Source organism: Bombina bombina, chromosome 2 (assembly GCF_027579735.1).
Source record: "Bombina bombina isolate aBomBom1 chromosome 2, aBomBom1.pri, whole genome shotgun sequence".
In the NCBI taxonomy this organism is placed as follows: domain Eukaryota; kingdom Metazoa; phylum Chordata; class Amphibia; order Anura; family Bombinatoridae; genus Bombina; species Bombina bombina.
Genome location: NC_069500.1, coordinates 615,357,262 through 615,429,350, shown reverse-complemented (window position 1 = coordinate 615,429,350; position 72,089 = coordinate 615,357,262).

Here is a 72,089-nt window from a genome sequence, read left to right as displayed (position 1 = left end):
TACAGGTAATTGGGTAATTATTTTAACTAGGTAGCTATTAAATAGTTAATAACTATTTAATAGCTATTATACCTAGTTAAAATAATTAACCATTTACCTGTAAAATAAATATAAACCCTAACATAGCTATAATGTAATTATTAATTATATTGTAGCTATCTTAGGGTTTATTTTATAGGTAAGTATTTAGATTTAAATAGGAATATTTTAATATATCATATGAATTAGATTTATTTAATAAGAATTTAGTTAGGGGTGTTAGGGTTAGATAGAGTTAAAGGGCCATAATACCCAAATGTTTAAACACTTGAAAGTGATGCAGCATAGCTGTAAAAAGCTGACTAGAAAATATCACCTGAACATCTCTATGTAAAAAAGAAAGATATTTTACCTCAAAAGTTCCTCAGTAGCCACCTCCCATTGTAAAGGATTTCTAAGCAGCATATCAGTATGTCTGTCCCGGGACAACTGAAAGATTGAGCTTCGTGCACTCTCAAATTATTTCACCAATCAGGTAAAGGAAGCTTACTATGAAATCTCATGAGAGTTAAGTCAAATCTCATGAGATCACAGTAAGAGTTCATGACTTCAGCACTGCTGATGCTAATTGGCTGCTGTTCATTTCTTCATTTTTTTTTTATTTTTACCTGCAGCTGGGAGCAGGTGAAGTATAACTTTTTACACAGAACTTGCTCTGCTGAGCTGAGGAAATTGTGAGGTAAAATATCTTCCTTTTTTACATAGAGATGCTCAGGTGATATTTTCCTGTCAGCTTTTTACAGTTATACTGCATCAGTTTCAAGTGATTTAGCATATGAGTATTATGTCCCTTTAATATAGTTTATATAAATACTATAGTAACTATATTAACTATATTAACCCTAATATAATTAGGGTTAATATAGTTAATATATATAATGTAATAACTATATTAACTATAATATACTTAGGGTTAATATAGATAATATAGCTGGCGGCGGGGTAGGTAGATTAAATTAGGGGTTAATAATTTTAATATAGATGGCGGCGGTGTAAGGGGTTCACATTAGGGGATAGATCAGTTAGATGGTGGCGGTTTTAGGGGCTCACAGTAGGGGGTTAGTTTATGTAGATGGCGGCGGTTTAGGGGTTAAATACTTTATTAGGGATTGCGGCGGGGTTGACAGGGAGATAGACATTGCGCATGCGTTAGGTGTTAGGTTTTATTTAGCAGATCGCTGTTGACAGGGAGATAGACATTGCGCATGCGTTAGGTGTTAGGTTTATTTTAGCAGCCAGTTTAGGGAGTTACAGGGCTCCAATAGTCAGCGTAAGGCTTCTTACGGCTGCTTTTTGTGGCGAGGTGAAAATGGAGTAAGATTTCTCCATTTTCGCCACGTAAGTCCTTACGCTGTATATTGGATACCAAACTGCGTGGGTTTGGTATACCTGCCTATGGCCCAAAAAACTACGGGCGACGGCAGAAATATAAGCGCGTAACTTCTAGGTTACGCCGTATATAGGATACCAAACCCGCGCAAATATTGGCGTTGCCAGCTTTTGCGGGCGACTATTTTTATCGGATCGACCCCAACGTGTGCTGCCTGCAAACTGCGGGGTGGAGCACTGGCCTGCCTTACTCTCCAAATGCTCCACCCCAGGGACCCAGAAATAAATCACATATTTTCTTTATGTGGTAAACAAACACAACTATTCTCCCTGGGGTTGTCAGACCATACCATGCACTGCAGCACTTTTGGGGGAATAAAGACACCTTCCAATACTATGCCTTGGGTTCTGTCACAATATATAAAGGAAGAAGTCCTGACTGACTGACTGACTCATCAACGCCCAGCTAAAACCGTTTAGCCTAGGAACGTGAAATTTGGAAGGTAAGTTGTTTTTATAATGTAGGCACCTACTAAGGAAGGATTTGGGGAAATTACGTCCCTAAGGGGGTGAAAAATGGAGGTGTCTCCTGAGAAAGAAAATCTTCATATTTGTAACATCAACCGTTCTTATTTTTTCTGAATTGTTGCTTTTTTTTAAGCATATGCCATTCTTTACATACTAAGCTGTGTAGAGTAGAAGTTGTGCATTGCTGACAGTGATGCTGAAAGATGCTTCTGGCTATTTGACAATTCATACAAGGAAACTGATTTGTTATGGCGTGTTAGCTCCATGTACTATGCTCCTACCACAGCTGACATCATTAAAGCACAGTAGAGCAAGTCTCCCCAGCACTGAAGCAGCTAAAGTATATGCATGACCTCTTGGTAACTAGCAATTTGGAGTTACAAGTAACCACACTAATGATCATGGATATGATACATGGATGCAACAGCTTTTGTTCTAAATGTATCATAAAATTACCTTTCAGCCATTGTACATAAACAGAAGTCTCAATTCAGAAATATGCCATGTTTATAGGCTTAAAGCATGCTGGTTCATATTCCTCAATCTCAGATATTCACAGAGGTACCAAATATATGCAAGGAAAGCTTTCACTGAGCTGCATTAAATCTTTTGAATTCAGAAATAATAAATTAAATTATTTTTCCATCCTTAGTAATGTGAAAGAGTCTATTCATTTTCTTAACCCTACCTATTAATTTATTTAATGAGCCAAGGACTAGAGAAATCTTTGATTGGAGCCTTTGATTCACACTAAAGGTGTGAAAGAGATGAAACAGAGTTTGACACCAATATTTTTAGGGGGTTCATATTCAGTACTAAATAGCAGATGCATAAAATGGTTACACAAGGCAAGCTGCCTGCTTATGACTAAGGTTTGTAAGTCAATATTCATTAAACAATCCTTTTTCATAAAACAGCTTCCAGGGATGGAAGATCATTTTTTAAATTTTAAAGTAAATGAGCCCACAGGGTTTATGCAATAGGTTTTCTAAGGCATTGGAAAGTCACAGTCTGTTCTGTCTAAGAGGCCTATTTATCAAGTCGTCAACCGCAAATACACTGGAATTCCGCAGCGTAATTGTGGCGAGCCTGATTCCCCTTATTTATCAAAGCCTACAGACCGGCAAAAGTTGAAATCTGTGACGTAACATACGATCCGCCGGTCTCAGTCAGACACAGATCGATGCTTACGTCATTACAGATGATCCGAATACAAATTCGGCACTACCTGACTACTTTTGCCATTTATCAAACTGCTAACAGGTACGCTCGCCACTATTCCGGCCCAGCGTACCTGGTTTTCAATGGCGGCGGATGCCATAGGAATCAATGGGAGTCTGAAAGCAGTGAAAGCTTATGTGAGTTTTATTCCAAAAAAGTTAAAACCAATGGCATGCAAGCCTGTAAAGTGCAATGTTAGACAAAGACATCCTATTCTAATGCATTTCAGCTCCTTGAAGCCGTACTCATAGACCTATGGGATGCTTTGTATTTACTGCCAATAAATACAAATTAACCTTAATTGCTGAATTGAAAAATTAAAAACATATGTCTCTTACAGGCACCTAGTAAACATTTAAACCTTCATGGGCGTGCTACTTCATAATATAAATAATGTGTAGCCTATCTCTATATGCCTATAATTTGTGCCTCACCAATACCAACATGTAGTATATTACCTTACATCCAGATTATACTAAACCCTTTGCCCATGCATATATAATTCTTTTACTCTTGTTTATAAAAAGCTGTTAAAAGTTTGCTAGGTAAATGAATGCCCCCTAACTTTATAATAATATGCTCTATGTATATGTTAGTAATGTATATAGATCTACCTATTATATTATAAATGTAAAGGACTGTCTCTTGTATATTCTGTGTTTGTCACTACCTGCTAAAAAGTGCCTACTGTGTCTATATGTTACTGTCACCCCCCCACCCCATTGCGTTAGGATCTTGAAATAGAATAATGATATAAATTTGCAATGCCACTACTTTATCTAAGGTAAAGTCTTAGAATATTAACTTCATTGATTGGTGGCCTAAAAAATCTTATTTATATATATATATATATCAATGGAAATATTTGCATAGGAAATTAGCACATCTAGGCAAGATTCCCCGCTTGCTTTTTCCCAGAAATATGTCATATATAATGTTACCAATGCACAAGAGAATTCTGGGTAAGATATGCAAATTAGATATGCAAATTCTCAATTTTTTTGCTTCAAAATACTGTTTTAACACAGCGATCCTTTTAACAGGATTATTGCAGCAAACCAGAAATCACTCACTAGACAGCCTGTTTCGTTCATTTTGGAACTCAACAGTAGGAGATAGATTTCTGGTTGCTGCATTGCTAAAGCTACTTTCAAGGTTAAACCAAAATTCATTAAAATTATGGGGGGAGATAAAAAACTGAAATTAAAATCCTCCATGTCTCAAAATTAAATCAATGTAAATATTTGCATAGGAAATTATCATATCTAGGCAAGATTCCCCGTATGCTTTTTCCCAGAAATATGTCATATACAATGTTACCAATGCACAAGAGAATTCTGGGTAAGATATGCAAATTAGATATGCAAATTCTCCGTTTTTTTGCTTCAAAATACTGTTTTAACACAGCGATCCTTTTAACAGGATTATTGCAGCAAACCAGAAATCACTCACTAGACAGCCTGTTTCGTTCTTTTTGGAACTCATCAGTAGGAGATAGATTTCTGGTTGCTGCATTGGTAAAGCTACTTTCAAGGTTAAACAAAAATTCATTAAAATTATGGGGAGAGATAAAAAACTGAAATTAAAATCCTCCATGTCTCCAAATTAAATCAATGTAAATATTTGCATAGGAAATTTTGGTTTAACCTTGAAAGTAGCTTACTTAAAATCTTATCCAAATCACCTCCTCTTACAAAGAGGGAGACTTTTTCCACAACTGTCCATCTCAAGGAATCTGTGTTACGTGCATGTTGGTCTATGAAATGTCTAGCTATTGGTAGTAGCTTATCCTCTCTTTATCTACTCAATTCAGTGTCTATAGTAATGCTTGACAAATGTTCCCTTATGCAGGGTCTCACTTCTCGCAAAGTTTTACTGATATATTGTAGTCGGCATAAATTGCACTCAATTAAATATACCGCTCCTTTTGTTCTAAAACTAACACAACTATTGATGTTGTATCTCTCCCCTGTAATTGTCGCAGTAAAAGAACTGCCAGTGCCCGCTGCAGCATGTTTACATGCCTTGCAGTCTGAAAATCCACATTTATGTAATCCCTTGACTTGTATCCACAATGATTGTTTTTTCTGTATAATGTGTACGGATGGGGAAACAATGTTACCCAATGTTCTCGCTCTCCTATAAGAGAGACGTACATGTTTCTGTGGGTTTGAACCGAAACAATCTTCAGCTGACAGTATTGGTAGATGTTTTTTAACAATGTTACACACCTCTTTGTACTGATTTTAATAGTGTGACAAATTGTATTTCCTTCATCTCTTTTGTCTTAAAAGGGTATTTGAGGGTGATTACACTCATTACCCTGTGGCTTTTACAGATAGCCAAGTCATACATGGGTGTTTTGGCATAAGTAGAACTGTGTTCCAATGGAAGTTCAGAAGGCAGAAATGTGATTACACTGTGTCTTAAAGGGGTAGTTGAGGGGGAATTCACTGATTACCCCGTCTCTTAAAAGGCTAGTTGAGGGTGATTACACTGATTACACTGTGTCTTAAAAGGCTAGTTGAGGGTGATTTTACTGATTACCCTGTGTCTTAAAGGGGTAGTTGAGGGTGAATTCACTAATTACCCTGTGTCTTAAAGGGGTAGTTGGGGGTGATTTTACTGATTACCCTGTGTCTTAAAGGGGTAGTTGAGGGTGATTTTACTGATTACTCTGTGTCTTAAAGGGGTAGTTGAGGACAATTTCACTGATTACCCTATGTCTTAAAGGGGTAGTTGAGGGTGATTTTACTGATTACACTGTGTTTTAAAGGGGTAGTTGAGGGTGATTTCACTGATTATCCTATGTCTTAAAGGGGCAGTAGGGGGAATTTTACTGATTACCCTATTTTTTTAAAGGGGGCGTTGAGGGTGATTTTACTGATTACCCTGCGTCTTAAAGGAGAAGTCAGGGGGGATTTTACTGATCACCCTGTGTCTTAAATGGGCAGTTGGTAGGAATTCTACTAATTAACCTGTGTCTTAACCCTTTGGCTGCTAAGCCATTTCCCACCTGGGTGCTAAGCTGGATTTGAGCTTTTTTTTTTTTTTTTTTTTTTACTTTTTTTAAATATATTTATTTTTTACTTTTTTTAAATATATATTTATTTTTTACTTTTTTTTCCAGATCCCCAAGACTTATACCATTGGAAAGGTTAGGCAATTACCTCTTGGGGTCTGTAGCTGCTTAGATGCCTGAGATACAGGCTTCTAAGCAGCATGCCCCCATTTCTCTATATTGTCCATTGTTCATTTTAAATAAAGTTGTGCAATTACGTCATCACGTCATTGCGAGTGATGTCACCATGCAAATCGTGAAGCCTCTCACTATTCAGGAGAGATCGCCGGGGTGGGAGTCCCCAGATTGCCCTCAAGGTGGGTGAGTACTAGTGACAGCTTTGAGCCGTCGTCAGCACCTGACTGGGACAATTTACGATGGCTCAGAGCTGTTGTTAGCACTCAAAGGGGCAGGTGGGGTGAGATTTTACTGAATACACAGTGTCTTTAAGGGGTGGGTGGGGGGATTTTAATGATTAACCTGTTTTCCTAAACATTTTTAGAATTTCAACCTTATCTTGGAACTTTAAAAGCTTAAAGATAACCATTCTATCTTTTGTTCTACTATTACCTGAGAAATTTCTAGTGCCCACTCTATGGGCTCTTTCTATGGATAAAGGTATTTGCTGTGGGGGAACCCTAACGCTTGGGGCAATAAAACAGCTGCAAATTGCATGAGATCATCAAATTCAGTGGACTCAGGCAAGGCTACAATTCGAATGTTATTACGCCTCGAGCGATCTTCTAGATCCTCGAGGCGTAACTGCATGGAATTGATTTTAGTGTCATAGCTAGAGACAGTCTCCTCTTGAATATGGAGTCTGTCTTCCAGAGTTGAAATTCGATCCTCTGCCTCCTGCATTCGGGAGGCAAATTGTCTCATCTCTGTAAATAAGACACTTAAATCTGCGGAGATAGTCCCCAACTCTTTTTTTATGCTCTCAAATTGAGGGGTAAAAATATCTACAAGTTGGGAAATTAATGTGTGAGTTTCAATAGAAATATTGTCCGGCATATTTTCCTCACTGGCATCTGCCAGTTTAGCTTTTTTATCCTTCCTAACAGGCATTCTTGGTGAATTACCCTTCTCTTGTGTAACAAATTTTTCCATGTGACTGTGCTACAATGAATTAATATATAGAGATAAAAAAAAAGCTTTTTGAAAAAGTGTACTTAGAGGCCCCCGCGGTCCTGGCAAAAACCTAGGATAATCAAGGAGTGTACAAAAAACAAAAAATAAAGTGAGAACACGTGAACATCCGGTATCACACCCGGAGATAATTAAGTGATGCAAACAAAAAAAAAACAAAAAAAAAACAATCTTTACCCAACAAACAACGTGAAATTAAAGCCTGATACCCAAGACCCTCTCTAGAGCTATCTTTTGCCTAAACTCAGTTACCACCAGACAATAATAACGATATAAATACTGGTCAGTCCCCTTGCAGCCCTTGTCACATATTCTGACAAACAATATCTTTTTCTCAAATATGCAATACAGCCCACCCAAAGTGGCCAGCCACCCAGAAGCAATCCCTCATCCTTATTCACTGAGAGAACCCCTTTTGACCAACAGCAAAAAAAAATAAAAAAAAATAAAGATTAAGGCACCCAAGGTAAATATAACTGATACAAGTAATATACAGATAGTCCATCAGCTAGTAACGTCCATACCAGGCCAGAGAAGTCTTTCACAGAGAAATTGTTCTTATTGATATACAATTAGCTGGACCTTATCCTTCCTTTAAACCTATATCTTCCTTTATTTCCTATTCTTCCATTTTGGTCAAAATCCTCTTTTCTTCTTTTCTTCCCTTTCCTTTCCTTTCCTTTCCTTCCTCTTACTTTTTGGGCCAGTACCAGAAGTAACAGGGATTCACAGCTGTCCAGAAAGCCACCAGAGCCCAGATCATAATATGAAACAACAGTCACAACCATAAGATAGGCCTCGAACTGGCCTTAACAACCTTTTTTCAGCCCTCCTCTCTTCCTCTATCGCACTGGTAATCTCAGAAGGTTAATATGTTGGCTAGAGTCCTGCAAATTGTAGCATGCTTTATCCCAGGCCTCCTTAGCCGCTCCACTCTGTGTTACAATAGCACCTCTAGGCACAATAAGCCCACACAAGACCCAGTTCCAGAGAGCAGCACCACCGACTATATGCTGTCAGCTAATGGAGGAAGAAAACAGAGATGCGGACCCTCTCACAACTCCAGCAAGAAGAAAAACCAGCAGTGACTTTATACTGAACCCGGGCCCTTCTCTGTACAGATGATTCTACCTCGAATGGATAGTTTTTCAAGTACATAAAATATCACAGGGCCACGAAGCTGATACAAACACCTTTTACTACAAGCCTGTTTCGTTCAGATGGTTACAGAAACCAAGGCGTTTAAAGGTAGCAGCATAAAGTTCTATAAGTGGGTCAGGTATAATATATTGAGCAATTCACAGCAGCCTTTCTTATCTGCTTCAAATAGCAAAGCGACAGTCATATACTAGCCCAGCAGGGGCAGCTCAAACTTTACCTCCGACTCTTGTCACCTCTCTCGCCGGATGCAGACTGGGGATCTATCGGGTAGCTGCGGGGCTCCAGACACTGTATATGTTTCCAAAGCCGCACATATCCTGGAGCGATCAAGATCCCGGGAGCACTGGAAGAAGCAACCCCAACCAGGGGGGTGAGTATCTTAATGCACCTCCACGGGTACTTCGTCTGTTAATTTTCAGGGCCAGCCTGTGAGTCTCTTCAGCAATACCCTTGAGTAGTAGGATTGTTTAAAATTCGGACTGCGCTGCAGTCTCAGCCTCTTCGGCTATAGCGGACTTCCAGCCCTCGGCAGGGGATTAACTCTGCAAAACGCCGAACACAACCTGAGGAGGATTTCCCAGGTACACGGCAGAGGGCGGGAGCAGGTAGAAGGCGTCCTCTCACAACACCTGTGTGCAGGTGAACAGTACTGCACCGCCCCAAAACGGAAGTCAGCGCAAACACCGATTAACCTGTTTAAGACACAGGGTAATCAGTAAAATTATCCCCAACTGCCCCTTTAAGACACAGGGTAATCAGTAAAATCCCCCACCTGCCCCTTTAAGATACCTGGTAATCAGTTAAAACACCCTCAACTACCCCTTTAGGACACAGGGTAATCAGTAAAATCACCCTCAACTTCCCCTTTAAGACACAGGGTTATCAGTACAATCAACCTCAGCTACCCCTTTTAAACACAGGGTAATCAGTAAAATCACCCTCAACTACCCCTTTAAAACACAGGATATTCAGTTAAATCACTCTTAACTATCCTTTAAGACATAGGGTAATTGGTAAAATCAACCTCAATTACCCCTTTAAGACACAGTTTAATCAGTAAAATCTCCCCCAAATGCCCCTTTAAGACACAGGTAATCAGTAAAATCCCCCCCACTTGCCCCTTTAAGACACAGGGTAATCAGTAAAATCACCCTCAACTGCCCCTTTAAGACACAGGGTAATCAGTAAAATACCCCCAACTGCCCCTTTAAGACACATGGTAATCAATAAAATCCTATCCACCTGCCCCTTTAAGAATAAAACACTTGTTTATGGAAATAAAACCTATGGTTTTCACGCATGGGCAATTTGAGTATGAATATCTGACAGAATCCCCTGCTTCTAGTGAGCATGCGTGGGGTTAAGTTGCCACTTTAATAAAGAAGTGTGAAGTTGTTTTTTGGGCTCAGTATCAGTTGTTTATAACTATTTTTTTAAGTTTAGTTTTCTAGATTTTAGACATTAGGGATTATGATCTTTCTGGGTTTCAAGATTCTGTGTTATGGTATTAGGGATTTTGAGTTTAGGGATATTGATCGCCTCCCCTCCTATATAACTTAAAGGACATAAAACAAGTTGGGATAGAGACAAAATATAATAATATGTACTGTAATTACTTTACCTGCAAATGTATACTGCAGTTCCCCGCAATGAACCCTTTCTCTTTTACTTTCTGAATTGTAAAGCTCTAACTCCCCCCACACATTTCCTTCTAAGGCTGTATCTATATCTTCTGGTGCTGGAGCATGCCTAGAAGCTATGAACTCAGTTGAAATACAATGCCTGTGTCTAAACACTAAGAGGGGTGGAGTTGGCTGCTCCAGGCAGATAAGCTATGTAATTAATTTTGCTTGTTTTTAAAATGATTTTAAAATACTTGCTAGCAAATTTTAAACAATTTTTTATGCAAACTATTTTTTAATTAATTAGCCCTTTTAGGATATTCACAGATCTCAACCTGTTTTATGTCCCTTTAATGAGGTTCTCTTGGATAGAGAATCTCACAGGGGAAAGTGAGGTTAACAGGGAGCACCTGGCACTGATATAAAATCAGTTTGCAGCAAATACAAACTGAAATGTAATAGCCAAAGTTTAATTTTTATTTGCTTCTAGTTTAATATATAGATTTTTTTCTGTCAATAAAAAGTGTTGTGAACTTTAAGTAAACTTACCCTGCATGCATTTGGTGAGATAAATCAGTGAGATCTCCAGCTGTAAATGGTTAGAGAATATAAAAAAGGTATAGAGAGAGTTTCAGACACACCCAAGGAATTCCCCTGTCCATCCACTTTCTAAAACTGTCAAACTCATATAAAAAAATTCAAAGTGTTCATATGTTAAAATTAAAAATAAACATTCAAAGCACAATCAGAATTTTTAAAATCAGAATCCTAAATATAATCAGATTTTTTAAAATTACTATCCTAAATACTGTATACAAAACCTAAATGCATTAAAAAAACTAACAAAAAGTGCAAATCTTATATGTAATAAAATGTTATGGGCAAATTATGAAATATAAATTAATATAAAATACAAATTGCAAATGCAACAAGACTATAATGTAATGTATGCAATAGGGTACTGTGCTTGTTTCTCTCTATTTTAAAGGAATGTCCTTTAGACAGGTATAGCAAATGTTCTCTTAAATTCTTAAATTCCCTGCAATAACCTTCACTCTACCACACCATCTGCCATCTGGGCTATAACCAACCACCACAAGAGACTAGTTATCAAACCAGATTTGTGTCACCAAAAACCCTTGAAAAACCCCAAGAAAGATTCCAAACCACCATCGGTCAGATGGACCCCCTCTGGGTGATACAAATCTTTATTACTAGTCACTATGTTATCATGCTTGACAGCAAGATTAGCCATTTCCCTCAAAATTTTACCCATCTTTCTATTCACCTTCTTTAGTACACTGAAAGCAGCTTTGTGACAAACCATATGGCCCAATCTAAGTCTGGGTAAAATGTTTGACCACCCTGTTCTCACTCCAGGCATCCTAACTGTCAACCAATGTAGATCAGTGGTCATATTTATTTATCAAATCTAGCATTTAAACTACACCTAAGTCACCCACCTTAAGATTAATAACTATAAAGTTAGGCCTACCCCACCTGATATAAGTTTTTTGTAATACTGTTTGAATGACCAGGCCAACACATGCCTCTCCTGCCAAACTAATCCAAACCTGCTTTATCAGATGCCCAGGTAAAGACTCGTAAGTGCTATGGGCATTAATCAAAAATCACCTTGTACCGAAAGGATGAACTCTGACATAGTCTGACAGCACAGAACTGTAGCCATAACAAATCCACTGAAAGGAATACTGAACCCAACATTAAGACTGGATGCCCCTACCACTGCTACCAGACCAATAGAAGGTAAGTCCAATCTTACAGACCTACAACTGGATGCCACAGATACAGTCAGAAATTATACAACCGGACCTCCAGTTGATCTCTAAGCTGCCAATTCCAAACATTTCATCATCCCCACGGAAGCCCTCACAACTTTCTTGGAAGAGGAGCCAGGAGACATAGGGCTAGATTATGAGTGGCACACTAAATTTTACTTTTGAGCTAAAAGGGGTTTATAGCAGTTGTTTGCATGCATCGAAAATAATGCGCGTGAAAGTTGAAAGTAAACGCGTTCGATCGACACAATTAAATTTAACGCACATCAGGATTGCACAACCTCAGAGCTCTGGTTAACTGTTACACTCAGATAAAAAGTGGCACAAAACACACAAAAATTAAATTAATAATTACAGTTACACTTATAATAACACCATCTAATAAAAATTATTGAAAAAAAAATATTATTGCATAAAAAAGGGCTTACAAAAATAAAAGCGCTCTACCAGGAACGAACAACAGCTCAATCTTTTCACAAAGGAAAACTTTCCTGAAGCATATCAGTCTGATCCCGCCAAGTAAAATCAGTCCATCCCCAAAATACAAGGCAATTCTCCTTTGAACAAGGAATATGACAACCCCAGAAGATCATTTCAGCCACCTATGGGCCTCGTCAGAGAGGTGCAGCCACATTCCTCTAAGTACACACTGGGCAAGGAGTCCACATCTGGTTTCCGCCATCACCCTTACGGAGACCTCCCCAGGTTCATTATTCAAATGTATACAAAGTGAGAAGCACTCTACCAGAAACGAACAACAGCTCAATAGCTTGTTCTATGGCAAGTCACCACCTAGTAGCAGCCTCTTTTAGCCCAGTTCTGCTTTTCACAAAGGAAGACTTTCCTGAAGTATATCAGTCTGATCCCGCCAAGTAAGTCCAGCCCCAAAATACAAGGCAATTCTCATTTGAACAAGGAATATGACAAACCCAGAAGATCATTTCTGCCACCTATGGGCCTCGTCAAAGAGGTGCAGTTACATTCCTCTAAGCACACACTGGGCAAGGAGTCCATGTCTGGTTTCCGCCATCACCCTTACAGAGACCTCCCCAGGGTCATTATTCAAATGCATACATGCATACAAAGAGAGAAGAGCTCTACCAGGAACGAACAACAGCTCAATAGCTTGTTCTATGGCGAGTCACCACCCAGGAGCAGCCTCTTTTAGCCAAGTTCTGCTTTTTACAAAGCACGATCCCGCCAAGTAAGGTTAGTCCAGACCTGAAATACCAGGTGATTCTTTGAATATAAGGGCTCAAACATATGAGGTCTCAGGTGTTAGGAAAAAAAATGAATGCATAGGGCTTTAACATAGAAACAAAAAGCTGATATTGAGTGCAGTCAGCATGTGAGTGGGATCGATAAATAGCATTTGACTCATAATCTAGCCCTAAGTGGGTCCATAGAAGGAGAGGACAACCCAGAAAAAGGGGCAAGCCTTGCCGCACCAGGAGATAGAGAAATCAAGTCCCTACCTTCCTGCTACTTTCTTTTCTTCTCCTGGATTTGACATCCAGAGGATGGAGGATCATCCCTGATCTATGGTAGAAGCTTCCAGGACAGCAGCAAAGAGGCCAGAAATAGCCTGCCTTCTTCTTTTCCATCCACCATTCTACAACATACAGTATTTGCCATCAGTCAGTTTCACTGAGAACATTAATCCTTAGGTACAGTATATTACAGGTTTGGGTCCTACACTAAAATTTTAGAATTGTGTGAGGGATCACACAGTTCTGGAAAATCATTTTAGATCATTTCATTTGAGCAGTAAGCTTTAGAGAATCGGGCCGTCAGTAGGTTTATTTTGTTTCTTAAAATGTATATTTTTTACCTTGCATTTCATACCTTTGTTTTACATATTTAGTTCTGTTATAATCTCTGAGTAATGATCATTTTATTTTTAACAAATACTTTGAAAATAAAGTTTCCTGTTAAGCCTGGGGGGGGAGATTTATCAAGCAGACGATGCTGCTTGCTGTATCCAATGTTTCTGCTCCTTAACTCATTAGCCACCTCTGAGGTTGCAGACTGCAATTATCCCGATCAGATACTATTGGGATGATTGACACCCCCTGCTAGCGCGTGATTGGCTGCAAATGTGCAGGGGCTGCATTGCACAAGCATTTTACCAGAAATGCTTGTGCAATGTTAAATGTCGACAGTGTATGCCGTCGGCATTTAGCAATGTCGGGCGGACATGATTTACTACAGCGAATCATGTCCGCCCGCCATTTGTTAAATCAGCCCCTTGGGATTTGTTACACAGTACATTTACTCCTAAAGCTTGGTCAAAAGCTCTCAAATGTGTGAACAAAGATTTATTTGCATAATATAATCAGTTTTCCTATTGTGCTCTATGCTCTTTCCTATGATGGGATGTTAACAAAATGATTGAAGAACCAACAGTATACAGTTTGTGACTGGGATTTCATTATAAAGTGCTTCACTCCTAGAGCTGGTTTACAGCTCATGAATATGTAAGTATTATTCCTTCTAGGGTATGGCTGGATGATTAAAGCTATACTTCACTATTGCATACACTTTTGTCAAAAGGAGAGGACTTGAGAGTATTTGAAGTTATTTTTGGAAAATATGCCATTTGAAAGATAATTTTCTTTGATTAGTTTAAGCAAGTTGGTTTTGTATCAAGGGCACTATGGTTGTTTGGGAAGGGGGGTGGGGTAGTGTTACTGGGGGTGCTTGATTCAAACATTTCATATATGATTATACACTTTGGGCCAGGGACATGTAGGCAAGGGAGGAAGAGCCTCACCTGTCATGAAAAGAAAAAAGAAAATAATGTTAAAGTAAAATAAAAAAAAACCTTACTAAATTTTCTGACCTTAGCTGCAAATACATGGAGATAGGCAGTGAACAGCTCAGCCTCCCTCCTGGCACAACAGTTTAGAAGGTGCTGTAAGGAGCGCCTGCCCACTGTCTGTCAGGTCAGGAGTCACATTTTATCATTAAGCCAAACAGGAAAAATCAGGGGGAGAGAGGCATGAAAGTGTTAGTGTAAGAGAAACACTGACAATTTATGCTGTGGGTGAGAACTAATAGAAGAGGGGAATTTGGGTGGCAGAAATATAGTGCTGCAACTGCCTCATATGTTGTTTATAACATTAGTGTTAAAAACCCGTCATAAACAATGTTATATAATTATACTGAACACAATATTTATTTATACTTTTGATTTCTGAGTGGCAGAAAATTGTTGTAGGGAATTAGAGTGTACTGAAAGCATTAGGGAATGCCATGTGTCATCTTTTTGAGCCATCTATCTCAATCTTATCTTACAAAAAGCCATGTGCCTCTATTATGTAACTAATACTATTTTAACAATTACTTTAGGGACGTGATTTACTATATATTTACTATTTTAACTGATTGTGTAGGAAACATACTTTTTTTAAAATCCTGATTATTTATTATTTGTAATACAGAAAAAAACATGTGTTTGCATATTTTTGTCTATAAAATAAATAATTTACCTGCTAATGGGTTAACATCGGAGACAATAAATTAGACTTTGGTTTTCTAAAAGGGTGATAAACTATAAAATGTTCTATTAAGCATACAAATGTACAGAATTTTTGTTTTTACATTAAAAAATGTTAACATGTTTCAGCAAAACCATTAATACGGGGAATCAAAGGACATGCAGGGTTGTGCACAAATGTTTTCTGAAGGTTTATAATTCACTGGGATTGACAAGGACGACTGCCACAGCTGTGATGGTGATCAGGGACATGACTCCACAGCATGAAAACACAAAGTAGTTATATTCAAGGGATAATCATCCATTTAATACAACTCCAATGATTTTTGCCAAAGAAAGAAGGCTCCCAGTTTATTCTAATAAAGTGATTACTTTACTCACAAAGTGATTTCCACAATAAATAAATTCTACTCTTTAAAAATCCATTTGTTACTTTTCTAACTGAAATCCAACCCCCTTATAATGAAACATCACATTCCTTAGCCAGAATCAGACTTTCTACTGAAGATTAAAAATAAATAAAATAAAAAAACAGATTTTTCTTCTCCCCAGAATCCCTAGGCAGCTATGTGTTGTGAACCATAAGGAGGTGTGTTGCACTGACAAATATTGCTGCATTGTTGCTTAATGGTAAAAATATGTTTTAAAGAAGCTTAGTAACAGCATTATAAGCATGTAAAAAATATTCCAAATGAATCTAATACTCAAAAGAAAATATAATATAATAAGTATAGATAATGTATAAAGCATAGTACAGATGCATAGCACACACTTCCTGAATTTGTAGAAAAAAAAAAAAAATAACAAAATGTGATTTATTTATTTTGCTAAAATTGCATATTATTGTGCATCTATATATACAGTATTTTTATTTTTGTTTATTAGTCTGTCATAGTTGCCAACATTTAAAAAAAAAATTCCAGGGACACTTTGCAGCAGAGCAAGCAAGCGGGTTACTGGAGTATTGACGACCTACTGTTCAACTGCTCTGCCCACTCAGTTCTGCAATCAAAACACACCCATTTGAAAGCAATAGTATAATTTAGACTTATCCATAGTTTATTATACAGATTACAGCACCAAGCTCTTACACCTACCCAGTCTCTGGAACACATTCTGGGCATATGGTTATTTTTTACAACACAGCATCAAAATTAGAAAGACAAATAATATGTGAACCCATTCAATAATAATAACAATATTGCGTTAGGAATTAATTATTTTTAAATAATACACTATATATATTTATCATCTATCTATCTGTATATATGTATGTGTGTATATATATATATATATAAGTAACACAGTCAGATGCACTGTCAGGTCTTTTCAATTGATTCTTTAATGGAACGTTTTCGGGGTTCACAACCCCTTCATCAGCATGTGAACCCCGAAAACGTTTCATTAAAGAATCAATTGAAAAGACCTGAGAGTGCATCTGACTGTGTTACTTATATTGCTTATATTTGCACCCAGGCGGTTGCCTCTTGGTGGGCTAAGCTGGAAATTGCTTGAATATATATATATATATATATATATATATATATATATATATATATATATATATATATATATATATATATATATATATGCAAACAACAAATGTTGTGCAAAAGAGATTTTCAGGGACATTTCCAGGGACAAAAAAAATCCTGGGACATACAACAAAATCCAGGGACTGTCCCTGGAAATCAAGGACTGTTGGCAACTATAGTCTGTGTTTCTTTATTTCTGTATGTGTAAGTGTGTGTATCTGAGTTTATGTAAGTGTCTGAGTGTTTTTGTGTCATTGAATGAGTGTGTGTGTGTCTTAGGAGTGTTTCTATGTGTCTGAGGGCTTTTTGAGTGTGTGTCAGTGAGTAAATGTTTCTGTGTGTCTGAGTATTTCTGTGTGTCTGTGATTGTGTGTGCCTTTGAATGTTTTTGTGTGTGCCTGAGTGTTTGTGCACAGGTCTATCAGGTTCATATGTGTGTTTATCTGGCTCTGATATAGCCAGGGCCTCACCAGCCACTGACCTCACTGCACGTAACTGCTTTGGGCTAGCTTATGAGTGGAGTGTAATTTAGTGCTCCCACTTAGTCATAAACTACGCTAGACAAAGGCTTTTTGCATGCGTGGGGTCACACTCGTATTACAAGTTGAAAGTAAAAGGTTTGCGCACGAGTGAAAACCCAATGTACGCTGAAAAAATATAGTGACTATATTAACACCAATACTCGCGTACTAGCCAACATGAATGATTAATTAATATTTCACATTACAATTTTCTTCACATAGAAGAATATTATATTTATTCTTATATAAATATCAGCTAGATTACGAGTTTTGCGTTATGAGTGAAAAAGCATTGTTATGCTTCATAACAATGCTTTTTCCCTAATGCCGCTATTACAAGTCTTGTAGGTATAGGTGTACCGCACACCTTTTTGGCCGTCACGCAAGGTCAGTACCACACTTTTAAAAAAGTCCTTTTCAATGGGACTTTCATAGCGCCGGTATTACAAGTTTGCCTGGGAGGCCAAAAAGTGAGCGGTACACCCTATAACCGACAAGATCTGTACCGCCATCTAAAGTCAGTATTTATGAGTTTTACGTTACAAAGCTGTACCATAAAACTCATAACTAAAGTTTTAAAAAGTACACTAACACCCATAAACTACATATAAACCCCTAAACCAAGGCCCTCCCGCATCGCAAACACTAGAGTAAAATTATTAACCCCTAATCTGCCGCTTCGGACATCGCCACCACTTAAAAAATGTATTAACCCCTATTCCGCTGCTCCCCAACATCGTCGCTACTATAATAAACTTATTAGCCCCTAAACCGCCGCCCTCCCGCATCACAAACACTATTTAAATATTATTAACCCCTAATCTGCCTTCCGCCCACACCGCCGCTATAATAAACCTATTAACCCCTAAACCGCCACCCTCCTGCATCACTACATAAATATATTAACCCCTAAACCTAACCCTAACGTAACCCTAAGCCAAAGTCTAACCCTAACCCTAACATAACCCTAATCCTAACACCCCCTAACTTAAATATAATTAATATAAATCTAAATAAAACTTACAATTATTACCTAAATAACCAATTTAAAACTAAATACATACTTACCTGTGAAATAAAACCTAAGCTAGCTACAATATAACTAATAGTTACATTGTAGCTAGCTTAGGTTTTATTTTTATTTTACAGGTAAGTTTGTATTTATTTTAACTAGGTAGACTAGTTAGTATATAGTTATTAACTATTTACTAACTACCTAGTTAAAATAAATACAAATTTACCTGTAAAATAAAACTTAACCTGCCTTACACTAAAAACTAACATTACAATAAAATAAAAACATTAAATTAATCAAATACAATTATCTAAATTACAAACAAAAAATAAACACTAAATTACACAAAATAAAAAACTAAATTATCCAAAATAAAAACGCATTACTCCTAATCTAATAGCCCTATAAAAATAAAAAAGCCCCCCCAAAATTAAAAACCCTAGCCTACACTAAACTGCCAACAGCCCTTAAAAGGGCCTTCTGCGGGGCATTGCCCCAAAGAAATCAGCTCTTTTACCTGTAAAAAAATACGAACAACCCCCCAACAGTAAAAGTAACAGTAAAGGTGAAAAAAATGAGCTTTCATCCTATTGGCTGATCCAATCAGCCAACAGGATTGAGCTTGCATTCTATTAGCTATTCCAATCAGCCAATAGAATGTGAGCTCAATCCTATTGGCTGATTGGATCAGCCAATAGGATGAAAGCTCAATCCTATCAGCCAATAGGATTTTTTCACCTTTAATTCCTATTGGCTGATAAAATTCTATCAGCCAATCAGAATGTAAGGGATGCCATCTTGGATGACTTCACTTAAAGGGAAACTTCATTCTACAGCGACCATTGGAAGAAGAGGATGCTCCGCGCCGCATGTCTTGAAGATGGACCTGCTACGCCGGATGGATGAAGATAGAAGATGCCATCTGGATGAAGACTTCTGCCCTCTTGGATGAAGACTTCTGCCTGCTTTGATGAAGACCTCTGCCGGCTTCGATGAGGACTTCTGCCCACTTGGATGAAGACTTCTGCTGCCTGGATGAGGATGGATGTCCGGTCTTCGAAAACTGTAAGTGGATCGTCGGGGGTTAGTTAGGTTTTTTTAAGGATTTATTGGGTGGGTTTTAGGCAATGTAAAAAAATAGCTAAATGCCCTTTTAAGAGCAATACCCATCCAAATGCCCTTTTCAGGGCAATGCTTAGCTTAGGTTTATTTAGATAGGTTATTATTTGGGGGGTTTGGTTGTGTGGGTGGTGGGTTTTACTGTTGGGGGGTTGTTTGTATTTTTTTTATAGGTAAAAGAGCTGATTTCTTTGGGGCAATGCCCAGCAAAAGGCCCTTTTAAGGGCTATTGGCAGTTTAGTGTAGGCTAGGTTTTTTTTTTTTGGGGGGGGGGGCTTTTTTATTTTTATAGGGCTATTAGATTAGGGCTATTTGATTAGGCTTAGGGGTTATTAACTTTAGTATAGTGGCGTCGACATTTGGGGCGGCAGATTAGTTGCTAATAAGTGTAGGTAGGGGGTGGTGATGTTCAGGCCAGCAGATTAGGGGTTAATAACTGTAATGAAGGTGGCGACGATGTTAAGGGCGGCATATTAGGGGTTAATAAGTGTTTTTATAGGTAGTGGCGACGTTCATGCCAGCAGATTAGGGGTTAATAACTGTAATGTAGGTGGCGGCGATGTTAAGGGCGGCAGATTAGGGGTTAATATCATTATGTAGGTGACACAATATCGGGGGCAGCAGATTAGGGGTTAATAACTGTAATGTAGGTGGCGGTGATGTTAGGGGCAGCAGATTAATGGTGTTTAGACGTGTTTTTTATGTTAGGGTGTTAGGTTCAAACATAACTTTTTCTTTCCCCATAGACATTAATGGGGCTGCATTACGGAGATTTTGTTGTTTTTTTAGGCTTTTTTTTAGCCGACCCTCCCCATTGATGTCTATGGGGAAATCGTGCACGAGCACGTCAAAACACTGCTTGTATTTGGGTGAGGTATGGAGCTCAACGCAACCATATAGCCCGTACAAGCCGGGTTTTACAAAACCTGTAATAGCAGCGCTATAGGGAGGTGAAATACTGCCGCTTTTGTGGCAGTCGTTAATTTCCCTATAGCACTCAAAACTCGTAATCTAGCTGATTGTAAATAAATGTATATATATATATATATATATATATATATATTCAGTGATGTGCAGTCACTAGAGGCAGGTGAGGCAGTGCTTCACCTTTCATATGGGCAAAAATATATTTTTTTTATATTGGCTTTAAAAAAAAAATTGTAATTTTTTTCCCCCAGCATTTTTTTTTTTTAAGCTATATGTTGTGCAATGAAGAGGCACAAGCAGGTCTGCCCACCATTACACAACATGCTGTGCCACCTACTGGATGCAAGTGGTTAAGATCATTGCATGGCCCATTAACTGCTTATTTGAGGCAGTCCTATTTGGGCTTAACCAATCCAGCGAGAGGCATTAGTAAGTGGAACATAGGGTTGGGGCTGGATGTTAAATCATATAAAACAAAACAAAAACGGAAAAAACTACTTTCATATATTTTGTTGCTGTCCTGTGAACCTGCTAGCTTTGCTAAAGTGAAAGAGAGAGTTCTGTTCTTCCCCTCTAAGTGCAGTGGAATGTGCCACTGTCACTTCCTGAATCCTTATACAGAGCAGGAAGAGAGGCAGAGAGAGCAGTGTTTCAGCCACATCTTATTAAAGTAAGATTTTACTGAAAGGGATTCTGTTAGTGAAAATAATAATTTAATGAATGTGGTTTAGTGGTTTTTTACTCTTTTACAGCAGGGTCGTTTTTGTATTTTGTTTACTCAAACTTTACACCCACTAACTTAGCAGCTTGCCTCTGTACTTCACACTAAATTATAGACTCATTTTCTGAACTCTCTGTAGCTCTGCTGTTTTATTACTTTAAAATGCAGTGGTCCCTCTCCCCCCCCCCCCCGTGTGTGTGTGTGTGTGTGTCTCTCTCTCTATATATCTATCCATCTCTCTCCTTATGTGTTGTTCTCCCCCATGGTTTATTTCACAGGTAAGTATGTATTTAGTTTTAAATAGGTTATTTAGGTAATAATTGTAAGTTTTATTTAGATTTATATTAATTATATTTAAGTTAGGGGGTGTTAGGGTTATGTTAGGGTAAGGGTTAGACTTTGGCTTAGGGTTACGTTAGGGTTAGGTTTAGGGGTTAATATATTTATGTAGTGATGCAGGAGGGTGGCGGTTTAGGGGTTAATAGGTTTATTATAGCGGCGGTGTGGGCGGAAGGCAGTTTAGGGGTTAATAATATTTAAATAGTGTTTGTGATGCGGGAGGGCGGCGGTTTAGGGGCTAATAAGTTTATTATAGTAGCGACGATGTTGGGGAGCAGCGGAATAGGGGTTAATACATTTTTTAAGTGGCGGCGATGTCCGAAGCGGCAGATTAGGGGTTAAATACTTTATTTAAGTGTTTGCGATGTGGGGGGCGGGCTGGGTTTAGGGGTTAATAGGTAGTTTATGGGTGTTAGTGTACTTTGTAGCACTTTAGTTTTATGTTACGGCATTAGCCCATAAAACTCTTAACTACTGACTTTTAAATGCGTTAGGAGTCTTGACAGGAGAGGGTCTACCACTCACTTCTTCCAAGACTCGTAATACCGATGTTATGCAAGTCCCATTGAAAAGATAGGATACGCAATTTACGTAAAGGGATTTGCGGTAAGCTCGAGTCGTGGAAGAAAAGTGAGCCGTACACCTGTACCTGCCAGACTCGTAATACCAGCGGGCGTTAAAAAGCAGCGTTGGGACCTCTCAACGCTGCTTTTTACGGCTAACGCAAGACTCGTAATCTAGCCGAAACAAAACAAAAAAACAGCATTATCTACCAAAAAAAATATAAGAGAACAATACATTACATAAGATTAAACAATGTAAGTTTAATAACATCTACCATCATAAGTTTTAAAAAGTATTTTATTTTTTATTGTCTTGTATATACATAGTGCAGCAAGTCTATTGCACAAGTTATTTTGTTTTTAAATGTAAATATAAATTGCTTACTGCTGTCTAAGACATAGGATGAGCACCTAGTCTAGATTAAAAGTGCAGTTCATTACTATGTCTTTTCCTATGGATTCCGTATCTTCCTGGAGCACCATCAGGTGCAATTGGCATGCTTGTTCAATATTATGGAAGCAACAAGAGGCTTCCCTGCTCCTGGCTCTGCTGCTGGAGAAACTGACTGTCTCCTCTCCCAGGAAGGGGTTCTGCATAAGGGGAGGGAGGACAACTACCTCCGCTCCCAGGGGATGGCTCTGCCGCTGGGGAAAGAGACCGACTGTCTCCACTCCCGGCTCCTGGCTCTGCCGCTGGGGAGAGAGACCGACTGTCTCCACTCCCAGGAAGGGGTTCTGCATAAGGGGTGGGAGAATGACTACCTCCGCTCCCAGGGGATGGCTCTGCCGCTGGGGAGAAAGACTGACTGTCTCCTCTCCCAGAAAGGGGAGGGAAGACACCTACCTCCTCTCCCTGGTTTCCTGGAGATGTTGCAGGTGCTGGGCAGAGGCTGGCGTCTCTCTGCCCTGTTGCCAGCACTTCTGCTAGGGTGACCCCCTGGTCCAAGACCATAAGCTCGGAGCCAGACTGCTGATCGGGATCCAGCAGCCCTGGTTCCCTTTTTCTTTGTTGCCACTCCTCCACTGTCGAGCTCCATGAATCCCAGAGGGCTGCACCCCAGATCTGTATAGCCTTAGCACGCTGCTTAATAAGATCTAGCAGCCTCTTATATTCCTCGACCAATGCCTCTTCCTGGTCACTTATAAAATCCAGATCGTCTAGTAGCCAGCCAGGATTCCTCCAAGAGATCCAGCAGTTCCTCTTGGAGCCCAGACATATCCTCCAGAACCTGGTCCGTCTTGCTCCCAAACTGTGGTTCTTCTGTCCTTTTTGTAAATAGCAATCCAGGGCCGCTGAAGCCAAAGCCCTCTGTGGGGGAGCCATCCTACAGCCATGGCTGCGCTTGCATAGCGAGCCATTGGAGGGCCCAGTAGCCATCCTCCACCCACATCTCTTTCTGGACCAATCTATGTAGAACAGATAGCCATTCCTTCTTTGGCTGTTTTCCCAGGAAAGGCACTATCAAAGTCCGCCGAACCCGAAACCTCATGTCATTCATGGGGAGGACCTTTCCATTGTCCCACTCCTGTTGAATAGCCACCCACCAGAGGTCCCGGTGGATCAGGTCCCTCTGTTCCAGCTCATTCTGTAGGTAAATAGGACTGTCCAGCTGGGCCAGTGCCTCCTGTACTCTTCTTAGAAATTTGACTTTCATAGTTACCGGCTACTGTGGCCCTTCTCCTCTGTCAGCAGGAATCATGTGGAAGAAGCAGATCCCACCGCTGCCAGCCAATGTGACGGATACCCCGGCTACCCTGACTGGGTAGCTCCGCCAAAGGGGTCCTGCTTCCTCTCTGCCAACTGCAGCTATGTAGCTGGCAAGTGACCACAGCCTGTAGCCACCCCTAATGCCTGACAGCACCAGTACTCAGGGTCCTGCCCTGTGGCAGACTCCGGCTACCCAGACTAGGTAGCTCTGCCAGAGGGTCCTTCCTATGCCTGGAACAGGCTGCTATGTAGCCCAGGAAAGTGATTTTAGCAGGAGCCCACACAAATAACTAGACATACTAGCATTCAGGTGAAACAGGAACTGATTTTATTGTAAAACATACACTCCATTTATACACAAAGCTCATCTTGATAAGACACTCTACAATCCCACAATTTTCCCACCATTCCCACCCCTCCAGACAGACCAGCGCCTCCATAGCAGCCATAGTCCCACAGAATCCCAGCACCCCAAGTGTGATGGTTTCAGGGTGATCCCGGGGGAGCGGTGGCATGATTCGTTACTGGGGACCGGAGATACAGCCTGTTGAAGTTATGGGGTAGGGGTGTCCAAAAACCCAGGTTCCCAAAGGAGCTCCCCTCCGGTAATCCCCCCACCTCTTGTCCTCCCTAGGGGCTACCAATTCCCAAAAGAGCGGAGCTCTGGGGGCAAAGGGTCGCTGGAGCAACCAGGGGTAAAGTTAGCGGGTGTCCTGCTGTTCTGTGGCCGACCGGGAGTTCCAGGAGCCCGGCCAGCCTGAGAGGGTTTTTCCTGGTCATAGATCAGCTCTTCCATGACCAAGTGTACATAGCAAAACAACACAAAGCACGCATCTGGGAGATCCCATAAGAAATGAAATGGACAAATTTAATGTAACAGGGAGTGAGCCATGTAGAAGGGTTGGGGGTAGCCTTAGCTGTCTGGTATACGTGACATAGTTTATTTGTTTATTTTGTGATGATGTCATTACAGGTCATAACAGGAAGTTGGTGCCTGCTGTTCCTGTTTGGTGATTTTCAGATGAGAAGTGTGAATAGATCCCTATGTGGAATACTATTTAAGGTGGGTGTTTAAGTTTGTGTTGTATCCTTGATAAAGGTCCCAGGTGGAGGACCAGAACGTTGGATGTTTTTGGGTGTGAAGTGTACCACAATATCAACTAGATTACGAGTTTTGAGCGCTATAGGGAAATTAACGAATGCAACAAAAGTGGCGTTATTTAATACCCTATAGCGCTGCCATTACACATTTTAAAAAAACAGGCTTGTGGAGGCGATATGGTGCTTTTAAGCTCCATACCGCACCAAAAACAATCGCTGATTTGATGTGCTTGTTCACGTTTTCCCCGTAGACATCAATGGGGAGAGCAGGTCAGAAAAAACCTAAAACCTGCGATCGCGGAAAGAAAAGCACCGTAACACAGCCCCATTGATGTCTATGGGGAAAAAGAAAACACAGTTTAAACCTAACACCCTAACGTAAAACCCGATTCTAAACACCCCTAATCTGCTGCCTTGGACATCGATGATGCCTGCCTACAGTTATTAACCTCTAATCTGCCACTCCCGATATCGCCGCCACCTAAATAAAGGTATTAACCCCTAATCTGCCGCTCCCAATATCACCGCCACTATACTAAAGTTATTAACCCCTATTACGCCGCACCACAACCTCGCCCACACTATAATAAATATATTAACCCCTAAACTTCTGGCCTCCCACATCACTACCACTAAATAAACCTAATAACCCCTAAACCGCCAGCCCCCCACATCGCAACAACCTAAATTAAACTATTAACCCCTAACCCTAACGTAACCCTAACACCCCCTAACTTTAACATAATTAAAATAGAGCTAAATTAAACTTACAATTATTAACTAAATAATACCTATTTAAAACTAAATACAAACTTACCTGTAAAATAAAACCTAAGCTAGCTACAATATAACTAATAGTTATACTGTAGCTAGCTTAGGTTTTATTTTTATTTCACAGGTAAGTTTGTATTTATTTTAACTAGGTAGATTAGTTAGTAAATAGTTATTTACTAACTACCTAGTTAAAATAAATACAAAATTGCCTGTCAAATAAAACCTAAGCTACCTTGCACTAAAACCTAAAATTACAAAAAACAAAAAAACCTACCATTACAAAAAATAAAAAACATACCATTACAAATAATAAAAAACATACCATTACAAAAAAAACAACAAAATTACCAAAATAAATTCTATTCTAATACCCTTTTAAAAAAAAACAACCCCAAAATAAAAAAGCCTTATCTAAAATAAACTACCAAGGGCCCTTAAAATGGCCTTTTGTAGGGCATTGCCCTAAGTTAAACAGCTCTTTTGCTACAAAAACAAACAGACACCCCCTAACAGTATACAAACCCCCACCCCCCAAACTACCAAGGGCCCTTAATTAAAAGGGCCTTTTGGGGGGCCCTTGAAAGGGCCTTTTGTAGGGCATTGCCCTCAGTTAAACTGCTCTTTTGCTACAAAAGAAAAATAAACACCCCCTAAAAAAATACATTACACAAAATAACAAATGAATTATCAAAAATAATAAAAAATATTCCTTAATGGCACTTTTGTAGGGCGTTGCCCTAAAGAAACCAGCTCTGTTTATGAAATAAAAATTACAAACCCCCACTGCCCTAAACCCACAAAATAAAAATAAAAATATCTTAGAAACCTAAGCTACCCATTGCCCTGAAAAGGGCATTTGGATGGGCATTGTCCTTAAAAGGGCATTTAGCTCTTTTACTGCCCAAACCCTAATCTAAAAATAAACCCCACCCAAATAACCCTTAAAAAACACTAACCCCAAGACGATCCACCATGAATCAGCCAATAGAATGAGAGTTGCTTAAATACTATTGGCTGATTTGAAAAGCCAATAGGATTTAAGCAGCTCTCATTCTATTGGCTGATTCATCATCCAATAGAATTAGAGCTGCTTAAATCCTATTGGCTGATAGCTAGCTTACAATTATTAACTAAATATTAAATCCTATTGGCTGATAGCTAGCTTACAATTATTAACTAAATATTAAATCCTATTGGCTGATAGCTAGCTTACAATTATTAACTAAATATTATTAACTAAATAATACCTATGTAAAACTAAATACAAACTTACCTGTAAAATAAAACCTAAGCTAGCTACAATATAACTAATAGTTATACCGGATCTACTCTTCTTCCCGGATAGGAAGAAGACAGCCAATAGGATTTTAGCTGCTCTAATTCCTATTGGCTGATTCAAAATTTTCAGCTAATAGGAATGCAAGGGATGCCATCTTAGATCACGTACCTTGCATTGAAGATTCAGTGTATGGCGGTGACGGTATGAAGAGGATGCTCCGCGCCGGATGACATCAGGATGGGTATCTTAGGTTTTTTAGATAGTTTTTTTTATTTTGTGGGTTTGAAGGGGTGGGGTTTGTAATGTCAATGGTATTTGTATTTTTATTTCAGAAACAGAGCTGATTTCTTTAGGGCAATTCCCTACAAAGGGCCCTTTTAAGAGCCATCTAGATTAGGTTTTTTATTTTGGGGTGTTTTTTTTTAATGGGTATTAGAATAGGAATCATTTTTATTACTTTTGATAATTTGTTTGTTATTTTGTGTAATGTATTTTTTTAGGGGGTGTTTGTTTTTCTTTTGTAGCAAAAGATCTGTTTAACTTAGGGCAATGCCCTGCAAAAGGCCATTTTAAGGACCTCCCAAAAGTCCCTTTTAAGGGCCCTTGGTAGCTTGGGGGGTGGGGGTTGTATACTGTTAGGGTGTGTTTGTTTTTTTTGGTAGCAAATGAGCAGATTAACTTAGGGCAATACCCTACAAAAGGTCATTTTCAAGGGCCCTTGGTAGTTTATTTTAGATTATGCTTTTTTATTTTGGTGTGTTTTTTATTAAAGGGTATTAGAATAGGAATAATTGAAAAATTTTTGGATAATTCCGTTGTTGTTTTTTTGTAATGGTAGGTTTTCTATTTTTTGCAATTTTAGGTTTTAATGTAAGGTAGCTTAGGTTTTATTTCACAGGTAGTTTTGTATTTATTTTAACTAGGTAGATTTACTAACTAGTCTACCTAGTTAAAATAAATACAAACTTACCTGTGAAATTAAAATAAAACCTAAGCTAGCTACAATGTAGCTAGCTTAGGTTTTATTTCACAGGTAAGTATGTATTTAGTTTTCAATAGGTATTATTTAGTTAATAATTGTAACTTTAATTTAGCTCTATTTAAATTATGTTAAAGTTAGGGGTTGTTAGGGTTAGGGTTACGTTAGGGTTAAGGTTACGTTAGAGTTAGGTTTAGGGGTTAATATAGTTTAATTTAGGTTGTTGCGATGTGGGGGGCTTGCAGTTTAGGGGTTAATAGCTTTATTTAGTTAATAATTGTAAGTTTAATTTAGCTCTATTTTAATTATGTTAAAGTTAGGGAGTGTTAGGGTTAGGGTTACATTAGGGTTAGGGGTTAATAGTTTAATTTAGGTTGTTGCAATGTGGGGGCGGGCGGTTTAGGGGTTAATACGTTTATTTAGTGGTAGTGATGTGGGAGGCCAGAGGTTTAGGGGTTAATAGCTTTATTTAGTTGTGGCGATGTCGGGGAGCGGTGGAATAGGGGTTAATAACCTTAATATAGTGTGGGCAATGTTGGGGTGCGGCGGAATAGGGGTTAATAAATTTTCTTAGTGGCGGCAATGTCGGGAGCAGCATATTAGGGGTTAATAAATTTATTATAGTGTTTGTGAGGGCCTCAGTTTAGGGGTTAATAGGTAGTTTATGGGTGTTAGTGTACTTTGTAGCAGTTTAGTTATGAGTTTTATGTTACAGCTTTGTAACGTAAAATCCATAACTACTGACTTTAGATGGCGTTACAGATCTTGACGTTTTAGGCTGTAATGCTCGCTTTTTAGCCTCACAGCAAAACTCGTAATACCAACGCTATTGGAATCCCATGAAAAAAAGTAATTTTTACGAGTGCGGTACTGATGTTGCGTTACAGGCTAAAAAGCTTGCAGTACACCTATACCGACAAGACTTGTAATAGCTGCGGTGCTGTTTTAATGCTGAAAATACCTTATTTTCAACTTTAAAAGGCGAACGCACAAACTTGTAATCTAGCTGTATGTGAATAAAGTGGTAACATCCTTATTGAAGAAACTGGGTGCAAGTTATTTCTTTGGAGTGTGTTTGGAAACTCTGCACCTGCCATTATTACCTTACAGGGAGTTCTAAGGTTGTGTAAGATATATATATATATATATATATAGTCCATGTAGAAAATAAGGTAACAGCACCACAGCACACAATCTTCTTTTAAAGGTGAAAAATCTTTATTTGAGGTTTAGCAACCAGTAAAAAAGCGACGTTTCGGACCTACATAGTCCTTAATCATGCATGATTAAGGACTATGTAGGTCCGAAACGTCGCTTTTTTACTGGTTGCTAAACCTCAAATAAAGATTTTTCACCTTTAAAAGAAGATTGTGTGCTGTGGTGCTGTTACCTTATTTTCTACATGGACTGTATACACTGGAGTTTGGCTGATACTCCTTGGTAACGTGCACACAGGTGGGAAAGAAACTTTACTAAAACCTATGGTGCTGGATTCAACTCACTTACTTCTTATATATATATATATATATATATATATATATATATATATATATATATATATATATATATATATATATATACACATGATTAAATACAGGTATAGATATATATAGCAATATCTATTTATAAATACAAAGAACAAATTCTGCTATGTGCAGAACATTGGAATGTGAAATATTTACAGTAAATATATAGTTAAAACCTTTATTAAATATGAATATTGCATAAAAATGTTTTTACGTTTTTATCTACTGTACTTAGCCCCAAATGGCTCCAATCCACTTCTATATCTGTCTATATATGTATACATATGTATTTATGTGTTTATATGTGTATATATGTCTGTAAATACATATATAGACATTTAAATATATATACATATCCATCTTTAGAGATGTATTTGTATGTATCTCAATGTTAAAGCCCTTTGCCTGACTTAAGTTTTTTTTCTAACACCTGATACCTTATATCTTTGAGTTCTTATAACTTTTTTGTGCAATATTTTGTATAATAATTTTAATTAGACAGTGTTTATTATGAGTGTAACTGTACTTTGTAAGGTATTTTTTATGTGTTTTGTGACATGTTTTTGTTTTGCAAAACAGTTAACCAGAGCTCTGAGGTTGTGCTAACACAATGCGCATTAACTTCAATTGCACTTAAGCGTTTGTGTTAACTTTCATCTTGTAATACGAGCGAAAAACTCAACTCACACAAAGCGCACCACTCTTACGGCTAGATTTAGAGTTTTGTCGGTAACGACCCGCGTAGCTAACGCTGGCTTTTTTCTGGCCGCACCTTTTAAAATAACTCTGGTATTGAGAGTTCACAGAATGGCTGCGTTAGGCTCCAAAAAAGGAGCGTAGAGCATATTTAACGCAACTTCAACTCTGGATACCAGAGTTGCTTACGGACGCGGCCAGCCTCAAAAACGTGCTCGTGCACGATTCCCCCATAGAAAACAATGGGGCTGTTTGAGCTGAAAAAAAACCTAACACCTGCAAAAAAGCCGCGTTCAGCTCCTAACGCAGCCCCATTGTTGTCTATGGGGAAACACTTCCTACGTCTGCACCTAACACCCTAACATGTACCCCGAGTCTAAACACCCCTAACCTTACACTTATTAACCCCTATTCTGCCGCCCCCGCTATCACTGATCCCTGCATATTATTTTTAACCCCTAATCTGCCACTCCGTAAACCGCCGCTACTTACATTATCCCTATGTACCCCTAATCTGCTGCCCCTAACACCGCCGACCCCTATATTATATTTATTAACCCCTAATCTGCCCCCCACAACGTCGCCTCCACCTGCCTACACTTATTAACCCCTAATCTGCCGAGCGGACCGCACCACTATTATAATAAAGTTATTAACCCCTAATCCGCCTCACTAACCCTATAATAAATAGTATTAACCCCTAATCTGCCCTCCCTAACATCGCCGACACCTAAATTCAAACATTAACCCCTAATCTGCCGACTGGAGCTCACCGCTATTCTAATAAATGTATTGACCCCTAAAGCTAAGTCTAACCCTAACACTAACACCCCCCTAAGTTAAATATAATTTAAATCTAACGAAATAAAGTAACTCTTATTAAATAAATTATTCCTATTTAAAGCTAAATACTTACCTGTAAAATAAATCCTAATATAGCTACAATATAAATTATATTTATATTATAGCTATTTTAGGATTTATATTTATTTTAGAGGTAACTTTGTATTTATTTTAACCAGGTACAATAGCTAAAATAGTTAAAATAATTACAAAATTACCTGTAAAATAAATCCTAACCTAAGTTACAATTAAACCTAACACTACACTATCAATAAATTAATTAAATAAAATACCTACAATTACCTACAATTAAACCTAACACTACACTATCAATAAATTAATTAAATACAATATCTACAAATAAATACAATTAAATAAACTAACTAAAGTACAAAAAATAAAAAAGAACTAAGTTACAAAAAATAAAAAAATATTTACAAACTTTAGAAACATATTACAACAATTTTAAACTAATTACACCTACTCTAAGCCCCCTAATAAAATAACAAAGCCCCCCAAAATAAAAAAATGCCCTACCCTATTCTAAATTACAAAAGTTCAAAGCTCTTTTACCTTACCAGCCCTGAACAGGGCCCTTTGCGGGGCATGCCCCAAGAAATTCAGTAAAAAAACACATACAATACCCCCCCCCCAACATTACAACCCACCACCCACATACCCCTAATCTAACCCAAACCCCCCTTAAATAAACCTAACACTAAGCCCCTGAAGATCTTCCTACCTTATCTTCACCATACCAGGTTCACCGATCGATCCAGAAGAGCTCCTCCGATGTCCTGATCCAAGCCCAAGCGGGGGGCTGAAGATGTCCATGATCCGGCTGAAGTCATCATCCAAGCGGGAGCTGAAGAGGTCCATGATCCGGCTGAAGTCATCATCCAAGCGGGAGCTGAAGAGGTCCATGATCCGGCTGAAGTCTTCTATCAACGGCATCTTCAATCTTCTTTCTTCCGGATCCATCTTGCAGACCTCCGACGTGGAACATCCTGCTGGCCCGACTTTTCCTACCTTAATTCCGATTGGCTGATAGAATCCTATCAGCCAATCGGAATTCGAGGGACGCCATCTTGGATGACGTCCCTTAAAGGAGCCTTCATTCGTCGGTAGTCCATCGGGCCAGCAGGATGTTCCGCGTCGGAGGTCTGCAAGATGGATTCGGAAGAAAGAAGATTGAAGATGCCGTTGATAGAAGACTTCAGCCGGATCATGGACCTCTTCAGCTCCCGCTTGGATGATGACTTCAGCCGGATCATGGACCTCTTCAGCTCCCGCTTGGATGATGACTTCAGCCGGATCATGGACATCTTCAGCCCCCCGCTTGGGCTTGGATCACGACATCGGAGGAGCTCTTCTGGATCGATCGGTGAACCTGGTATGGTGAAGACAAGGTAGGAAGATCTTCAGGGGCTTATTGTTAGGTTTATTTAAGGGGGGTTTGGGTTAAATTAGGGGTATGTGGGTGGTGGGTTGTAATGTTGGGGGGGGTATTGTATGTGTTTTTTTTACAGGCAAAAGAGCTGAATTCTTTGGGGCATGCCTCGCAAAGGGCCCTGTTCAGGGCTGGTAAGGTAAAAGAGCTTTGAACTTTAGTAATTTAGAATAGGGTAGGGCATTTTTTTATTTTGGGGGTCTTTGTTATTTTATTAGGGGGCTTAGAGTAGGTGTAATTAGTTTAAAATTGTTGTAATATTTTTCTGATGTTTGTAAATATTTTTTTATTTTTTGTAACTTAGTTCTTTTTTATTTTTTGTACTTTAGTTAGTTTATTTAATTGTATTTATTTGTAGATATTGTATTTAATTAATTTATTGATAGGGTAGTGTTAGGTTTAATTGTAGGTAATTGTAGGTATTTTATTTAATTAATTTATTGATAGTGTAGTGTTAGGTTTAATTGTAACTTAGGTTAGGATTTATTTTACAGGTAATTTTGTAATTATTTTAACTATTTTAGCTTTTGTACCTGGTTAAAATAAATACAAAGTTACCTGTAAAATAAATATAAATCCTAAAATAGCTATAATATAAACATAATTTATATTGTAGCTATATTAGGATTTATTTTACAGGTAAGTATTTAGCTTTAAATAGGAATAATTTATTTAATAAGAGTTAATTTATTTTGTTAGATTTAAATTATATTTAACTTAGGGGGGTGTTAGTGTTAGGGTTAGACTTAGCTTTAGTGGTTAATACATTTATTAGAATAGCGGTGAGCTCCAGTCGGCAGATTAGGGGTTAATGTGTGAAGTTAGGTGTCAGCGATGTTAGGGAGGGCAGATTAGGGGTTAATACTATTTATTATAGGGTTAGTGAGGTGGATTAGGGGTTAATAACTTTATTATAATAGCGGTGCGGTCCGCTCGGCCGATTAGGGGTTAATAAGTGTAGGTAGGTGGAGGCGACGTTGTGGGGGCAGATTTGGGGTTAATAAATATAATATAGGGGTCGGCGGTGTTAGGGGCAGCAGATTAGGGGTACATAAGGATAACGTAGGTGGCGGTCGGCAGATTAGGGGTTAAAAAAATGTAATCGAGTGGCGGCGATGTGGGGGGACCTCGGTTTAGGGGTACATAGGTAGTTTATGGGTGTTAGTGTACTTTAGAGCACAGTAGTTAAGAGCTTTATAAACCGGCGTTAGCCCAGAAAGCTCTTAACTACTGACTTTTTTCTGCGGCTGGAGTTTTGTCGTTAGACACGACTCTAAATACCAGAGTTAGAAAGATCCCATTGAAAAGATAGGATACGCAATTGACGTAAGGGGATCTGTGGTATGGAAAAGTCGCGGCTGAAAAGTGAGCGTTAGACCCTTTCCTGACTGACTCCAAATACCGGCGGTAGCCTAAAACCAGCGTTAGGAGCCTCTAACGCTGGTTTTCACGGCTACCGCCAAACTCTAAATCTAGGCCATAATCTAGCCAAAAAGGTTTTAAAATACATAGTACTGGGGACGTGTCCAGGCAGCTGTCATGACCATCAGCAATATTTACAGCAGCAGATAGGAAAATGTTAATCCACCGAATAACAGTTGATTCTCATGCCATCCAGTTTTGAAAGCTATAAGGATTGCTTCTGTGTTATGAGCTGTAATGAATGATCACTATTGCAAATACATATTCCAAATTTATAAAAAAAAATTAACACAGTAACTTATTATCTGCAAGTAGTGAGACCTTAGACACATTTTCCTTTTTCAAATAATTGTTTACAGTTATCTGTCCATTTTTTTCAACATAATTCCCTGTAGATACATTAATACTTCTAACTCAATTTCCTTCTACTTTAAATTGTAAACGTTATTATTCATTAGGAAATAATTGTGATTAAAAACAAATCCCTTAAAACCCCCCAGTATATTTGATTCTTTTATACGAAGCAAATTTGTCAAAGATCTGGAAAGCACATATCTGTCTCACACTTTAGCAATTATAAGTGAACTTTTAAAGCAATTATATTTAATTATGGTTATCGATACCTGAGAAATAGCTAATACATGTGAAAAACACTATTTTAAATCCCAAGTCCTATCAAACCAAGGGACTAGTTCACATGGAAGTGCGGTCCAAATATTATCCCCACCTCCTGTATAATAGGCGCAGGTCACAAATTAATTCCTAGCACCCAATAATCAGTTGGTCACTCTGATTGTTCGAAACCTTGTTCTCTATATATTGGTATCAGTACAAATAAAGTAATGTATTATAATTCTAGACTGAACATGCTGCATTGTACAATGTCACTAAACATCTATACACTGACAAAGAACATACATGCTACATTATATACTCAGATACAGACTAACATACATAGAACATATAAAACAAACAAAACACGCAGGCAGAGAAGATTGTGACTTACTGATGGACTGGGGAAAAATGTAAATTTTCAATACTTTCATTTTTAAGAAAATATTAATGAGAAAGCCTGGCTTTTGGAATAATTTTGGTCTTTGGAATTCTAGATTTGGGGATTTGTACCTATATATATCCTATATAATAAAAGGCCAAGTATGTTTGTCCGACGCAGTCATGCACAGTAGAGACTGCGCGAGACAAACATACCTGACCTTAACCCCTTAACGATCAGCGCTGATGTGCAGTTGAGACTGCGCGAGACAAACACAAGGACGGCGCAGGTCGTTAAGCCTTTAAAGCAGGCATGTCCAAAGTCCGGCCCGCAGGCCAATTGCAGCACGAGTTCCGGACTGATAAGGCCCCACAGGTAATTTGTACAAATATATATGTTACGGCCCCCTAGTGAGTCCCCGACCGCCGCTCAGTGAAGTCCCCGAGCGCTGCTAAGTGAGTCCCCGAGCGCCGCTCGGGACTCCTGGGATCTCTGGTTTGACGTCATCAGCCGGCACAGGAAGGAGGGGAAAGCCCAAATCTCGCGAGATCTCAGACGCATATAGGAATATGGCCAATTTTTATAATGGCAACTATACAGGGAGTGCAGAATTATTAGGCAAGTTGTTTTTTTGAGGATTAATTTTATTATTGAACAACAACCATGTTCTCAATGAACCCAAAAAACTCATTAATATCAAAGCTGAATAGTTTTGGAAGTAGTTTTTAGTTTGTTTTTAGTTATAGCTATTTTAGGGGGATATCTGTGTGTGCAGGTGACTATTACTGTGCATAATTATTAGGCAACTTAACAAAAAACAAATATATACCCATTTCAATTATTTATTTTTACCAGTGAAACCAATATAACATCTCAACATTCACAAATATACATTTCTGACATTCAAAAACAAAACAAAAACAAATCAGTGACCAATATAGCCACCTTTCTTTGCAAGGACACTCAAAAGCCTGCCATCCATGGATTCTGTCAGTGTTTTGATCTGTTCACCATCAACATTGCGTGCAGCAGCAACCACAGCCTCCCAGACACTGTTCAGAGAGGTGTACTGTTTTCCCTCCTTGTAAATCTCACATTTGATGATGGACCACAGGTTCTCAATGGGGTACAGATCAGGTGAACAAGGAGGCCATGTCATTAGATTTTCTTCTTTTATACCCTTTCTTGCCAGCCACGCTGTGGAGTACTTGGACGCGTGTGATGGAGCATTGTCCTGCATGAAAATCATGTTTTTCTTGAAGGATGCAGACTTCTTCCTGTACCACTGCTTGAAGAAGGTGTCTTCCAGAAACTGGCAGTAGGACTGGGAGTTGAGCTTGACTCCATCCTCAACCCGAAAAGGCCCCACAAGCTCATCTTTGATGATACCAGCCCAAACCAGTACTCCACCTCCACCTTGCTGGCGTCTGAGTCGGACTGGAGCTCTCTGCCCTTTACCAATCCAGCCACGGGCCCATCCATCTGGCCCATCAAGACTCACTCTCATTTCATCAGTCCATAAAACCTTAAAAAAATCAGTCTTGAGATGTTTCTTGGCCCAGTCTTGACGTTTCAGCTTGTGTGTCTTGTTCAGTGGTGGTCGTCTTTCAGCCTTTCTTACCTTGGCCATGTCTCTGAGTATTGCACACCTTGTGCTTTTGGGCACTCCAGTGATGTTGCAGCTCTGAAATATGGCCAAACTGGTGGCAAGTGGCATCTTGGCAGCTGCACGCTTGACTTTTCTCAGTTCATGGGCAGTTATTTTGCGCCTTGGTTTTTCCACACGCTTCTTGCGACCCTGTTGACTATTTTGAATGAAACGCTTGATTGTTCGATGATCACGCTTCAGAAGCTTTGCAATTTTAAGAGTGCTGCATCCCCTGCAAGATATCTCACTATTTTTGACTTTTCTGAGCCTGTCAAGTCCTTCTTTTGACCCATTTTGCCAAAGGAAAGGAAGTTGCCTAATAATTATGCACACCTGATATAGGGTGTTGATGTCATTAGACCACACCCCTTCTCATTACAGAGATGCACATCACCTAATATGCTTAATTGGTAGTAGGCTTTCGAGCCTATACAGCTTGGAGCAAGACAACATGCATAAAGAGGATGATGTGGTCAAAATACTCATTTGCCTAATAATTCTGCACTCCCTGTAAATAAGAAAAGAAAAGTTGACAGTGAGGGACGCCGCTTCCAGGACAGGTGGAAAGTGGAATATATTTTCACTGAAATACAGAATCACTGTGTTTGTCTGATATGCCAAGAGACTGTGGCTGTTTATAAGGAATTCAATGTCAAGAGACACTACCAGTCAAGACATAGCTCATATTATGACAAGCTAACAGGGCGTGACCGCAGTGAAAAGTTGAAGCAACTCAAAGCTGTTTTAATGTCACAACAGCGTTTTTTTACAAAAGCCGTGAGTCAAATGAAAATGCCACAAGGGCTAGCTATGAGGTGGCAACGTTAATTGCTAAAAATTGCAAATCTTTTGCTGAGGGTGACTTTATCAAAGAATGTGTTATGAAGATGGTGCAAAATATCTGTCCCGAGAAGAAGCAAGAGTTTTTCAAAATTTGGAAAAAATATCAAAGCGCCAACTCTTGAGGCAGGGTTCAAAATAAAATCTTGTACAATGCTCAACACACTGTTTTAAAATACAATTTATTTAAATACAATAAATTAAAAACAGCTGGCAAGTAAAATCTCCTATACAGACAAGTTATAATAATATGCAGTAAATAAATTCACATGGATCCATGTATTTAACAGTAAATCAATAAATCGAAAAGATACTTGAACATGAAATAGGTGTCGTTTCAAGGTGATATTGACACACTTGGCTGAACAATTATTAAACAATTATTAAACAGTAAAATACTGGGTTTATGTTCTTGTGCTTTCGCAACCTAGTGCGTATATTGGACAATTCAATGTGGTAATCCTAAATTGTCAGTGAATAAAGGTTACTAAAATGGAAGGTCGGTCTCCACTTCGGTCAGTAAAAAATCCCTTTGCGATGGGAATGTATGATTTTCAGACAAAATGTGGTGCTGATCTAATCTACCTTGTAAGAGGTTCAGTGACAATAATGTCTTCTGTGGTTAAACTAAAACATGTTATTGTGCTAAGTGTAGGAATATGCCGTTTGCGTGTCTAAACCAATAAACAAAAGGTGCTCAGTGGGTGAAATCAAAAATAAATAACAAAACTTTTTCAACGATTATGTGTCAAAAATAGCAGTTCTCCAAATATGCAAAAACAAATATTGAGCACAAATAAAAATAAAATTGAACACTTGTATAGTTCTGTGCAATCCTAATATAAAACGTGAACTCACAAATATCTAAAGAACAAACATAAAATTATAAATGCGATGAGAGCCAGATGCCAAAAAACAACCACCTGTTCTTAAAGGGGTATGTGGAAATACTAAATGGTGAATTATACACAAGGTAGTGCGATTGCTCTATTTTCCATCCTGGTAAATTGAGTCCATAAATTGCAGATAAAAAACAGTTAAAAAAGGTATATTAAATAAAAGTATATTTTGAAAAAAGGTATAGTTGAAAAGAAAGTCTGAATGTGTACTCCAAACAGTTATGAACGATCCCACAATAGATGGTTTGATCGTGACTCAAAGATTAGTCTATGTGCAGTATTTTCTTTAACTGGCATTGGATTTCAGCGTGATGCAGGCAGGGAACAGATTCGGTGTGAAGCAGGCGTTATTCCTTCTGCCGAAAGAAATATGTGATAGTGTAGATTGCCTTCAACAAGTTTAAAAATTTAAATGTCACTCACCAGTCGACGCGTTTCTGTCATACACTGACTTTTCTCAAGACTGTTTTTTGTGTGCAACTAAGGGTCTTTAAATACCCTATAATTAATTGCCCATATCGTAATCCGGAAGTGATTCCTCTAAGGTTCCGGTTCACTGGGCTTCCGATATATTAACTTCTTTAAATCTTTATTTCATTATATTTAGTTATATTCAGATCTTGGTAATGCTTTATTTGTTAACACTATTGAAGTAGAATATAAAAGAGGCAAGCGGGATGTCTCGTAGCGTATCAGCCCGTTTTTTCTTTGCTCTGATTGGCTAATATCTCATAGCGTCACAAACCTCTGTGATTGGTTCAGTTTGAGGTGTGTAAAATGTAACGGACCCTATTGGCTCCTAATCGGGTTTGGTTCTTGTTATGTTACCTCTGTGATTGGTTCAATTTGAGATGTGTGAGATGTAATGGACCCTATTGGCTCCTAGTCAGATGTATGAAAACAAGGTGTTTAATACGACTATTTTTTGGTTCTTTTTATGTTCTTAAAAAGATAGAAAAAGGCATCTAGATGCGAGTGAGCTTAAAAAATGCAATAGTTTCATTCTTATCAAAGGATCTATTTTGAATCCTCTGCCGGTTTCGAAGTATGTTTCTTCCAATAGAAACATAAAAATAACAGATTAAACTTTCGTTATCTTTCATTATTTTCTACTATTATACTTTTTGACTTTTATACTTTTTGATTTTATGACACCTGAATATTTTTCCGATTTTCCTAGGGGATAGGTTACATATTAATTTAAAAATATAAATATTTAAAAATTAATTTGCGCTTCAGAATATTTAATATCTTCCCTGGAGACATGAAAGAGAGACTGCTAATTGTTTCACTGAGAGATCTACGACGTTTACTTATTAAGGATTAAATCCAGCTATATATGTTTCTATCTTTCCGTGTAATTTTAGTTTAAATGATCTTTGCTCCACAAATGATATTAATATACCCCTTATTTGGATAGCTGTCCTATATCGATATTACATTCTATATTTGACCGATTCTATATTTGTATTTAGATCTGGACTACCCACCCATATTATCTGGGTGGTCTGAGAGAACTTATCTATGCTGATTCGTCAATTAATGATCTTAGTTTTAGGTGGACATTCTCTAATTTGTATAAAACAGGAAGAAAAAATAACGCCAGTTTCCAATCTTACTAGCATTATAGTTTTAAAATTGGTTTAGGAACAGTGGTCCAAAATCAGGAAGAGTGGTCATGATTTATTTAATTTATACGTTCTAGATTCGAATATCTATATATTAATGGTCATAGCTTATAGAGAGAAAACAATAGTTTATTAGATTGTGACAGATAAAAGTATTATATAGTGTACTTTTTAACACTAAGGAACTATATGAAAGAGCATGATAAATGATTGACAGTTTATATTACTTTCTCCTAACTTCGTATTAGAACATGTAATATGTTACAACCATATTATGGCCCAGGAGCAGGTTGGACTTGAATTGTTTGTCTGAACAATTCCTGACTTTATGAGGTATTTTTATGGCAATTTACTAGCCCAACTCCTTCTATATATAGGAAAATATAAATATCTAGTCTGCATGAGACAAGAGAGATAAGAGAGATAAATGGAGAGAGACAAGAGTTTGAATCACTAGTTGCAGTTCTCTGTTTGGTCTTAAACATTAAGGATAAATTAAGAAGTTTGTTTAAAAACATTTAAACGACAACAGATCAGACTTTAACTATAATCTGCACAAGAATGTAATTCCCTAATTGCAGTCCACTATATGTTCTTCACCATTAGGGGTCTAATATGGGCTAGAGGGATACTTATTTAGATAAAATTCTTATAGTTTCTTTTGTCTGGATAATATGAGGATTATAATGAATTTTCTCTATTTTTCTTCTCAGAGAAAATATCAGGGTTCTTTGCTCAGTCCCTCAAGGTTAGAGGAAGTGGGGCTGTTTCTGCCTTCTTATTTTTCAATAGGTATAAAGATTTCATAATGGCTAAAGAGAGGAATGTCATCCAGACTGTCCTATAGGATTTCCAGTGTCTTTAATTGGTGTTTAGGAGGTGGGACAAATCTTCTTTATTGTTCAGTCCTCTCGGGTATAAACAATCTAAAGAGAAGATCCATTTAGATTCTTCAGTCAATAGCTTTTTTTCATGATTGCCCCCTCTCCAATTCTTTGGGACTTTCTGTATCCCTATGTATCTTAATGATTTAATGTCTCCATGATGTTTCTCGGAGAAGTGTTTATATAGGGATGTCTCCTAAAGAAGTATCCCTCTAGCCCATATAAGACCCCTAATGGTGAAGAACATATAGTGGACTGCAATTAGGGAATGACATTCTTGTGCAGATTATAGTTAAAGTCTGATCTGTTGTTGTTTTAAGTTTTTAAACAAACTTCGTAATTTATCCTTAATGTTTAAGACCAAACAGAGAACTGCAACTAGTGATTCAAACTCTTGTCTCTCTCCATTTATCTCTCTTATCTCTCCTGTCTCATGCAGACTAGATATTTATATTTTCCTATATATAGAAGGAGTTGGGCTAGTAAATTGCTATAAAAATACCTTATAAAGTCAGGAATTGTTCAGACAAACAATTCAAGTCCAACCTGCTCCTGGGCCATAATATGGTTTTAACATATTACATGTTCTAATACGAAATTAGGAGAAAGTAATATAAACTGTCAATCATTTATCATGCTCTTTCATATAGTTCCTTAGTGTTAAAAAGTACACTATATAATACTTTTATCTGTCACAATCTAATAAACTATTGTTTTCTCTCTATAAGCTATGACCATTAATATATAGATATTCAAATCTAGAACATATAAATTAAATAAATCATGACCACTCTTCCTGATTTTGGACCACTGTTCCTAAACCAATTTTAAAACTATAATGCTAGTAAGATTGGAAACTGGCGTTATTTTTTCTTCCTGTTTTATACAAATTAGAGAATGTCCACCTAAAACTAAGATCATTAATTGACGAATCAGCATAGATAAGTTCTCTCAGACCACCCAGATAATATGGGTGGGTAGTCCAGATCTAAATACAAATATAGAATCGGTCAAATATAGAATGTAATATTGATATAGGACAGCTATCCAAATAAGGGGTATATTAATATCATTTGTGGAGCAAAGATCATTTAAACTAAAATTACACGGAAAGATAGAAACATATATAGCTGGATTTAATCCTTAATATGTAAACGTTGTAGATCTCTCAGTGAAACAATTAGCAGTCTCTCTTTCATGTCTCCAGGGAAGATATTATATATTCTGAAGCGCAAATTAATTTTTAAATATTTATATTTTTAAATTAATATGTAACCTATCCCCTAGGAAAATCGGAAAAATATTCAGGTGTCATAAAATCAAAAAGTATAATAGTAGAAAATAATGAAAGATAACGAAAGTTTAATCTGTTATTTTTATGTTTCTATTGGAAGAAACTTACTTCGAAACCGGCAGAGGATTCAAAATAGATCCTTTGATAAGAATGAAACTATTGCATTTTTTAGGCTCACTCGCATCTAGATGCCTTTTTCTATCTTTTTAAGAACTCATAACAAGAACCGAAAAATAGTCGTATTAAACACCTTGTTTTCATACATCTGACTAGGAGCCAATAGGGTCCGTTACATCTCACACACCTCAAATTGAACCAATCACAGAGGTAACATAACAAGAACCGAAAAATAGTCGTATAAAGTACAAACCTTCTCTACACAAAGCGGATTAGGAGCCGGTAGGGTCCGTTACATTTTACACACCTCAAACTGAACCAATCACAGAGGGTCGTGATGCTACGAGATATTAGCCAATCAGAGCAAAGAAAAAACAGGCTGATACGCTACGAGACATCCCGCTTGCCTCTTTTATATTCTACTTCAATAGTGTTAACAAATAAAGCATTACCAAGATTTGAATATAACTAAATATAATGAAATAAAGATTTAAAGAAGTTAATATATCGGAAGCCCAGTAAACCGGAACCTTAGAGGAATCACTTCCGGATTACGATATGGGCAATTAATTATAGGGTATTTAAAGACCCTTAGTTGCACACACAAAAACCAGTCTTGAGAAAGGTCAGTGTATGACCGAAACGCGTCGACTGGTGAGTGACATTTTAATTTTTAAACTTGTTGAAGGCAATCTACACTATCACATATTTCTTTCGGCAGAAGGAATAACTCCTGCTTCACAGCGAATCTGTTCCCTGCCTGTATCACGCTGAAATCCAATTCCAGTTAAAGAAAATACTGCACATAGACTAATCTTTGAGTCACGATCAAACCATCTATTGTGGGATCGTTCATAACCGTTTGGAGTACACATTCAGACTATCTTTTCAACTATACCTTTTTTCAAAATATACTTTTATTTAATATACCTTTTTTAACTGTTTTTTATCTGCAATTTATGGTCTCAATTTACCAGGATGGAAAATAGAGCAATCGCACTACCTTGTGTATAATTCACCATTTAGTATTTCCACATACCCCTTTAAGAACAGGTGGTTGTTTTTTGGCATCTGGCTCTCATCACATTTATAATTTTATTTTTGTTCTTTAGATATTTGTGAGTTCACGTTTTATATTAGGATTGCACAGAACTATACAATTGTTCAATTTTATTTTTATTTGTGCTCAATATTTGTTTTTGCATATTTGGAGAACTGCTATTTTTGACACATAATCGTTGAAAAAGTTTTGTTATTTATTTTTTATTTCACCCACTGAGCACCTTTTGTTTATTGGTTTAGACACGCAAACGGCATATTCCTACACTTAGCACAATAACATGTTTTAGTTTAACCACAGAAGACATTATTGTCACTGAACCTCTTACAAGGTAGATTAGATCAGCACCACATTTTGTCTGAAAATCATACATTCCCAGCGCAAAGGGATTTTTTACTGACCGAAGTGGAGATCGACCTTCCATTTTAGTAACCTTTATTCACTGACAATTTAGGATTACCACATTGAATTGTCCAATATACGCACTAGGTTGCGAAAGCACAAGAACATAAACCCAGTATTTTACTGTTTAATAATTGTTTAATAATTGTTCAGCCAAGTGTGTCAATATCACCTTGAAACGACACCTATTTCATGTTCAAGTATCTTTTTGATTTATTGATTTACTGTTAAATACATGGATCCATGTGAATTTATTTACTGCATATTATTATAACTTGTCTGTATAGGAGATTTTACTTGCCAGCTGTTTTTAATTTATTGTATTTTAATAAATTGTATTTTAAAAGAGTGTGTTGAGCATTGTACAAGATTTTATTTTGAACCCTGCCTCAAGAGTTGGTGCTTTGATATTTTTTCCGATTTTCCATTATCTATTGACCACTAGGGGTCCTTATCAGAGCTAAGGGTCATTTGGCAGTAGGCGCTAAGTGTATATTTCTAGTTTTCCAAAATTTGCCTGGCTCGTAACACTGTAGCACGGAGAATTGAAGAAATTTCATCAGATATTAAGAGACAGTTAACATCAAAAGGAGTTGAGTTTGACTCCTTTTCAATAGCCTGTGATGAAAGCACGGACCTCTCTTACACAGCTTAGTTGCTGATTTTTCTGAGAGGGGTGGACGATGAAATAAATGTGATTGAAGAGCTACTTGACCTTCAGAGCCTCAAGGACCAAACAAGAGGAAATTATTTATTTGTTTCTGTTAGTTCTGCCATAGATGACATGAAAATGCCTTGGAACAAAGGTACTGGGATTATTACTGATGGGGCACCTGCCATGACTTGTGAACAAAGTGGATTATCAACCCTAATCTGTAACAAGGTGATCATAGAAGGAGGCAAAGCTATTAAACTTCATTGTATCATTCATCAACTACTTCTCTGTGCTAAACATCTCAAATATGATCATGTTATGAAACCGGTGCAAAAGACCATTAATTTTATTCGCTCTAAAGCCCTGTGCCAACGCCAGTTTAAACAGTTTCTACTGGATATCCAGGCTGAATACGAAGATGTTTTATATCATAATGATGTAAGATGGCTCAGTCGGGGGTCTGCACTGCAGCGTTTCTACTCTCTCAGAAAGGAAATTGGAGAATTCTTGGAAACAAAGGGACAACCGATGCGAGAACTATCTGATCCTATTTGGCTGGCTAGTCAACATAAAAAAGCATCTGAATGTACTGAACACGAATCTTCAGGGCAAAGATGCAGCGGTGAACCAGCTTTAGTCACACCTCAAAGCCTTTGGAACAAAGCTGCAACTTTTCCTAAGGCATTTGTCACAAACAGAGCCCAATACCATTCATTTTTCAGCGTTGCAGGAAATAATGAAGTTTTCCACAGGATATCAGTGCGCAAACGAGCAGGTATGCAGCAGACATCACATCTCTGGCTGGGGAGTTTAAACGGCGCTTTCAAGATTTTGCAGCTATTGAAAAGGAGATCAGCCTTTTCTCCTCTCCATTCTCTGTTGACCTTAACGATGCTCCAGATCAGCTGCAGCTCGAGCTCATTGAGCTGCATTGTGACAGCGAGTTACGCAGTCGTCACCAACAGCTCTCTCTTGTGAACTTTTACAGCCAACTGGATAAGAGCCGGTTTCAAGAGATTCGAACATTGGCTAAGAAAATGCTGAGCTTGTTTGGCTCAACATATTTGTGTGAGAAGACATTCTCTGTTATGAACTTTAAGAAGAACCGCGTGAGGACAAGACTAAGTGACTCTCACCTGCGTGACATTTTGCGCATCAAAACCACGGCCTTTGAACCAGACCTAGTACATGTGCTGCAGTCCAGATCTGTTTTACCCTTCACATTAGTGCAGGCAAGATTTTTTTTTTCAATTGAGATGAATACATTGTAAAATCTCAGTTAATGTCAGTTGGTCTAAATCCGTTATAAATATATTTGAACACATGTATACTTGGTGTTATGTTCCTGTTCACATTTTCTGAACTTAAAAGTTGACAGACAACCTTTACTTTGTGTAATGTACTTTACAATGTTCATGACATATTTCAGCTTCCTGGGTTTTTTTTATATTAAAGACAGTGGCCTAGATTTGGAGTTCGGCGGTAGCCGTCAAAACCAGCGTTAGAGGCTCCTAACGCTGGTTTTGGGCGCCCGCTGGTATTTGGAGTCAGTGATTAAAGGGTCTAACGCTCACTTTTCAGCCGCGACTTTTCCATACCGCAGATCCCCCTACGCCATTTGCGTAGCCTATCTTTTCAATGGGATCTTTCTAACGCCGGTATTTAGAGTCGTTTCTGAAGTGAGCGTTAGAGCTCTAACGACAAAATTCCAGCCGCCTGAAAATAGCAGGAGTTAAGAGCTTTCTGGCTAACGCCGGTTTATAAAGCTCTTAACTACTGTACCCTAAAGTACACTAACACCCATAAACTACCTATGTACCCCTAAACCGAGCTCCCCCCACACCGCCGCCACTCGATTAAAATTTTTAACCCCTAATCTGCCGACCGCCACCTACGTTATACTTATGTACCCCTAATCTGCTGCCCCTAACCCCGCCGACCCCTATATTATATTTCTTAACCCCTAACTTGCCCCCCACAACGTCGCCGCAAGCTACTTAAAATAATTAACCCCTAATCTTCCGACCGCAAATCGCCGCCACCTACGTTATCCCTATGTACCCCTAATCTGCTACCCCTAACACCGCCGACCCCTATATTATATTTATTAACCCCTAACCTGCCCCCCACAACGTCGCCGACACCTACCTACACTTATTAACCCCTAATCTGCCGAGCGGACCTGAGCGCTACTATAATAAAGTTATTAACCCCTAATCCGCCTCACTAACCCTATCATAAATAGTATTAACCCCTAATCTGCCCTCCCTAACATCGCCGACACCTAACTTCAATTATTAACCCCTAATCTGCCGACTGGAGCTCACCGCTATTCTAATAAATGTATTAACCCCTAAAGCTAAGTCTAACCCTAACACTAACACCCCCCTAAGTTAAATATAATTTACATCTAACGAAATAAATTAACTCTTATTAAATAAATTATTCCTATTTAAAGCTAAATACTTACCTGTAAAATAAATCCTAATATAGCTACAATATAAATTATAATTATATTATAGCTATTTTAGGATTAATATTTATTTTACAGGCAACTTTGTAATTATTTTAACCAGGTACAATAGCTATTAAATAGTTAAGAACTATTTAATAGTTACCTAGTTAAAATAATTACAAATTTACCTGTAAAATAAATCCTAACCTAAGATATAATTAAACCTAACACTACCCTATCAATAAAATAATTAAATAAACTACCTACAATTACCTACAATTAACCTAACACTACACTATCAATAAATTAATTAAACACAATTGCTACAAATAAATACAATTAAATAAACTAACTAAAGTACAAAAAATAAAAAAGAACTAAGTTACAGAAAATAAAAAAATATTTACAAACATAAGAAAAATATTACAACAATTTTAAACTAATTACACCTACTCTAAGCCCCCTAATAAAATAACAAAGCCCCCCAAAATAAAAAATTCCCTACCCTATTCTAAATTAAAAAAGTTACAAGCTCTTTTACCTTACCAGCCCTGAACAGGGCCCTTTGCGGGGCATGCCCCAAGAAGTTCAGCTCTTTTGCCTGTAAAAAAAAACATACAATACCCCCCCCCCAACATTACAACCCACCACCCACATACCCCTAATCTAACCCAAACCCCCCTTAAATAAACCTAACACTAAGCCCCTGAAGATCTTCCTACCTTGTCTTCACCATCCAGGTATCACCGATCCGTCCTGGCTCCAAGATCTTCATCCAACCCAAGGGGGGGTTGGCGATCCATAATCCGGTGCTGAAGAGGTCCAGAAGAGGCTCCAAAGTCTTCCTCCTATCCGGCAAGAAGAGGACATCCGGACCGGCAAACATCTTCTCCAAGCGGCATCTTCGATCTTCTTCCATCCGGTGCGGAGCGGGTCCATCTTGAAGCAGGCGACGCGGATCCATCCTCTTCTTCCGATGTCTCCCGACTAATGACGGTTCCTTTAAGGGACGTCATCCAAGATGGCGTCCCTCGAATTCCGATTGGCTGATAGGATTCAGCCAATCAGGAATCAGCCAATCAGATTGAGCTCGCATTCTATTGGCTGATCGGAACAGCCAATAGAATGCGAGCTCAATCTGATTGGCTGATTGGATCAGCCAATCGGATTGAACTTGATTCTGATTGGCTGATTCCATCAGCCAATCAGAAAATTCCTACCTTAATTCCGATTGGCTGATAGAATCCTATCAGCCAATCGGAATTCGAGGGACGCCATCTTGTATGACGTCCCTTAAAGGAACCATCATTAGTCGGGAGACATCGGAAGAAGAGGATGGATCCGCGTCGCCTGCTTCAAGATGGACCCGCTCCGCACCGGATGGAAGAAGATCGAAGATGCCGCTTGGAGAAGATGTTTGCCGGTCCGGATGTCCTCTTCTTGCCGGATAGGAGGAAGACTTTGGAGCCTCTTCTGGACCTCTTCAGCACCGGATTATGGATCGCCAACCCCCCCTTGGGTTGGATGAAGATCTTGGAGCCAGGACGGATCGGTGATACCTGGATGGTGAAGACAAGGTAGGAAGATCTTCAGGGGCTTAGTGTTAGGTTTATTTAAGGGGGGTTTGGGTTAGATTAGGGGTATGTGGGTGGTGGGTTGTAATGTTGGGGGGGGGGTATTGTATGTTTTTTTTTACAGGCAAAAGAGCTGAACTTCTTGGGGCATGCCCCGCAAAGGGCCCTGTTCAGGGCTGGTAAGGTAAAAGAGCTTGTAACTTTTTTAATTTAGAATAGGGTAGGGAATTTTTTATTTTGGGGGGCTTTGTTATTTTATTAGGGGGCTTAGAGTAGGTGTAATTAGTTTAAAATTGTTGTAATATTTTTCTTATGTTTGTAAATATTTTTTTATTTTCTGTAACTTAGTTCTTTTTTATTTTTTGTACTTTAGATAGTTTCTTTAATTGTATTTATTTGTAGCAATTGTGTTTAATTAATTTATTGATAGTGTAGTGTTAGGTTAATTGTAGGTAATTGTAGGTAGTTTATTTAATTATTTTATTGATAGGGTAGTGTTAGGTTTAATTATATCTTAGGTTAGGATTTATTTTACAGGTAAATTTGTTATTATTTTAACTAGGTAACTATTAAATAGTTCTTAACTATTTAATAGCTATTGTACCTGGTTAAAATAATTACAAAGTTACCTGTAAAATAAATATAAATCCTAAAATAGCTATAATATAATTATAATTTATATTGTAGCTATATTAGGGTTTATTTTACAGGTAAGTATTTAGCTTTAAATAGGAATAATTTATTTAATAAGAGTTAATTTATTTCGTTAGATGTAAATTATATTTAACTTAGGGGGGTGTTAGTGTTAGGGTTAGACTTAGCTTTAGGGGTTAATACATTTATTAGAATAGCGGTGAGCTCCGGTCGTCAGATTAGGGGTTAATAATTGAAGTTAGGTGTCGGCGATGTTAGGGAGGGCAGATTAGGGGTTAATACTATTTATGATAGGGTTAGTGAGGCGGATTAGGGGTTAATAACTTTATTATAGTAGCGCTCAGGTCCGCTCGGCAGATTAGGGGTTAATAAGTGTAGGTAGGTGTCGGCAACGTTGTGGGGGGCAGATTTGGGGTTAATAAATATAATACAGGGGTCGGCGGTGTTAGGGGCAGCAGATTAGGGGTACATAGGGATAACGTTGGTTGCGGCGGTGTACGGAGCGGCAGATTAGGGGTTAATAATAATATGCAGGGGTCAGCGATAGCGGGGGCGGCAGATTAGAGGTTAATAAGTGTAAGGTTAGGGGTGTTTAGACTCGGGGTACATGTTAGGGTGTTAGGTGCAGACGTAGGAAGTGTTCCCCCATAGGAAACAATGGGGCTGCGTTAGGAGCTGAACGCTGCTTTTTTGCAGGTGTTAGGTTTTTTTTCAGCTCAAACAGCCCCATTGTTTTCTATGGGAGAATCGTGCACGAGCACGTTTTTGAGGCTGGCCGCGTCCGTAAGCAACTCTGGTATCGAGAGTTGCATTTGCGGTAAAAATGCTCTACGCTCCTTTTTTGGAGCCTAACGCAGCATTTGATTAAACTCTCGATACCAGAGTTAAATTTATGGTGCGGCCAGAAAAAAACCCGCGGAGCGTTAACAGCCCTTTTACCGCCGAACTCCAAATCTAGGCCAGAGTGATTTAACACCTGTTTAGATTTGTCATCCAAGTCACAAAATGTAAAATTATGCCGTTTTCAATAAACTATGCATAAAATAGTTAATTTGCATTTATTTTAAAATGGTTCAAAGAATGTCAGGCAAAATGGTCGGCCCTCGCACATGTTCACTTCATAAAATCTGGTACTCTTCGAAAAAAGTTTGGACACCCCTGCCTTAAAGGGACAGTATACACCAATTTTCATATAACTGCATGTAATAGACACTACTATAAAGAATAAGATTCACAGATACTGATATAAAAATCCAGTATAAAATGGTTTAAAAACTTACTTAGAAGCTTCCAGTTTAGCTCTGTTTAAAAGGTTACTGGAACATCCACTGCAAGTAGAAAAAACAGACACTCCCCCCTCCCACCTCCTTTGCATATGAAAAGACTCTTTACACAAACAGGAGCAAGCTGGAGTAGGTATACGGCAGTATTCTCCTAAAGCTTTGGGGCTTGGTTAGGAGTCTGAAAATCAGAGCAATGTCATTTAAAAATAAGCAAAACTATACATTTAAAAAAAAAAACAACAACTTATGGGCTATATAAATGGATCATCTACAAAACATTTATGCAAAGAAAAATCTAGTGTATAATTTCCCTTTAAGGACCACTGCCGCGATCTCGCTACTCTTAGAGTGGGGCAGTGCAGAAATAGTCTTGCAGAGGTACTGAAGCAGAGAGGGACACTCTGTGTCTCTGCATCGGGCAGCAGTGGTGCCGATCCTTGGTGGCATGGGAGGGTTTGGAGGGAGGCAGCCCATTGCTGGAGGGGACGGGGGGGGAGAACAGCTGGGATAGCTACACTACAGAAAAAATGTATGCTAAGAGTGGCAGGAAGTTGAAAGAATGGAGGAGAAGGTACAGGGGGATCCTAGAGTGGAGTGGGGGAATTAAGGCTAGGGAGGGGGACATTTTGGCCCATGTACACAGGCTTTAACACTAGTATATATATATATATATATATATATATCAGCCAAGAAAAGATGCACTCACAGGTCTTTCACAAAAAAACGGAGTTACTTTATTTGTAACATTTTCGGAGGTCTCGCCTCCTTCATCAGCATCAGATGCTGATGAAGGAGGCTGCTGTATTATATTGTATTATATCAAAGTTGCACCCAGGCGTTTATCCTACAGTGGGAAGGATCTGGTAATTGGATACATATATATATATATATATATATATATATATATATATATATATATATATATATATATATATATATATTACACACACATATGGACTGCATTCTCTTCAAACTGGACAGTGTAGTATGTACACATCCCCTGTCACTGCAAAACACATAGCCCTGGGTATTTATAAGAACTTACAGAAAGCTGCACAGCTTTCAGTGACTCAGGTAGTTAACCACACACAAGCAAAATTAAATAATTAGTTACAGCATCTGGCCAAATGGTGATAGGCAGAGGACAACATCAAGGTCTCTTACTCCCTCAGTCCCTAACCTACAGCCACAAAATACATGAATTTATAAAACAAACAGGCCTTTTGTAATTTACCTAGACACATACAAAACACATAGAACTGGACTGTACTCTTCAAACCGGACTGAGTACACATCCTATGTCACTGCAAAACCCAATATCCTGGGTGCTCACCAGCACTAACAGATAGCTTCACAGCTTTAATTCATTAAAGCAGTTAACCCCAGACAAGCCTAGCTGCAAAATTTATACACACTATATGGCAAAAAGTAGACACCTGGCCATCATATGTATGTGAACTTGTTAGACATCCCAATCCAAAACCATTCACATTAATATGAAGTAGGCTCCTCTATGCAGCTATAACAACCACAACTCTTCAGGGAAGACTTTCCACAAGATTTTGGATTGTGTATGTGGCTGTGGGAATTCAGTCAAAATAGTGTAGGTGAGGTCAAGCATTGATGTTGGACAAGAAGGTCTGTTTTGCAATCAGCATTCCAATTCCTACCAAAGCTTTTTAATGGGGTTGAGGTAAGGGTTATGTGAAAGCCACTTGAGTTCTTCCACATCTTAATGTCTTGTGTACAGCTGCTCGGCCATGGAAACCCATTTCATGAAGTTCTTGGACGCTGTAGTAAGTTATGCAACAGATGATTGGCAATTTTTATGCACAATAAGCTTCAGAACTTGGTTGCTCCACTTCACTGTGAATGTGCATGGTCTACTATTTCATGGATGGGCTGTTGTTACTCCTAGACACTTCTAATACACAATAATAGCACTTACAGATTATAAGGGCAGAAATGTCACAAATTGATTTGTGGCATCCTATGACAGTGCCACTTTTAAAATCACTGAGCTCATCAGTTTGACCCATTGTACTGCCAATCTATGGAGATTTCATGGCTTTTATGCACCTTTAAGCAATAGGTGTGGCTGAATACTTACAAGGGGTGTCCACATTCTATATTTCACCCAACAACACCGCTCCAGGTTCAGACACAGTCTTCATTTTGAAATAGGTGTGCTGGGGGAGGTACAACTGATACAGCATGTGTTGTACAAAGGCACTATAGCATGGTGCACGCCAAACTGCTAAGCAAGCAGTAAAAAAACAGCATATATATATATATATATATATATATATATTATAAAATCCAATCCTTTATTTAATTAATTTAAAAGATAACATCAACATCGGAGGACAAACAAAGAAATATCTTACGCGTTTCGTGCCGCTCGGCACTTAGTCATAGGATATCTCAGGTATTCACCTCCATCCCTTTTTAAAGGAACTGTAACTAATCAGCAAAATCTATGCTGATCCGGAAATCGGAACCTATCAAAAAGGACTTATTAAAATAAAACTACAAATACAACATAATTAAAGGGACAGTCTACCATAGAATTGTTATTGTTTTAAAAGATAGATAATCCCTTTATTATCCATTCCCCAGTTTTGCATAACCAACACAGTTATATTAATATACTTTTTTACCTCTGTGATTACCTTGTATCTAGGAACCTTCTTCCAGCCCCCTGATCACATGACTGTAACTGTTTATTATCTATTGTCTTAAATTTAGCATTGTTTTGTGCTAAATCTTAAATAACTTTCTGTGCCTGAACACAGTGTTATCTATATGGCCCACGTGTACTTTCTGTCTCTTTGTGTTGAAAAGAGATTTAAAAAGCATGTGATAAGAGGCAGCCCTCAAAGGCTTAGAAATTAGCATATGAGCCTCCCTAGGCTTAGTTTAAACTAAGAATAGCAAGAGAAAAAAGCAAATTTAATGATATAAGTAAATTGGAAAGTTGATTAAAATTAAAAGTCCTATCTGAATATTGAAAGTTTAATTTATACTAGACTGTCCCTTTAATGCTATCCAAACTAGCAATTAAATTACACAAATTGAAACCTCCAAGTGCTATGAATGTATGCATAAATGCCAACATCACAGTACAACAAGTTTCACATAGTTAATGACTGAATGTTCTTATTCTACTTAATGTAGACCAATGAAGAAAAATGAAGACACTATTTTTGAGTAACACAAGTATGTGAACACACAGTTGACACAATTAACAATATGTGTAAAGCTTTTATAATACATATATATATATATATATATATATATATATATATATATATATATATATATATATATATATATATATATATATTAATAACTATCAGCTAGATTACAAGTTTTACGTTATAAGTCAAATAGCATCGTTATGGCTCATAACGCTTCATTTTCCCTAACGCTGCTATTACAAGTCTTGTCAGTATAAGTGTACCGCACACCTTTTAGCAACGTCAGTACCACACTTTTAAAAAAGTCCTTTCTCAATGGGACTCCCATAGCACTGGTATTACGAGTTTGCCTGGGAGGCCAAAAAGTGAACGGTACACTCTATAACCACAAGATCTGTACCGCCATTTAGTCAGTAGTTATGAGTTTTACGTTACAAAGCTGTACCATAAAATTCATGTTAAAAAGTAAACTAACACCAATAAACTATGTATTAACCCATAAACCGCCACCCTCCCGCATCGCAAACACTATTTAAATATAATTAACCCCTAATCTGCCGTCCGCCCACACCGCCGGTTAGGGTTTAATAACTTTAGTATAGTGGTGGCGACATCGGGAGCAGCAGATTAGGGGTTAATAGTTTTATGTAGGTGGCGGCGATGTTGGGGGTGGCAGATTTGGAGTTAATAACTGTATGTAGGTGGCGGCAATATAGGGGGCGGCAGATTAGGGGTTAATAACTGTATTAGGTGGCGGCGATGTCGGGGGCGGCAGATTAGGGGTTAATAACTGTATGTAGGTGACGGCGTTGTCGGGGGTGGCAGATTAGGGGTGTTTAGACTCGGGGTTTATGTTAGGGTTAAACATAACTTTTTCTTTTCCCATAGACATCAATGGGGCTGCTGAGCTTTTCATTCTGCGATCGCAGGTGTTAGGCTTTTTTTTTGCCGGCTCTCCCTATTGATGTCTATGGGGAAATCGTGCACAAGCACGTCAAAGTAACACTTGATTTTGGTGTGGTATGGAGCTCAACGCAACCATATCGCCCGTACAAGCCTGCTTTTTTAAAACTTGTAATAGCAGCGCTATAGGATGGTGAAATAACGCTGCTTTTGTGGCGGTCAATAAAATCCCTATAGCGCTCAAAACTCATAATCTAGCTGTATAATTGCAATACTGTTGACACAATATTTTCTTAAGAATCCTGTTATTTCAAGTTCACTTAGGGTTTCCTTTGTGTTATTATACAAAAAAATATATATATACAGTATATATATATTATATATATTAGATTATATATTAAAATATGCTATCAATCATATTAACCCTACTGATGTGATATAAATGTTATACTCCATGTTATACTCCATATATATATATTTGTAAATAATACACACACACTATATTTAAAAAAAAAAGTATGTGGACACCCTTCTATTTATTCAACCACACCTTTTGTTGATTAATTTAAATATTTTCTACTTTCTGGATTTATCGGAAGGATTCCATTGTAATAAAAAAATTCTTAGCAACTCTTGATGACACATGAATAAGTGAAATACATTTTTCATGTAACAAAATCCAGATGATTCAGTCAAAACATGTCATATTTTTTTTTGCAGTTAATGGAGAGTTTGAGAATTATAGTTAATTCCTCTTGAATGCTATAGTGTTATAATATCAAACAATAAAGTTAAAAATTCTAAGGGTATTTTTTTTTAATTACTATAGAAATCTCCTATGCGGGTTTTAAAAATTATAACCCTAAAGATATAATTCATCAACTATCTTGTCATTACCTCTTTAAGTCTCAAAAAACTATTTGCCTTGGGTAGTAATGCAAACTTCCCAATTTAGCAAAGTAGATCGCTTAAAACTGACAGCCCGAGAAAAAGTGTCTTCGATGACCCTGAATTTGCTTAAGGATATAATGCCAACCTGAATGTAGTTTAATTCTTAGAAAAGTGAAAAAAAGAAGAAAAGGAAATGAAAACAGAATAATTATAGAGTTTGAGTTTAAGATTTTTGTGTTTATTTATAAATTTTGGAACTTCACATTTTGAAGAGAGCATTTGACTGCAGCCTTTTGCTTTGAGACAGAAGTTATAAAAAAAAATGAAGAGGAGAATATTCATGTATCAATCAATGGCTACATTTTATATATACATATATATATATATATATACAATATATATATATATATATATATATATATATATATATATATATATATATATATATATATATATATATATATATATATATATATATATATATATATATATACAGTATATATATATATATATTCCACCATTGACATGCACTCACTCCTTTGTTTCCATTAAACGCCCGGGAGTCTCTTCAACGAAAGATAAGATAATAGGCAATAGAATGGGCACTCACAGGTCTTTTCAACATCAACAAATTGGATACTTTATTTCATACAAAAATCGACGTTTCAGCTCACATACTGAGCCTTCTTTAAGAATATCTAAAAACAAACAGCAACATGAATCAATCCATTATGTTACAACCAAATGCATATGTAAAATACATAAAACACATGGAATAACACACAAACGCAAATAGAAACCCACAAAGAAAAACCCACATAAATACCCATACAGTGATATATATATATACAACATGATATGTGAACATTAAAAAAATTAAAAAAAATTGTTTAAATTAATTAATTGCATATGGAATCCTAATTTCTACAATCAAAAGTCTAATTTGAACAATAAAAAGCATTGCACAATATATTAACTAACAGGAAGGGGCTGACATTAGTTAATATTGCATTCGAAAAGCTGACTTAAACTAACATAGGAAATCAAGAGCTACTTGTGTCTAAGTAAACCTAGCAGGTCTAAAAGTGGCTATGAATCAATATGTGCCCCACACGTTTAATGTATGTATCAAACAATATCAAATGTATACAGTACATATAAATACAGTTACATATAAACATGAATCATGTCAAACCGCGCTAGAGAATGAAAGGCCAGTATTGCAACTTAACGGATACTAAATATTAGGGTTGCACCGATGCCATTTTTTTATGACCGAGTACAAGTACCGATACTTGTTTTCAAGTACTTGCCGATACCAATTGCCGATACTTTTTTTTTAATGTCATGTGACAGTTTACCAAGCACAATACAGACTAATTATTTAAGATTCCTTCTTTATAATTATAAAGGGCTGTAATTCAAAGACATTATGAAATAATAAAAGTTTTATTTGTCACAAAGTTCACTGAACATGTTTATAAATAAAAAATATTACAATAAAATATTACATTTAAAGGGGTGATGTAATTGGGTTGTAGGGCTGTTATATAACATCAATCTGACATTTGTATGGAGGTTCGACTCTAAGCTGAACAGTCTTTCACTTTCCACACTACTGCATGGTGCAGAAAGATATTTTTGGGCCATTTTAGCCAGAGCTGGAAATCTGTTTATTAACTGACCAGTACTTCAGGGGTTTGTCTGAACGAGGTACAGTGATCTCTCCTATAATAATATAAATAACAGCAATTTGTATTGGCAGAACAGTAGTAAACAATTTTTAGTTTAGTCTCCACTCCAGTTTAAAATGAAATGAGAACATGCAGTTTGAAAAAACACCACAAGATTGCATATGGGTACGAAGTGGAGGTATCGGTATAAGTATCGGTGCATTTGCACGCGTACAAGTACTAATGCAAATACTTGGCATTGGTAGCGATACCGATACTAGTATCGGTATCGGTGCAACCCTACTAAATATCCACTGTAACTAATATGCATTAGAAGATCTAATGTTAAATACCTTAATTCGTAAGATTTATGGCATCTAACGCCATGCTTCCAAGATAGGACTGATGCAGAGACACAGGGTTTCCCTGCCTAAATACAATCTCAAAGCGATACGTCACAATGCATCATGTATGTATCAGGGAGGGGTGTCAAACAAGCCAATCGTGAAAGAGCATTCACGTAGTGCTACAAACTGAAAAATTGAGAAATTCAGCTGCAGCTCAACACTAGTCACGGACCGTATGTAAAAATGCATTTGGTTGTAATATTGATTCATGTTACTGTTTGTTTTTAGATTGTCTTGAAGAAGGCTCGGTATGTGAGCCGAAACGTCGACTTTTGTATGAAATAAAGTATCCAATTTTTTGATGTGGAAAAGACCTGTGAGTGCCCTTTCTTTTGTCCATTTTATATATATATATATATATATATATATATATATATATATATATATATATATACAAGCAAAAAGAAGGGAGTCACTCACAGGGTCTTGCGTTAGCAAATCGTGTCTTTATTAAGTTTCGGGGTTGCCCCCGTTTTCAAAATAGGCATATTAAACAACAAATACTTACCCCCTATATACCCCTACTAATCACTAAACACCAATCGGTAGATTGCGGCCGCGACCAGAAGTGACACCGCACCACGTGACAAACATGTCACAGAGTTACCATGGCAACTGGACGCCGTACCGAAATAAACCGGAGTGACAGTTAAAAACAAACACAGCTGATACCCACGTAGCAGGGCTATTAATGGGATGCAGGATAACTGCATAGGTAGGCAGATATTGACTAACATAAGATAGCAGGCATCATAATAAATAGCAGCTCAAGAGCAGGATTACGTATAATGAAGTACATAAATAAAATGCAGACTAAATGCTTGCAATAGTACTGTAAAGGCATATTCAGTTATGCTACTAAGCAAGAAGCATAATAACAGCAAGAGCTAAACATGTCTGTATAGGACAGCTACCTTAAGGGGGGACTACTAGTCGACAATCCCTGCATATAGACACTAATAGATAAGGCATAGAGTCAGTAACATAGCGCCAAGTAAGGAAACTAGTAATATATACAAACTAACTACAAAACTAAGTGCGTATGGGAGGCCATGATAAGTGCAAAATTGCATGCAAGCTATGGGGCAGTATAGTACTTAATTATTAGGTTATAAAGCCTCTAGCTGATTACCCACAGTGTTACCCGGCTCACATGTATTAGACCAACAGCACCATCCTATTAACGAATAATAAGCACACATTATGATCAGGCATCGATACGTTGCTTTAGGTATGGGCTACAGATCAAAACCATCAGTATATACATGTACTCTCTGACAAACTACATATTACAGAACAATAAAAAATATATTAAGTATATACAGAATACAGAATTTAAACTTGGCGTTAAGTACAATGTTGCATGCACACTAAGGAGCAAGGTTATTTTCAGATAAATTGCTGCCAAGTTATATAACAGTTACAAGCAACAATGCCAGTCCATTGTTCCTAAATCAAAAATCCACCTCAACTCCCTTTGGAGGAGGATTTTGGCCCTATCCCCTCCCCTGGTGAGGGGGGGGACATGGTCAGTGATGATATACTTAAGGGCCTTGATCTTAACCAGGAGCGCTTCTACATCTTCCTTTGATTATTTATATATATTTTATAGTGCAGGTTTTGGAAATGTATAGACAGAAATAAGAACAATGTGAATGTCAGACTTTTTCTAGCTGTGTTAACCAATCACATTCTAATTCCTGCCTGTAGGTAAATAGCATACACCTGCCACCAATGAAAGTAAATCTGATTAAACTCAGATAAAAGTCAGCTGTTAAATTTTTTGTTTTGTTTCCTACTGAGGTGCCATGGTCTGCAAAGAGTTGCTAAAAAACTGCGAGAGATCATTTTTTAAAAGTATCAATCAGAAGAGCGATATAAAAGAATATAGTAGTCACTGAATTTCCATGGATGCCACTGTCAAAACCATCATCAATAAGTGGAGATAATGTGGCACCGCAGAGACATTGCAAAGATCAGGACAACCCTTCAAAGTTGAGGAGAGAACTTGTCAGAGGGGCTACCAAGAGGCCAACAGCAACACTGAAGGAGCTAGAGGAATTTACAGCTGGTACCGGTCACTCCTTGCATGTGACTACCATCTCTTGTACGCTGCTAAATCTTTGGAGTAGGGTGGCCAGACAGAAACCCTTTTTACAAAAAGGAACATCCAAGCACTTCTAAATTATGCAAAAAGATTTGTACAGCAAATGTGCTATAGTCTGACAAGACTGAGGGGCCGATTTAGAATGCTCACCGGAAACAGGAGTTAAGAAGCAGCAGTCTTAAGACCGCTGCTCCTTAACTGGATCTGCCGCCTCAGAGCGGCGTACAGCAATCAACCCGATCTCATAAGATTGGATGAATTGACGCCCCCTACTAGCGACCGATCGGCCGCAAATCTGCAGGGGGTGGCATTGCACAAGCAGTTCAGCAATGTCTGTCGGACATGATACGCTACAGCGTATCATGTCGGACAGACATTGTTAATTCGGCCCCAAAGGTTGATCTTTTCAGTCTTATTTGTAAAATAAATGTTTGGTACAAAGTCAATAGAGCTCATCATCCAAGGAACACCATACTAACTTTGAAGCATGGTGGTGGTAGCATTATGCTTTGGGGCTGCATCTCTTCAGCTGGGCCAGGGGCTCTTGTCAAGATAGATGGAATAATGAATAGCTACAAACATCAGATATTTTGGTACAAAACCTGCTGGTCTCTGTCAGAAAGATGAAGAGGAATTTCACATTCCAACATGACAATGACCCAATGCATACATCCACTTCTACCAAGGCATGGCTTCAGAATAGGAAAATCAAAGTCTTGGAATGGCCCAGTAGGAGCCCAGACCTCAATCCCATTAAAAACATGTGGAATGACCTAAATAGTGCTGTACATGGGAGAACGAACTTGTACTTTTTTTTTGCAAAGAAGAGTAAAGTTCCAAGTCAAGGTGTGCAAAGTTTATAGAGACTTATTCACAAAGCCTTGTTGCTGTAATAAATGCACAAGGGGCTTTGACAAAGTATTAGGGTGTGCAGACTTATGCAGGGTGTTGTACTTTAGGAAAGGACAGGAAAGTACAGGAAAGTCAAAATTAAACTTGCCAGATTCAGATAGAGCATGTCATTTTAATACACTTTTAAATTCACTTCTATTTTAAAATGTTCTTTGTTCTCTTGGTATCCCTTGTTGAAAAAGAATACAAACATGTTCTCACTAAATTCTGATTGGTGTCTGCACACAGTTGTTTCTTGTGATTGGTTAACTATATGTGTTTAGCCAGCTACCAGTAGTGCAGTGCTGTTCCTTCAGCAAAGGATAGCAAGAGAATGAAGCAAATTCAATAATAGAAGTAAATTGGAAAGTTGTTTAAAATTCTTTGTTCTATCCAAATCATGAAATAAAAATCTGGGGTTTTCTGTCCCTTTAAAATGTTCTTATTAATTAACTATTTGTTTTCTTCTCTGGAATGTTGTTTGCTAGATCATATTACAGAGTGAGGAAGTCTGACCTTAACATTGTTGTTCTTTCTGTCAACTAAAATTTCATAAAGGTGTGTAGTATCTAGTTCAGAATAGATCTATAGATAGACTTTGAGGCCTACTTATCAAGCCGTCAACTGTGCTGCCTTCGCCGGCACCAATACGCTCGCCTAACATCGTGACCGCGGACCTGAATACGCTCTCCATAGTTACCAAAAAAGCTGTCAAAAAGTCGCACACCAAGTACGGGGCGATGAGCAGCGAACTGTTCTTAACTAACAGTCATCGATCTCGCTGCTCTTCAGCTTTTTCCCAGCTTTATTTGTATACTGTCACTAAACACCCACACTATACTAAACTGATTAACCCCTATACCGCCGCTCCCAGACCCCGCTGCAACTAAATAAAGTTATTAACCCCTAAACTGCCACTCCTGGAGCCCACCGCCACTCTAATAAAGTTATTAACCCCTATTCCTCCGCTCCCGGAACCCACTGCCACCTACATTATACTTATTAACCCATAATCTGCTGCCCCCTACACCGCCGCCACCTACATAAAGTCATTAACCCCTATCCTGCTGCTCCCGAAGCCCACCGCAACTAAATAAATGTATTAACCCCTAAACCGCCTGCCCCCCACATCACCATAAACTAAATTAACCTATTAACCCCTAAACCTAACAACCCGCTAACTTTATATTAAATATTAACTCATACCTATCTTATAATAAATTTAAACTTACCTTTAGATTTAAATTAAACTCTATTAAACTACTAATTAACCTATTCTAACTATTATAATAAAATTACATTAAACTATATTAAATTAATAATTAACCTACCCTAACTATTATAATAAAATTACATTAAACTATATTAAATTAATAATTAATCTACCCTAACTATTATAATAAAATTACATTAAACTATATTAAATTAATAATTAATCTAACCTAACTTTTATACTAAAATTACATAAAACTACAAATTAAAATAACTATATTATATATTTAAACACCTAACCCTACTCAAATAATTTAAATCTACACTAAAAAATTACAAAGTTACCAAAAACTAAAAACGTTACAAAAAATAACAAACACTAAGTTACACAAAAAAATAAACACTAAGTTACAAAAAATAAAAAAGAAATTATCAAAGCTTTAAACTAATTACACCTAATCTAAGGGCCCTATGAAAATAAAAAAGCCCCCCAAAATAAAAAAACCTAACCTACAATAAATTACAAATAGCCCTTAAAAGGGCCTTTTGCGGGGCATTGCCCCAAAGAAATCAGCTCCTGTAAAAAAAATACAAATACCCCCCAACAGTAAAACCCACCACCCACACAACCAACCCCCCAAATAAAAAGCTAACTAAAAAAACCTAAGCTCCTCATTGCCCTGAAAAGGGCATTTGGATGGGCATTGCCCTTAAAAGGGCATTTAGCTCTATTGCAGCCCAAGTCCTAATCTAAAACTAAAACCCACCCAATAAACCCTTAAAAAATCCTAACACTAACCCCAGAAGATTTACAGTTTTGAAGATCCGACATCCATCCTCCAAGAAACGGACAGAAGTCCTCAATGAAGCGGCCGAAGTCTTCATCCAAGCCCGCAGAAGTATTCATCCAGACAGCATCTTCTATCTTCATCCATCCAGCGCGGAACGGCTCCATCTTCAAGACATCCGACGCAAAGCATCCTCTTCTTTCCGACGACTACCGACGAATGAAGGTTCCTTTAAGTGACGTCATCCAAAATGGCGTCCCTTAGATTCCGATCGGCTGATAGAATTCTGTCAGCCAATCGGAATTAAGGTTGAAAAAATCCTATAGGATGAAAGCTCAATCCTATTGGCTGATTGCAACAGCCAATAGGATTTTTTTCAACTTTAATTCCGATTGGCTGATAGAATAAATTGTAGTTTATTGTAGGTTAGGGGTTTTTTTTATTTTGGGGGGGCTTTTTTATTTTCATAGGGCCCTTAGATTAGGTGTAATTAGTTTAAAGCTTTGATAATTTATTTTTTATTTTTTGTAACAGTGTTTATTTTTTTTGTGTAACTTAGTTTTTGTTATTTTTTGTAACTTAGTTGTTAGTTTTTAGTAACTTAGTAATTTTTTAGTGTAGATTTAAATTATTTGAGTAGGGTTAGGTGTTTAAATATATAATATAGTTATTTTAATTTGCAGTTTTATGTAATTTTAATATAAAAGTTAGGTTAGATTAATTATTAATTTAATATAGTTTAATGTAATTTTATTATAATAGTAAGGGTATGTTAATTAGTAGTTTAATGTAATTTTTATTATAATAGGGTAGGTTAATTAGTAGTTTAATGTAGTTTAATGTAATTTTATTATAATAGTTAGGGTAGGTTAATTATTAATTTAATATAGTTTAATTTAATTCTAAAGGTAAGTTTAAATTTATTATAAGATAGGGATGAGTTAATATTTAATATAAAGTTAGCGGGTTGTTAGGTTTAGGGGTTAATAGGTTAATTTAGTTTATGGTGATGTGGGGGGCTGGCGGTTTAGGGGTTAATAACTTTATTTAGTTGCGGTGGGCTCCGGGAGCGGTGGGATAGGGGTTAATAACTTTATGTAGGTGGCGGCGGTGGCAGGGTGGCAGATTAGGGGTTAATAAGTATAATGTAGGTGTCAGCAGTGTCGGGGCGGCAGATTAGGGGTTAATAAGTATAATGTAGTTGTCGGCGGTGTTGGGGCGGCAGATTAGGGGTTAATAAGTATAATGTAGGTGTCGGGGCGGCAGATTAGGGGTTAATAAGTATAATGTAGGTGTCGGCGGTGTCGGGGCAGCAGATTAGGGGTTAATAAGTATAATGTAGGTGTTGGCGGTGTCGGGGCGGCAGATTAGGGGTTAATAAGTATAATGTAAGTGGCGGCAGTGTAGGGGGGCAGATTAGGGGTGTTTGGACTCGGGGTACATGTTAGGGTGTTAGGTGTAAACGTAACTATTTTCCCATAGCAATCAATGGGATATCTGGCAGCAGCGAACATAAGCTTTTGCTGCTTTCAGACTCCCATTGATTCCTATGGCATCCGCCTCCTCCAGGGCGAAAACCAGGTACGCTGGACCAGGATAGTGGCGAGCGTACCTGCTAGGAATTTGTTAACTAGCAAAAGTAGTCAGATAGTGCCGAATTTGCATTCGGAACATCTGTAGTGACATAAGCATCGATCTGTGTCGGACTGAAACCGGCGGATCGTATGTTACGTCACAAAATTCTACTTTTGCCGGTCTGTAGGCTTTGATAACTAAGGGGAATCAAGCTCTCCACAATTACGCTGCAGAATTCCAGCGTATTTGCGGTTGACGGCTTGATAAATAGGCCTCTTTCACTTAAAGATCACATATTTAAAGGGACATTCCAGTCAAAATTTAAATGCACATAGATTTATTACATCTTTGAATAGAAACATATTTGCAATATAAATGAATTGGCAAAAATGCTTCTAGTAAAAGTTATTGCTGTTTTAGTGTTAACATTTTTATCTGCATGTGCATGTGAAGCATAGCTAGATATTGTCACTGCACTCACATTTTAAATAATGCAGCTGCTCACATCATCAGTGGGGCTTGTATCATGTCAGCAATTAACAAATTGAGTAATTACCAGATGGTACAAGCACCTTACGCTCTTTGAGCAAGTGTTGTGTTTAAAATGCTGGTGCACGTTGCATACTTAAATACACTTTTGAAACAGCTATAGCTTTTATTAGAAGCATTTTTGCTAATGCATGTATATTACAAAAATGCTTCTGTTCAATACTGAAATGCACCCATGTGGTTTCCAATTTTGGCTGGAATATCCCTTTAAGTAATAATAAAATGTTCTAGTACATACCAGCATTTTATTTTGGTATTTAAGTAATAGATAAAATAGAACATGATGTTATAGATATTACAGTAGTGTTACATAAATATCACAAAAGGTTTTCTCATTATTTTTATTAAGTACAACATATTTTTGTTTAAATAAATAGTATTTCTACATTGTCCTTGTTGACCTTGGCCTGAGCTATAAGTGACAAAATTATTTCATTGTGTTACTTCACATGAATAAGTTTTGTGAACCCTTATCTAAACGGACAGGGACATCAAAATTAAACTTTTATGACTTAAATTAAGCCACTAATTACCAAATAAGTCAAATGATTAATTAATTTAAGACAATGTACTTTTTTCCTTGATACTTTATGTTGAAAAATAAGAGCATATTGAGGTAGGCTTAGGAGCGTGCATGTACCTTGAGCACTAAATGTATATCATTATTACACTACTGCTATATAGTACTTATAGGAACATGATCATAATTAAAATTCCTAGTCCCGTGTGTTTAACCCCTTTGTTACTTACACTTCTGCTAAATAGTACTTAAAAAGGAACAGCTAAGGGGATCTAAAGGAAAAAAAGTCACTTCAGGACCCCAGCATCTACATATAGCATGATTTTATATTTACATTTTAATATTTTACTCCCACAGTCACTCCCACTGTCTTTTTTTTTTAAACGAGATTGCTTAATCTCAATGAAGTGATTCCCTTAAAAACACAATTTTAATAACCAAATCTTAAAAAGGAAAACTAGAGACACACCATATGCTGGTGTCCTGTAGGTTATGGAAGTATGGCCATCATGTCACGATACATATGGCATTCATATATCAACTAGAGTGTTAAGATTGTATTCTGATGACTATAAGTTAATGTTGCACATGTAAATGAGTATTGGCCTTGCAGAGTAAACAAAGGGGTTACATGAATAGAGCTTTACTGTATCCTTAAAGGGACAGTCTAGCCAAAATTAAACTTTCAAGATTCAGATAGGGCATGCAATTTTAATCAACTTTCCAATTTATTGTAATCATCAATTTTGCTTTGTTCTCTTGGTAATCTTTGTTGAAAGCTAAACCTAAGTAGGCTCATATACTAATTTCTAAGCCCTTAGAGGCCACCTCTTATCTCAGTGTTTTTTGACAGTTTTTTCACAGCTATACAGCACTAGTTCCTGTGTGTCATATAGATAACATTGTGCTCACTCCCGTAGACTTATTCATGAGTCAGCACTGATTTGCTAAAATGCTTGTCTGCCAAAATAACTGAAATAAGGGGCAGTCTGCAGAGGCTTAGATACAAGGTAATCACAGAGGTAAAAAGTATATTAATGTTATTGTGTTGGTCATGCAAAACTGGGAAATGGGTAATAAAGGGAATACCTTAAAGGGAATATCTTTTTAAACAATAAAAGTTCTGTAGTAGACTGTTCCTTTAAGAGGTGAGAATGAGGTATTGTATCAGTCAGTTTTGAGAGACCTCACAGTTTATATTTCAAAAAGCCATACATAACACTCTAAAAGTCATGTTCGGAAGCTTTATGGTTAAAGGGGCAGTATACACCAATTTTCATATAACTGCATGTAATAGACACTACTATAAAGTATAACATGCACAGATACAGATCTAAAAATTCAGTATAAAACCATTTAAAAACTTACTTAGAAGCTCCCAGTTTAGCTCTGTTTAAAAGGTTAGATGAAACACCCTCTGAAAGTGGTTCTAAAACAAACACTTCCCCCCTCCCCCTTCCTCTGCATATGAAAAGACTCTTTACACAAACAGGAGCAAGCTGAAGTAGGTATACATCAGTATTCTCCTAAAACTTTGGGGCTTGGTTAGGAGTCTAAAAATAAGAGCAATGTTATTTAAAAGTAAGCAAAACTATACATTTTTTTTAAAAAAAAAACCCTGTATGGGCTATATAAATGGATTATCTACAAAACATTTATGCAAAGAAAAATCTAGTGTATAATGTCCCTTTAAAAACAAATGATACGACACTTGTCATCTGGACTCTGGAGTCATAAGTTCTGTTGGCGGTTCCCGATCGAAAAACACAGAAAGTTTACTGATAAAAGAAGAGAACAGAAGTTTTAAATAGGCGGTGCCGAGCAGAGGAAGGAGATGGCAGCATAATGGAGCTGCTCTGAGCAGGACACCGATAAAGGAGACTAAAGAAGTAGGCTAGACTTGCTGAAAGGACTTAAGGCTGTGACACACTGCAAGCGGAGCGACACACAGCATGTACATGCGGCTGTGTGCGCTCAGTGTGTCCTGCCTTTTCATCTCTGAGCACTCTGCTGCGTCAGGTCGCGTAGCTAAGCGCTCAGAGATGAAATATTTGAACTTCAGAAGCGATGCGACGCGGAGCGAAGCAGCTGCTTTGCCTCACGACGCATCGCTTGCAGTGTTTCACAGCCTTTAGGCTGTCAGCGACTAATACTCTGACTGACAGGGAGGAAGATGTGACCTCCCGAGAACCCGGCAAGTAACGCACTGAGGAGTTTCAGAGGAGAAGTTGCTCCGGGAGAGAAGGGAGCAGATGCCATCTTGCCGAACCACATGGGGCATAACTACGACACAGCAGGGAAAAGTATAACTTTGCTCCAGTCCGTAAGTCTTTTTAGCATACCGGCTATCTCATTGAGGTCCGGAACACAGGTTAAACATAATGCCACAGCTGGGAAATACTTTGACTACACACCATGACAATACTGGCGGCGCATCAAATGCGAGGGGACCGCTTTAAACATACGGGTTTTACCACATCACAAGGCCATATATCTGGCAAGGCAAAGCTTCAGCAAGCTAATGAATAAAAAAGGCTAGTTGAATTTATGCAACCCCGCCACAGGAATATTATGTAGTCAGCCCCAAGTTATAACACTGTAAAGTCACCCTCAGAGGAAGAATCTATCTACATTTTTGGTTTACCCCTTAACACAGTCAAGTTTGCCAACCACTTCTACAAGAAGCAGACTTTTACCTTGTCCCTCCATTGTGCTCTAAGGTGTTCAGACGCTTTAACTGAGGATCAGATAGGAGTTTAGCCACAGCCGCTATAGGCTGGGTGTCTGGCTAATTTAAGACATCTAGAGATTGCTGCACTGGACTAAATTAACAGTGATTTAAAGCCTGCTATAATCTGAGTGGAGCTAAACTAGTCAATTTCCAGGGCTGTGGTGGAGTTAAACAACAGCAGTGATAATGGCAGCCAAAAAACTGAATAAATCTACCATTTCAGGGAAGGCAGCTGCAGCTAGCTTATTCTTTAAATCCTCTAAAGGGGATAAAGTGGCGGAACACTTAGATTCAGAACAAGGGGAGGGCATAGAAGTGGATCTGGACTCCCAGACATGTGAAGCTGATTCTATCCCAGTAACCCGTGCTGATATCAAAATGCTGGTCTCTAAGAAAGATATTGAAAAGAATTTTGAGAAGCTATGGAACAAAATGGACTCCTTTCAAAACACCATCACTAACAGTCTTACAGAGATAAAAAGTGAGATACAGGATCTGGGAACCAGAGTATCCATGCTGGAGGAGAATGAGAATAATGTGGATGAGAAAGTGACTAATCTCAATCAACGCACGCAAGAACATCAGCTTGAACTAGAGACCCTCCATGACAAGATGGAGGATTTAGAAAATCGCTCACGCAGAAGCAATTTGAGGTTGAAGGGGGTCCCGGAGACCATCTCACAGCCAAACCTCCAAAGTTATTTAAAGCAGCTGTTCAGGGCGATTACTGGATGCTCAGAGGAAGATAACTTCCAGATAGAGAGGGCGCATAGGGCCTTGAAAGCTAAACCTAAAGGAGACAACCCGCCCAGGGATGTGACTGTGAAATTGCTTCGTTTTCCAGAAAAAGAGGCAATTCTCTCAGCGGCCAGGAAGAACCCAACCTTTAAATACCAAGGGGCAGTGGTGCAATTCGATCAGGACCTATGCACCCGTACCTTGATGAGGAGAGGCTCACTCAGACCTCTCACACAATTGCTCCGGAAACATCAAATAATTTACAGATGGGGGTTCCCCTTCGCCCTCCATATTTTGCATGAAGGGAAAACACTTTCGATAAAGGAAAGGAAGTATATTCCCGAAATTTGTGAATATCTGGGCATGGAACCGCCGGAACTACCAATCACCCACAGTGACTCGGAGGCCGAACATCAAATCCATAAGGAAAACAACCATAAAAGAGCCAAGTGGGTCAAAGTCACTAAAAAGAAGCCAAAATGACTCTTCTGCGAAGTGGAAGATTCCTGAATTCCTGGTGGACAAACTGCCAGTCTTGCCGGTGTGACATGGGGCAGATGAGTATACAAAAATAACTATGTTTTGATATTTTCTCCCTAAAAGTTGAAGTGCATTAGCAGAGACTCTTATGACAGAAGGAAAGACACTGTTCTACTTAGACAGCTGAAGCACTGTTCATTATGTAATGTACTCAGAGTTGAAGTTTTATTCTTACTATAAAGTAGATATCCTTTGTAGTAGGTTTAGCTTTACTTAAGATGTTCAGGTGTCCTGCACGACACTAATTATTTTCAAATGTTAATTTGTTTAGATGTTCTCTTCCGCTATGTATGTTTTTCTTTTTTTTTTTACAGAGGTCAGGAGGAACATCAAATGTTTAAATTGGGCGATGAGCCTGAATCATTGTTTTGTTTCACTTAAAATGTTCAGATTCTTTTTTAGGTTGTTAAGTCTGTGTGGTCTACTGGGTTATTGGAGGTTGTACATGTTAACATCAGTCCGGGCAAGCACACCACTGTATAACAAATGACACCTACTCTCTCAATCCTCTCACATAATGTGAGGGGCTTAAATACAAACATTAAGCGCAAGACAGCTATTAACCTTTACCTGAAACTAAAAGCTAAGATTGTCTTCATCCAGGAGACACATTTCACTCAAGCACTGATTCCTAAATTCTGGCATAGGCACTTCCCTACACATTATCATTCCACCACGGATCAAAAAAGAGGGGGGTATCGATTCTAATTCATTCATCTTTATACTGCACAAAAGAAGAAGTCATAACTGACCCGGAGGGGAGGTTTCTTATCGTGAGGGGGAGGATACACGACACAAGGGTAACGCTATGTAAGGTATATGCCCCGAATGAACAGCAGCACTCGTTCTTTAAACAGATCTCATATTACCTAACTCAATGGTCCCAGACTAGAACAATTTTAGCTGGAGACTTTAATATTTCACTCTTGCCACAGGTTAGAGTCTTGACAAATAAACTCTCAAAGAAACTACTTAGACAAAACTCGATAGCCAAATCAATCAGAGAATCATTATCCTCACATAATCTAGTCGACACTTGGGAGACACTCTATGGGAACACGACTGATCATACATTTTATTTGCATGCACACAACTCGTATACCAGACTAGATTATATCACACTTAGCCAGATGATGATCCCTAATATAATAAACGCTTCTATATTTCCATGCATATGGTCAGACCACTCTGTGGTCCAAGTTGAGCTAAGGGGATTACTTAATTTTCAAAGGCAGATATCTTGGACTTTCGACCCCCATATCCTAAATGATCCACATATCCAGGGCCAGTTGAACAAATTACTTAGAGAATATTGGGAGTTCAATAGGGGCACCACTGTAAATCAACTATTCTCCTGGGCGGCACACCAACCTTACATGAGAGGGTTGTTTATTCAAGAAAAATCCAGGATTAGGAAGCTTTCACACAAAACTATAGATCAACTCCAAGGGGAAATTCAGAAACTAGAAACACTACACAAACAAACCTTGTTGGCAACGACTTTCACACTACTACAGACTAAGAGAAAACTTCTAGCAAAGATTTTAAATGATTCGGCCACTAGGGCTATCCAAAGATTAAAAACCTCCTACTTTGTTTTCTCAAACAAACCTGATAAATATTTAGCCAATAAACTAAAGGAGAGAGTAAAAATGTATTCCATACAGGCCATTCAGAACAATGTGGGTATTAAAACTGCAAATCCACAAGAGATCACAGAGACTTTTGCATCCTATTATGAATCACTATATGATGGTAAGAAGGTTATTAATTCACCCCAGGTACTAATTAAGATGACAGAGTTTTTAAATCAAGCCCAAGTTAGGGTAATCTCAAGCACAGACAGGGATAGTTTGAATGCGGAAATAACTTCTCAGGAAATACTTGCGGTTTTGAAGGATCTTAAAATAGGTAAAGCAGCAGGGCCCGACGGCTTGACAAGTGAATATTATAAATCCTTTAAAAAGGAGCTGACCCCGCATTTAAAGAAATTCTGTAACGATATTATGAAAGGAGAGGTGATCCCTTCAGATTTACTGAGAGCTAAGATTATAGTTATCCCCAAGCAAGGGAAAGACCCGACACAATGTAAGAACTACAGATCGATATCATTAATTAACCAGGATATAAAGATACTGACAAAAGTTTTAGCCAACAGACTCAGGACAGTTCTCCCCAACATAATTCACCCTGACCAGGTGGGGTTCATTCAGGGACCGGAGGCTCCAGACAATGTTAGGAGAACCATAGAGTTGACGGAACATTTAAGAATTAGGGAAACGCCTTCTCTGCTCCTATCGCTGGACGCGGAGAAGGCGTTTGATAGAATTGACTGGCCATATATGTTAGAAGTCCTGAAGAAGTACGGGTTTGAGAGCGAATTCCTGCAGGCGATTAAAGGAATTTACTCATCACCGACGGCAACAATTAGAGTCGCGGGATACCAATCTAGAACTATACCAATTTTGAATGGTACTAGGCAGGGTTGCCCCCTGTCCCCACTGTTATTTGCCCTTTGTATCGAACCGCTTGCATCATGTATTAGGAGATCGGATGATATCAGTGGAGTTAAAATAGGGAAAAGAGAATATAAATTATCGTTGTTTGCAGACAACATTCTGTTAACGCTCACTAAACCCTTAAAATCTATGACACATCTATATAAGATTTTACAAGACTTTTCGGAAATATCGGGCTATAAGATTAATGTAGATAAGTGTGAGGCCTTACCAATATCAATCCCCCCACAGACGAAAAAGTTACTAGAAATTAACTTTGATATTTCATGGGCCAAGAAATCCCTCATATACATAGGTGTTAATCTAGCAGATTCTTACCATAAGCTTTATCAATTAAATTATAACCCACTATATCAGAAAATTAGACAAGATTTACAAAAATGGAAGAAAGGTAACTTCTCATGGTATGGCCGTTTATCATCTATAAAAATGAACATACTCCCCATAATATTGTACTTATTTCGTGCCTTACCAATCAAAGTTCCCCATCAAGACCTCCAGAAACTGCAAGCTGATCTCCACTCCTTCTTGA